Source organism: Orussus abietinus, unplaced genomic scaffold (assembly GCF_000612105.2).
Source record: "Orussus abietinus isolate OABI.00-Male unplaced genomic scaffold, Oabi_2.0 scaffold314, whole genome shotgun sequence".
In the NCBI taxonomy this organism is placed as follows: Eukaryota; Metazoa; Arthropoda; class Insecta; order Hymenoptera; family Orussidae; genus Orussus; species Orussus abietinus.
In genome coordinates, this window is record NW_019394544.1 from 19,922 (window position 1) to 92,010 (window position 72,089).

At 36.1% G+C, this 72,089-nt stretch overlaps 5 protein-coding genes across 9 annotated transcripts; 3 read left to right on the forward strand and 2 right to left on the reverse strand.

The window, feature by feature from the left end:
* The first annotated feature begins 17,164 nt into the window (after nucleotides 1-17,164).
* Nucleotides 17,165-34,201, forward strand: LOC105702676 (D-3-phosphoglycerate dehydrogenase). Its single transcript, XM_023432667.1, has 7 exons — nucleotides 17,165-17,254; nucleotides 19,307-19,448; nucleotides 23,519-23,670; nucleotides 30,251-30,603; nucleotides 31,900-32,118; nucleotides 32,231-32,662; nucleotides 33,508-34,201. Exons 2-7 carry the CDS (start codon nucleotides 19,314-19,316, stop codon nucleotides 33,750-33,752), a joined length of 1,536 nt encoding a protein of 511 aa, XP_023288435.1. The 5' UTR covers nucleotides 17,165-17,254; nucleotides 19,307-19,313; the 3' UTR covers nucleotides 33,753-34,201.
* On the forward strand, nucleotides 24,620-30,241 carry LOC105702678. Its single transcript, XM_012430408.2, has 2 exons — nucleotides 24,620-26,271; nucleotides 28,298-30,241. The coding sequence occupies exons 1-2, from the start codon at nucleotides 26,118-26,120 to the stop codon at nucleotides 29,191-29,193; spliced, it is 1,050 nt and encodes a 349-aa protein (XP_012285831.1). The 5' UTR covers nucleotides 24,620-26,117; the 3' UTR covers nucleotides 29,194-30,241.
* Nucleotides 34,202-34,243: 42 nt separating the features above from the next.
* On the reverse strand, nucleotides 34,244-36,549 carry LOC105702679. The gene is made up of 5 exons (XM_012430409.2): nucleotides 36,353-36,549; nucleotides 35,979-36,102; nucleotides 35,692-35,886; nucleotides 35,414-35,623; nucleotides 34,244-35,319 (listed from the first exon to the last, which is right to left on the reverse strand). The coding sequence occupies exons 1-5, from the start codon at nucleotides 36,505-36,507 to the stop codon at nucleotides 35,263-35,265; spliced, it is 741 nt and encodes a 246-aa protein (XP_012285832.1). The 5' UTR covers nucleotides 36,508-36,549; the 3' UTR covers nucleotides 34,244-35,262.
* LOC105702677 lies at nucleotides 36,159-39,953 on the forward strand. Of its 5 annotated transcripts, none has more exons than XM_023432665.1 (10): nucleotides 36,659-36,767; nucleotides 36,934-37,156; nucleotides 37,414-37,510; nucleotides 37,591-37,835; nucleotides 37,967-38,193; nucleotides 38,371-38,646; nucleotides 38,735-38,926; nucleotides 39,002-39,243; nucleotides 39,325-39,645; nucleotides 39,753-39,953. In XM_023432665.1, exons 3-10 carry the CDS (start codon nucleotides 37,440-37,442, stop codon nucleotides 39,871-39,873), a joined length of 1,695 nt encoding a protein of 564 aa, XP_023288433.1. In that variant the 5' UTR covers nucleotides 36,659-36,767; nucleotides 36,934-37,156; nucleotides 37,414-37,439; the 3' UTR covers nucleotides 39,874-39,953. The 5 variants fall into 5 exon arrangements, with proteins under 5 accessions (XP_012285829.1, XP_012285828.1, XP_012285827.1 ...); XM_023432666.1 differs by having other exon boundaries at nucleotides 36,669-36,758; XM_012430406.2 differs by lacking the exons at nucleotides 36,659-36,767; nucleotides 36,934-37,156 and adding an exon at nucleotides 36,159-36,270.
* Nucleotides 39,954-40,361: 408 nt separating this feature from the next.
* Nucleotides 40,362-55,374, reverse strand: LOC105702680. Its single transcript, XM_012430410.2, has 4 exons — nucleotides 54,958-55,374; nucleotides 51,902-52,024; nucleotides 44,944-45,070; nucleotides 40,362-41,769 (listed from the first exon to the last, which is right to left on the reverse strand). Exons 1-4 carry the CDS (start codon nucleotides 55,062-55,064, stop codon nucleotides 41,719-41,721), a joined length of 408 nt encoding a protein of 135 aa, XP_012285833.1. The 5' UTR covers nucleotides 55,065-55,374; the 3' UTR covers nucleotides 40,362-41,718.
* Nucleotides 55,375-72,089: the final 16,715 nt, after the last annotated feature.

Consider the following 72,089-nt stretch of genomic DNA (forward strand, 5'->3'; position numbering starts at 1 on the left):
TTGTCGGTTGGGGATTGCATTTGCATAATCTGGTAACTGTACCTGCCGCATTATACGACCTTCATTTCATATTTATCAGTATTCATGTAATTTAAATGAATCTAGTTACGAAGATAATTCTGAGCCAATGAAGATGAAAAACCAGTTACTCAGTTATATAGATGGATAATAACGTGATACTTTCAAAGTGCGTACTTTTCTTCGTATCAATGAAATGGAGAGAATAAGATGATCGTTTTATCATAACATCCTTCGCAATATATGTAATATATTAGGTTCAGAAACAGAAAATATTTTTTGCCTCACCTCCTCCGGAATTATTTAACATGTCTTCTTATTTTCAGATTGATTTTTATTTATTGAATTACAACTTCAGTCAATGACATGTTCTCCATTTCTAGTTATAATCTGGGCCCATCTGCAAGTTTTTGCCAAATTTTTTAAATGAAAATATACAGTGTCGCGGGAATTTTTAACCAATCCGATATAACCCTAGTAGCATAGAATAATTTCTAAATATTTCTTTGCAAAATATCTCAAACGACAGATTTTTTAGGATTTTTTGTAGATTTCATTCGAAGATATCCGTAATATTTGTTGACAATCTCAATGGCATATTTAGTTTCAATAATTTATAAACATACAGAGAAATTATATTTTNAAAATGTACGATAATCGTTAAATATATAGAAAATATAGGACAAATATTTTATGCTACTAGGGAAGCTTTACGGTGCTATCAAAATGTTCGAACATAATGCTTTAAACTAGAGTTCCTTCTGCTCGCCATTTCGTAGGGTGTCCAGAAATCGCAATCATGAACATAGATTTGAGATTATACATTTTTTTCTGTTTAAACAATCAAAGCGGCAGAAAAATTCATTTTTCAAGACTCTGACGTGAAACTGATCCGAAAAACCAAAGAACTGTATAAAATAGATTTCACGCAATCATCCCATTGTACTTGCTTCTGCAAACTATTCAGAACATAAAATGACATTACCAACGCACTTCATGAACGGATAGATTGCATGAAACGGCGGCAATCGCGTTTAACGACGAAGTGCTCGAAAACAAACAAGGGAATAATTTTGCGCTAATTTTATAAGTAAATTACAATCACCGTTAAAAGTACGCGTTCGCGTCGGCTCCTGGGTGCGAGATTCTTTTTAATTAAAAAAGGCACGATCGATTTATCGGCTCTGGACTGCACTCGCAGTTCGTAATGTGGTAATTGCACTCACTTCGTTAAACGGCCCTGGACGTAAAATCGTATGAACCAAAGCACAGCGCGTACGGACAGATTACACGGAACAACAGCAATTGCACGCAATGACGGGGCCGAAAAGCCAAAGTACGAAAGTTGGAGCTTTAATTAAACGGTCCCGTGCACAATCCACGAATCGTTCGCCGAAGTTACCTTATATAGAAGCGGAAAACAGTCCACATATACATATCAAACCCGCGATATTAACTTTGTCGATTTTCCGCAGCCCGAAACAGGAGCCCTTTTGAAAAGGGAGTGGTTGCAATAAATTCGATCCAGTGTATTCGTAATTCGAAATTACTCCGCTCGGCAAAATATTTCCCGGAAGTTGTTTTGATAGGAATTCCTCTGTTTGAGGTTATATGGAAGAGGTAGCCTATTTATATATATATATGAGAAGTTAAATCGTTGAGGAATGTATTCTCCTAATTGGGTGGACCGATTCGTTTGCAATTTTATCACGGGAATATGGAGGCCCTGAAGTAGATCCTGAAAGTCATGTAATTTCATTATTCATGAAAAATTTGTTTACTTATCATGGACTAGAACCAACATGACATGGTCCGGGAACGTTTTCGATGTTTTACGCTTCTTGGAGGCTTAAGGTGAAGTGAAACACGTTGAGGAACTTGATCGACGTCGATAAGTAAGATTTTTCTAAATGCCTACGTTGTCGACGTTCGTTTTTATACTGACAGCTGTGTCGAATTATATTGGGTATTGTCCCAAATGGCATACTCCCCCTGTCGTTTTCGTACAATAATTATAAAGAAATCAAAGTAAAACTCCAGAAATCCTCTGGATTCATGCTTTCTGGGGCCCTAATTGACTGCAGAGGGACCCCCTGCGCCATCTGTGATTTCCAGGACAATTAAATTTTCACTCCGAAACCTAGTATTCCCATCGTTTTAGCGTAGAAGCGCATACAACACTTGTTTTGCCTTTATCCCGTTCAAATGCGAGTTTATCGATTACCAGAGTGTTCTAAATTGTCATAAAATTGTCCTGACCCTTTCGATTCTCATATTAGAGCCTTCGATAATTGTATATCCATTGAAATATGAGGGCTCGACGCCATTTTGGTTCTGGTCTAGGCTGAGTTAAAAAATTTTGTTAAAAAATCCAAATTTTGAATGTGTCAGGACAATTCTTAGATGATCGGGAGTGATGTGTCAAAGTTTTGGACAGTTTGGTCTAATACCCTTAAAAAAAGTGTTGTATTCGAATCGACTGATTTGAAGGGTGTTTCACTTCACCTTAAAAGCGAAAATGAAGAATTTCAGGACCTAGCTCGAACAATTTAGAATATCATAGGAATGGAATATTACAGAATCAGATGGGAAAATATGGAAAATGACTTCACCAATGATTGTAGGAGAATGCTGGCGGATCTCGGGGCTAACGCGAGTTTTTAGAGGAAAAATTTAGTTGCAGGTAAACGCCACAGATGGCGACGTTAGTCCTAAACAGTCGTTAGAATAATGAATTCCCAGGATTTCGACGGTTTTACGTCGATCTCTTCGTCATTACTTTACTGAAATGACATATGGGACGCTTCAGTTTGTATAATTATCAACGTAGACTGTAAAAGACTTCAACATAAATATAAATGTCGGGAACGTGACGCGCCAGCTTATGTTCCCACTTGAGTATTCAAAATGACGTTTCCACCAAAAAGGGTATAGATGAATTTTAATTTATCGACCTGGATTAAATTTCTCTGCGCCTTTCATATCATCTTGTGGAACCAAACAGAAATCAACCCCTAAGTTATGCCTTTCTAATCCCCACTACCAGCTCGAATTATCGCTTTGGAAGCTTTTAAAAGGCCTCTTCGTTCTAAATTATTAATAAATTTAAGGGAAACGTCGCTTCGATCTCCGTTTTCGCAGTTCATCGCTCGGGAGTACAGCATTTGGTATTAAAATATTCGCCCCGGTAAAAGTGAAGGGGGCGAATTGCGAAAAATTATTATGTAAACGTTTCCGCGAGCGAGGGAATTCGGAATGAATCGACTAATAAACAATCGATCATTTTCTGAAGCTACGTGCCCTACTTTAACCGTTGTAATAAACCGCACTGATATTTACGCGAAGTTTTGTTCATTGATTTACTCCGCTAAAAAGACGTAATGAATGTGATTTTAGGTCCATTCAAAACGATATCATATATTTCATCTCGCATATTCTGCGGAAATTGGATGTCAATGCAAGTCGGTGTACATAATAACCCATTGGAAAATCAGTGAAGGTCAGTATGTATGATAATGCTTTATGTCTAAAATGGCGTGTTGAAATTTGTGGAGAGATATCATCCTATGAACAATGCAAGATGATTAAAATACCTTCTCCGCTTTAATTTACCTACGTGTAAATACGATTTAATGAATTCTACAGTTTTAACGAGCTTTCTTAATGATTTCAAGATAATTAACCTTAATACGTTTCCTGAGTATATCGACAGATTTAGAAAATGTTCATAAATACAATGGCGTTATCCGGATGATTTTCCGAGAAGAAAATCTCACGTAAAGGAATATTTTGCGATTGTTCGTTGATATTTGCCAAGTCGGATTAAAGTGCAGCCGTTAAGGTGAAGTGAAACCCCCCTAAAATCAGTCGATTCGCATCAGACACTTTTTTTTTATAAGAGTATTGTACCGAACCGTCCGAAACTTTAACACAAGACTCGTGAGCACCTAGGAATTATCCTGACTCTTTCAAAATTAGGATTTTCGAAAAAAAATGGTTTAACTCAGCCCAAACCAGAACCAAAATGACGTCAAGCTCTCATATTTCGATCGATATGCAACTATTGAAGGCTGTAATATGAGAAACGAAAATGTCAGGACAATTGTACGACAATTTGCAACACTCTAGTAATCGATAAACTTGAATTTCAACGCGATAAAGAGAAAAAAAGTCTCTTATGCGCTGCAATGCTAAACCGATGGTAATACGAAGTCTTGGAGAGGAAAATTTCGTTGACACGGAAATCACAGATGGCGCAGGGGGTCCCTCTGCAGGCAATTAGCGCCTCAGAAATCATAAATCTAGAGATTTCTGGAGTTTCACTTGGATTTCTTTATAATTATTGTACGAAAGCGATAGGCGGAGTATGCCATTTAGTACAATACCCAATATAATTCAACACAGCTGTCAATATAAGAACAAACGTCGGCAACGAAGGTATTTAGAAAAATCTTCTTTACCGGCGTTGATCAAGTTTCTAGACGTGTTTCTCTTCACCTTAAACTTCGTTGCAACATTAATAGTGCGTAGCTATCCACACAGAACTGCATCTAAAGTGCACGCAAAGTGCATCCCTGGCTTCCAAGTTACAGCATTGATTGTTCGGCAACCGTTTGGTTGTTAGGATACGATAAGTCAGATCGCACAACTGTAGTCTAGCTTGGCTCGTTTACATGCAAATTCTACTCAACTTGACGTTTAAACCGTGGCGAAAGTTCTACGACCGTAATGTGCAGAGTATACATTAAACAACACTTGCAGTCAGGCAAAACAGGGCTTGTGTAATTATGGTAATTAAAATGAAATTAACATTTACACACATCGAGATGCCTGAGGCACACACACATATCTTCAGATTTATATATATGAAATATATAGAATTAAGCACTTTCGCGATATTTATATTAGCTGAAAAGGAGTATTAAATTTGAGATAAAATAAATTACCGTGTGCTTAGTTCCCAGGATATTTATAAATGTTCGATAAAGAATAAATCTTTAATTTTAATGGAAGTAGATTAATGTCGCCTGCCGATTAGCTTCATAATAAACTCCTCTTCTGCTTTCCAATATACATGCTGCTGGACAGGTAAACAATATAATAATGCATGTTTATGTTATGTATAATGAATATTTATAACCGTTTGTGTGAAGTATAAATATACTGCTTGGATAAAATACTGCAACACCTAAAAGCATAGTTGTACATACCTAATAACCATGTATATGGTTTAGTATAATGAAAGGAGACTATGACCATATTTCCATAATTACAAGTGTTTTTAAACCCAAATTGAGGCACTATCTCTTTTCATTATCCTTAACAGTACATCTATATCAATCTCGAGTATGCACGATTTTCATTTTTAACTAAATACAATTACTTTTAAATATTGTATTAACTACTATTTCACGGCGCCTGTATTCAGACTTCACACAATCGTCCGTATTTTTTGTGGTATAAATCGCCTGGTAAGCTGCAACCATTCTATACGTAATACAGCGATGAATGTTTTATCGATCTCGCAGGGGCCATAATGGAATTTATTAAAGCATTTTTTATCTCGATATTTCAATGGGCCTATTCAGGAAAGCAACTATTACTTCGATTTCCTTAAGGTAAATTATATCTGTCTGAATTGTGTCCAATGAAATATGTTGATAGATTATTTAAAATCCACCAGTTTGCGTATAAAAGTTTGGTCGCTGAATTAACCTCATATATGAATAATACAAAAATGCGCGGAAAATGTCCCAGCAGAGGAATTTTTAACGCGACGAAAATAAAAGGATACATTTTCATCTCCACTGTCTCGACATGACGACAGCTTTTTACGGGCTATGGTAAATGTTAATTTGGCCTCTTGCAGCTGAAATTTTCTGAGACTGCATTTAAAAGCCGCGGTAAGGACAATGGATGAATAATTATTGTCGGCATTAATGTCTAACTAATATGTTTCTCTTATGTTCAGAAGCTGTGGAATGTTTACTCATCTACCGAACATACACACAGAAGATGTATTGAGTTTTATATTTTATGCCAAGAAGGAAGCTGCACGAGGAAACGCAACCGGAAGTTCCTGCAAAGAAAAGGTACATATGCATCCTGTAAACATTGTTTAAGGGGATCATCAAGTTAAATATTCAATATTCCGAAGATGAAGGCACAAAAATCTTTAACCACCCGGTTAAAGATTTCACTAATTAGGGTCGCTAATGAAAATATCGGATTTTCTTAAATAAAAATCGATATAGTGAAATTTCCAAAATTATCATTCACAGATAAAAGTATCAATCACTCGCAATATCTGTCCCTAATATTTGACCAACCTTTTAGGTGTCCTGCAAGCATTCTTGTACATGCAATTAAATTTCACTCTTAATACAATCGGTTATAAATATGTAATCCTTTTAATAAATAAGAAAAAATCGCCTTAAAAGAACGTCATTCATGCAAGTACTATTCAATCACGATATTGAATCATTCTAATCGAACTTCTTGAACGACCGGTATATACATTCGTCAATATACATTCGGTTAATAATTTCACTCACTTCTAGGTTAATAGAAACATATATAATCCCATTTAAAAAATTATTTGACAACTTTGAAACCTCCTAATCGAATAATTTCTCCTTCGGCACTTCATGCCATAAAATTCATTCAGTCAAAAAAGACATAAATTTCTGGGATAATGAAGTTGAACAAAACATCTTGTTTAAAACATCTTTGTCTTTTAAACGCATTATCTTAAGCGCGCGATGAAACGTAAGAAAATCAAAATGATAATACTTGGAAATCAAGATAGTCGCGAGGGGCTTATTCTCCGCGCTTATCACGCAGGTGAGAAACAAACGAAGGAATATGATTCCCGAACGTGAAAAGAGGAACTTATAAGTCCACGTAATGATGCTTCCTCTGTTCGCGAATCCGCGACTAGAATTTAATATTCATTCTTTGGTTTCGCATCGCTCGGACTGAATTCCAGTCACAAACTGCACGCGCATTGCCGTGGACCGGGAAGATTTTTATTTTTCATTTCACCCTTTTTCTTTTTTTTTTCTCCGCTCTTTGGACTCTATTTCCCTTCCTCTCTGCCCGAACACTAGCTTCGTATCATTCCGCGGATAATATTATATTTCAGAAGAAATTCCCTCTTCCGATCTCTCGCTAACCATACCTACAAGAGAAACTTCAACCTGACTATTCGTGGGACCTGTGGGATTTCTCGGTTACCTATTTCCCTAGTAACACAAAATATTTGTCGTATATTTTCTGTATATTTAACGAATATCGTACATTTTGTAAATATTTAGCAGACATTAGAAACATTTGCAAAACGTCTACTTCAGAATATTATCCCTATAATATTTATATAATATTACATCCATGTGTTTTCATAATATTTTTCTACCAGATATACAAAACATTTCGTTTCATCTTAATAGAAGTATTTTTTAAATATTATCTGCCCAATACATTATAAACGTTTTAAAAATACCTAAAATCAAAATCACACGGTTTGCTCCCATGATGAAACAGCGGAACGAAAATATTAGAAAAATTTCTCGTGTTTTTTGCTACCAAATGAAGCGTCCGACAATAGTCGTGAAGTAAAAAATGTATTTTTATTACATGTTCATACATTAAAAAATATAATTTCTATATATGTTTATCAATTATTGAACGAAACATGCCATTGAGATTTTCAACAAATATTACTGATATCTTCGAATGAAATCTACTAGAAATATTAAAAAATCTGTTGCTAGAGACATTTAGCAAACATTACAAAGAAATATTTAGAAATTATTCTATGCTACTGGGGTTGTAGGGGGATTTAATAATAATTCTTTTCTTTTATTACATATACCTTTGTTATTTATGTAATTTTCAATGAATATAGAAAAATTAGCGTCACTGTTTTATTCTCTATTTTGTCCTTAATACCCTGCTTTTTGGATTATGTAAATATTGCTTTTCGTTTAGTTTTTATGACCCTTTTTCCTTTTAGTAAAATCGTAAAATTCAGCCGGTTATCTTCGCATAAGTACCTCTTTTTCGTCCGGCACATAAAGGGTTAATTATAGTAGGGTTAGATTTACAGTACCTTCTGAATAACTGTATTAATTATTGCTCATAAACATGTTCCAATGTTTATGCATGATTATGAATAATGACAATGATTATGATTAATCAGTACGATATACATATTTCCAATCTTCATCCTAACCTTTGTAATGTATTAACGCTAGAACTACCGGTGGATGTTTTTTGTATAGGATGGGCCATTTGGAACCAGTCATTTTGACTGGTCTTGGTAGTTCTACTGTTCATGCCGTTTAAACGTATTGAATATTATTTAATTTCAGTAAAAGTAGATTTACAGCACTACGCGAATGACTGTACCATTACTGCTCGCAAACAACTTGCTCCAAAAATTAATCGGCACGATGGCATCAGATAGATGGGCCAACGGCTTCAATCCAGGATCATATGAATGCTATCAGTTTGATTTCTCTTTATCAACATGTGGAGGTCTCGGGTTCACAGTGGACTAACGGGTTTATACTGGTGAAATAGTTTTGGCAAGACTTCGGCTTTATCAGTTCACGTTGCCAAGCTTATAAATTTCTTCGCTATTCCGATTAAAGTACGTCGTACAGTACCGTTTACAATTTCACCGCTTTGTCAGAATTTATTATTAAAATTCCCTTACATGGGCTTAACTTCTTCAGAACTGTTTAAAATTTAACAAAATTCTCCGATTTCCTAACTAGTCTGGTTTTATTTCGCGAACAGTGTAATTAAACACTATTGCGCCGTGACAACGGCGCTTCTGTGCTAACACGAAGTCTTGGAGAGAAAATTTAGTTGGCACTAAAATCACAGATGGCGCAGCGTGGCATTCTGCAGTGAACTAGGGCATAAAAAATCCTGAATGCAGGAAATTTCTGGAGTATTACTTCGATTTCTTTATAATTATTGTACGGGAGCGACATATGAAGTACGGCATTTCGTGCAATACTCAATGTACCTGTAATTCCGCTGTCGCTATATATACGAACGCCGGCAACGTAAGTATTTAGAAGAATCTGTTTTACCGACGTCGATCAAATTTCTCGTAGTCTTTCGAATCACCATAAGTATCGTTCATTTAACGAGGAAATTTTTTAAACAGAAGCATACGCAATACCAACTGCATGACTACATTATAATTTACCTACGGTATTTGTCGGTTCAATTCGTGCCGATTGACAGGAAAATTGGCAAAACCTCGGGCTTCCCTTTATTCCCAAAGGCTGCACGTGTCTTGAATATCGTCGAGCTATTATCGGAGATTTCTACATGACGAGAACGTAAAAGTAGCCTCGGGATATTGCGAAATTCGTGCTCGAACTTTTGGCTGGAGGAAATGGAGGGCACTGCCGTTTCTGAAATTCCCTAGGGGAATGGGAATAGGGATCTTCCCTAGAGATCCACTTTCCGAGGTGTAGTACGAGAACAGATGCTCTGCTACGTGAAAAGTGCACTCCTTATTCCTGAACTTTCCCCTTTTTCATCACCCCACCTTGTGTTCTTTCCATCTGCAGCCATTTGTGCATCTTCAGGAAATACTTCTACTGTCTCAAAGGAATTTGGGGTGAAAAAGAAGAATTCAATTCATAATTTAAAAAAAAAGATATACGAATGGTCGCCACGTGTTTCGGGAGCCTCTAAGATACAAAGAATTGCTAGATGTTATTAATTGTTCTTAATTATTCTTTCAGGAAATCATTTTCGTTACTGGTTCGTTTGAGCAATTATTTTTATGTTTTACTTGTGTTATTTTCATTTCACTTTAAATGTCATAAATTAACCGAAGAGATAACCCACCAGTAACGAAAACGCTTATGCAAATTGTGTTATCGGTAAAACATAATGATGAATGTAAATAGTAATTAGTTCAAAGAAAGGAATTGAGGTGAGATATGTCATTAATAATGCCCGGCGATTTTAATGTTAACTTCGCCAAGTTTGAAGCACAGTCGCTGATTGACTGCTTAAATAACAAATTGAAATTAAATAGTACAATCAAAACGTTTGAACTAATTGTATTAATACTAACATATTAACATGAACATTAATAGTAATGAGCTCTAAAGACAGAAATATTTAATTTTCTATAACAGGTCCTTTTAATGACATACGAACTTAGACAAATTATCATGCTAGAAGAAGCATCACTTCGAAATTTATTGGAAGATTTTGGAAAGTAGAAAATTTTCAGCAATTTTCAAATCGAGCACGAAAGAGGAACCCTCTTAATTTAATTTCTTAAAATTAAATGTGAGGTGGAATTGAAAGTATTCATCATTTTCTATAACAGATCCCTTTCATAACATACGAACTCACACAAATTACAATGCTAGAAGAAACATCACTTCGAAATTTATTGGAAGATTTTGGAAAGTAGAAAATTTTCAGCAATTTTCAAATCGAGCACGAAAGAGGAACCCTCTTAATTTAATTTCTTAAAATTAAATGTGAGGTGGAATTGAAAATATTCATCATTTTCTAAAACAGGTCCCTTTTATAACATACGAACTTACACAAATTACCATGCTAGAAGAAACATCTTATCGAAATTTATGGGGAGATTTTGGAAGTTTTAAAATTTTTAGCAATTTTCAAATCGAGCGCGAAAGAGGAACCCTCTTAAATTAATTTCTTAAAATTAAATGTGAGGTGGAATTGAAAGTGTACCATCTGAAGGATTTATGAGCACGATTCAGTTAGCAGCATTCCAGTGTTAATATTATAATATCTCTTCTCGCAATTGCATATTTATTGAAAGCTCTTCGCAGGGGGTGTCTTCAGAGGGATAAAAAGTAAGCTGCGAGCGACGGGGGGATATCGGAAGAGTCTTCTGTTAATAATTAAAAAGTTTACGAAGATGTCTGAGAATTCCGCAAGCACTCCTTCGAGGTCTCCTGCTCGGAAAACGTTATTCCGAGCTTTTCCCGCACTTTTCCTGCTTTCCTTAAAATATTCCTATGGGGCGTAAAAGTCGAAAACTGGGGAAACTCAGAAAGGCCGTAATCCTGTTACTTCTGCAACTACATTTTAGATGATCCCAGTTTATTAAATATTCCACTATTACGCCACATCTCCATTATACAAGTGCTTGATAATTTTATGAAAAACAATAACATTTTGTAACAGATAATAAACGTCCTCATATATATTGTATTCTGAAAATTAAAATCCATAATTTGTCTCTTTTAGGGAAAAACTATTCAAAGTGGGATTATCATTGCAAAGCCGATAGTCACCTATGGAATGAAATTAGCGTAGTTATATGTTCATAAAATTAATAATTCCAAATCCTCGAAGCAAGAAATACTTTATACTCTTTCTTTTTTTTCCATTTTATCGTGATTTAAGATAAAGTGCAAAGCAAAAGCGTGAGAGCTTTTTTAAGCTTTTTAAATAGAAGAATTCTCCGAATACGATGCGCTGATAATGTGAAATTAAGTGCCCATCGTTTGAATATTTAAATTAACGCTCTTTGCTCACAAAATAGAGATATTAAAATATCAAGCTTGGAATTTTTTAATACAGGATACAATTGCAACAATAATTGTCGGAAAACTGCACGGGAAGAAGATGTCGGAATATCCGAAATAATTGAGAATTGAGATTAAGCATTAAGATGAAGTTCGTCTCCTCTTTCGATGCTGTTTACGATGATAAAATCTAGTTCTCCGTGATAAGATAGCAGCACATGACACTGTCGATCCACGCGATCTTTTATCTTCACGAAACAAGAGTTTCACCTTCCGTAGATTAATATCTAAAGCATATTAATTCCGTACAGCAAGAATTTTTAAGGAATGTAAGATTTTCCGGGAACGATATCCAATTTCTATAAACATTCAGGGAGTACGAGAAATTATATCGAGAGTTAATTGTTAAACTATATTTAGTGTGATAAGAGAACGAGTCATATTAGTTTCATTCCGCGCGAACTATCGAATTCAAATTTGTTGTCCTCCCAAAGACAAAGACAAATGATCATTTATCTGCATAATATATTCATTTGTATTACATACAAGGCTCCGGAAATAATTGATTTCTCGTTCACATACTATGAATGAGAAAGACAATTACGGGAATAACTTGTCAAACTATATTTACTATTAAAGTGAAGTGAAACCCCCCTCATATCAGTCGATTCGAATAAGAAACTTTTTTTTAAAGGTATTGGATAGAACTGTCCGAAACTTTGACACATGACTCGTGAGCACCTAGGAATTATCCTAACACTTTGAAAATTTCGATTTTGTAACAAATTTTATAACTTAGTCCAGACGAGAAACAGAACGGCGTCGAGCTCTCATATTTCAAGCTATATCCAATTATTAAAGGCTCTAACATGAGAAACAAAAGTGTCAGGACAACTGTACGACAATTTGCAACACTCTAGTAATCGATAAACTAAAATTTGAACGGGATAAAGGCAAAAAAAGTGTCTTATACGCTGCTATGCTCAAACGAAGATAACACGAGGTTCAGGAGAGAAAATTTAGTTGACCCTAAAATCCCAGATGACGCAGGGTGCACTCTGCAGTCAATTAGGGCATGAAAACCATGAATTCACAAGATTTTTTAAGTTTTGCTTCGATTTTTTTATAAATATTGTACGGATTCGACATATGCAGTACGCCATATAGTACAATATCCGATATACTTCGAGACGGATTTCGATATAAATACGAACGTCGGCGACGTAGGTATTTAAAAAAATCGGTTTTACCGACGTCGATCATGTACCTCGACGTGTTCCACTTCACCTTAACTGGAGACTTATTTTTTAATAAATAAAGGAATCGTTTTATATACTTATGGGTATGTTGAAAAAGTACGAAAGGACGAAGAACTGCATTTCCAAGGATGCTTGAGAATGCGTAGGTGCGGTAACATAGGTATTTAGAAAAATCGTTTTTACTGACGTCGATCAAGTACCTCGACATGTTTCATTTCATCTTAACTAGAGACGAATTATTTACTAAATAAAGGAATCGTTTTATATTCTTATGGGTATGTTGAAAAAGTACGAAAAGACGAAGAACTGCATTTCCAAGGATGCTAGGGAATGCGTAGGTGCAGCAACATAGGTATTTAGAAAAATCGTTTTTACTGACGTCGATCAAGTACTTCGACGTGTTTCACTTCACCTTAACTGGAGACTTATTGTTTAAAAAATAAAGGAATCGTTTTATATACTTATGGGTATGTTGAAAAAGTACGAAAAGACGAAGAACAGCATTTCCAAGGATGTTTGGGAATGCGTGAAATGCAGGTGCATCTGCATTTACGATACGGTCGCTTTTCAGCGGTTCCTAGGGATCTTCGCGCGAGATTTTATGCAATCCTCTCCTTAACTGGGATCCCCTGGACCAGCTCGCAGCTTCCGCTCCCTCAACAGCTAGAGAAAATCCCGTGAGGTCTGCAAAGCTTACACGAGGAAGGTTTCAACGGACGGCTGTCCCAAAGGAATGTCCCGGAAGGAAAAACTCAAAGAAAATCGGAAGACATTCCAAGGATGCTTTCGCTGCTTGATTCTCGAGACATAGATCTGAGGACATCGGAGAAAAATGCGCTTTTCCGGAAGACTGGAAATTTCTCAACCGATCTTATGAAACGTAAATGACGTTCAACGAAAAACAACAGGTTAAATGACTAAAAATTCCTGTCGGCTAGTTTTCTTTTTTTAATCCGCATCCGACACTAATAAGCTCCGTTCGGAAATTCAGAGTGTCAGGCTTGTTTAGAGAAATAAATATAAACAATTGCGGCAATAGATACAGATATTTCGACGCACAAATGAAGGAGTAATTTCGTAATTTAATTATCTCGCTGTTAAGAATGGTGAAATGAAGCAAAGGCAAGTGTATGGCTGCTTTGCTAAGAAGATACTTTCCAATTCATTTAGATACTTTATCAACAGTATTCTGTGGAAAGGAATTATTTATAAGATTTTATTGAAAAGGTCGTCAAAGAGTTTATATTAAAACAAAGCAAACCCCTTGAACGCCCATTTTTGGTTCTATAAGGAAGAAATGTACTTGAAGTGTAGCTCTTTGCATGTCACCATTCGTAAAGATGATACAAGTTATTTTCGAAGATGGAATCCTATTTTCTTTTTAGTTATCTCGCTCATTAAGGCGAAGTGAAACACGTCGAGGAACTTTTTTCTAAATGCCTACGTTGCCGATGTTCGTTTTTCTATTGACCGCTGTGTCGAATTATATTGGTTATTGTACCAAATGGCATACTCCACCTGTCGTTTTCGTACAATAAATATCAAGAAATCAAAGTAAAACTCCAGAAATCCTCTGGATTCGTGCTTTCTGGGGCCCTAATTGACTGCAGAGGGACCCCCTGCGCCATCTGTGATTTCCAGGTCAATTAAATTTTCACTCCGAGACCTCGTATTCCCCTCGTTTTAGCATAAAAACGCAGACAACACTTTTTTTGCCTTTATCCCGATCAAATGCGAGTTTATCGTTTACCAGAGTGTTCTAAATTGTCGTAAAATTGTCCTGACCCTTTCGTTTCTCATATCAGAGCCTTCGATAATTGTATGTTGATCGAAATATGAGAGCTCGACGCCATTTTGGTTTTGGCCTGGGCTAAGTTAAAAAATTTTTTCCAAAAATCGAAATTTCAAATGTGTCAGGAGAATTCTTAGATGATCAGGAGTGACGTGTCAACGTTTCGGACAGTTTGGTCTAATACCCTTAAAAAAAATGTGTTGTATTCGAATCGACTGATTTGAAGGGGGTTTCACTTCACCTTAAACGCCCATAAAATACCCAGGTTTGAAAAAAACCTCGTAATTAAATATGATTAATAAGTAATGTCTGTTTATACCCGACGTTGCACGTTTTCGATAGAGAATAGAAATGCCTAGCTCTTGTCGCTTGATAATACCGGTATATCTGTTTCACCGAGTTACCAGCTTTTGGAAATTGCGGTTCCTTCGGATACCCTCGAGTTCCCGCAGTATCAAGTAACTTGGACATGGATTAAACTGGAGCACTTGGCGACGTAAACCGAGTTTAATCCGATGTACATATACTCGAGGTAGTTATTTTCCATGTGGCGCGAGTGATAAGATTATTCCTCGCTGGGGGTACTAATCTGTACGATACCGCGAGCGAGGAATCGACGTCGGCAATTCGCGGGGAAGGTCGAAGAGTCGGCTTTGATAAGTCAAAACAAAAAGCGAGAACACTTGCGGTGAACGCGAGAGCGAAAAAGACTGCCGGGTGATATGGCAATCGTTGTAATCATTGTTGCTCGATCGGACCCCCCGCAGCAATTGCATCACCCAACATTAGATGACCCTTGGGAAGAAAAACATTTCTCTCTTGGCAACCGAGTTTGCATCCGATTGACCAATACGGTTATCAGCGGCCGTCAGGAGATTTCATTTTTCGACCAATGTTCTAAATATGTCTTAAACAAATAGTCTGTAAGTAAAGCATGGAAATCCACTGGCTACATCGTTTAAAAAATGTAAGTAAAATGTTGAACACATCTAAATCATGTAAGGATGGATCATTTTTAATCCGTCTACATAATTGTAGTAATAAATAGTGTTTCATCGAATTAAAAGAAGTTAATTGTGCCCATAATTATGAAAGTGGTCTAAGTTAAAATAAAAAAAAAATGAGTTCATCAGTTATTTCACGCCATATTATTTCAAACGAAATTAATTCAATGTAATTTCGAAACAAAAAATATATGACTTAGACCACTTTCATAATTATGGGCACAATTGATCTCAGTTTCCATCGAATTTACCAAATAAATTCAATTCAATTGAGTGAATAAAATTTCCAAAAGTTACGTTTTACCTCGACTAAAATTCTACTATAGTAGTTTGTGTTTGGTTGTAATGTTAAAATAAATCTAAAACAAATGTTAGAGTAGATTAACTTACAGTAAAGGCCTAATGCTTATAATTCGTAAATTAATTGGACCCGGCAATTCTGAAACCTTTTTCCTCTTTTCCCCAAAAAGGTTCCTCTCGCGTGTCATTCCCTGTAATTTCATAAAAACTTCCCCTCCCTTGCCATAATTCATTTATGTCGGCATAATGACATCGTTAGAAATGCTGTCTTCTCGCTTTTTCCTCGAATCATTATTCCAGACACGAGCTTGCTCACAATCAATATTTTAACAAACACGGTTTGTACGACAGTTGTATAAAACATTCATTGTTCCATAAGAACGCATCAATGAGAACGTCAAACAACGTTATGTCTGTAATACGCTAATAAAACGATAAAATACTCTCTAAAAAAATACTAAATAGTTTACTATTTTCGTATACTATTATTCAGGAAATAATTAAATGATTTAAATCGTTAGAACGTTAGATTCGAGAAAGTAAAAGTTGGATAAAAAGATGATAAAACAAAAAGCGCTGGAATTGCGTGTTGAGAAAACAATTTAAAAAATAACTTCTAAACGAATAATAGAAAAAGACGCCTAAATGAATGTACTATGGTGTACTCTTGAACGTGTGAGAACACTCTAAAACGACTTTCTTCGACTCAAAAACAATTTCATGGCAACCCTTTCTCGAGTTTCAGAAAAGACGAAACAAAGGGAAAGAGATAGACTTCCGAGTACAACGGACGTAGAACGGATGTAGAACGGACGTAGAACGGACGTAGAACGGACGTAGAACGGACGTAGAACAGATTTACTTCGGTCTAATCTGCAGGCAGACAGTGAAACAATTATTAATACCGTGCAGTTAATTATTTAGACGTTGTAACTGGTATAATGATTATTGTAAACCAGCAAGTATACCGCATTCGCATTTTGACGCACTCGTGACACGATAAGAGTAGGCCAACTACGATACACAAACGAAGTAAAAAACATACTAACGAAATATAACAATCGAGGCCTTATCCGGCTTTGTACGCAACGTGGCTTCTCACATTTGTCATTGCGACAGAATGACGTTTTCGCGTTATTTTTCGTGTGAAGTTCTATCCTGGCAAAACACTCAGGGAGCGGCAGAGCTCTGCCTTACCGACACAGCTGCGCACTATATGTATATAAGGCAGAGAAGCGAGTCAGATAAGACAGTCGGTAGTAAGCCAGTCGTACGGTTCGATTCGTCAGCGTCTAACCGTCCGTTACTACATTAGCAGCACGCGAGTTCAAGGTAAATTCTGGAAATTAATTACATTCCAGACACGTTTATAAGTAATTAAATTACTAACTGAAATTAAAATAACGAAATAAGCCGATTTTGGTAGATGCAAGCGTCTAATCGCTTGTTACTATATTAATAGCACGCGAGTTCAAGGTAAATTCTGGAAATTAATTACATTCCAGACACGTTTATAAGTAATTAAATTACCAATTGAAATGAAAACAACGAAATAAGCCAACATTGGTGAACCGAATAAAACTATGAAGACCAAAATGTAATCGAAAAGTAGATTAATCCTTTTCCTAGGAGAAGAGTAAATTTTCAGCATCTCAAGGAAGACAGTACGGAGCAAAATTTATTTATCGACCTTCCGAAGCAAATATTGCTTATCGGTTTGTCTCGCAATTTTCCGTGGCAAAGGTGTTCTCCGCTGATTGTATTAAATATAATTGGTGCTACCAATTCCTTCTATAGAAAATAAGTAATTGAATTAACAGAACCAACGAGGCAAATAGAGTAAACAGGGCCGGTTGTGAAACTTGTAGTCGGTGACCTTGAATGTAGACAAACATGGCCCAAGTGTGTCGTTTTATTCTAAACCCGCCTGAAAATTCGTGTTGGCAATATCTCGCGAAATATCGTCCTTGTCAGCTTTTTGATACGATGCGCGAATGTTATGTACAAAAATTATGCACGCCTGTACCATATCTTATCGTCCAGAGCAGCTTTAAAAAGCATGCGGCTAAGGGCACCGAGAAACTGAAATAATTTCGGAATATTTTTACGGTAGGAAAAAATATTCCGTATACCATGTTTAATTAAATCCTTAACCCTTTGACCACGGAGCCATTTCGACATATGGGCGAAATTCGTCTGACCGTGGAGGCAATATTGGACCAAACGTCGGGCGCCTTTAGGCGTCATAGTAGCCAAAGGGTTAAAATATGTGTTACATTTATTATAAACGTGCACGTAATTTATATATATCAGCGCGATACACGGAAAAGTGCAAATCTCTCAAAGGACAAGAAATACCAAGAATTTAACGTAATTTGGCAGCACAGTATTTATTTATTATTTATAGACTGCATAAACGATTTAGCATCGTTTTAAAGAAAGATTTCTCTTATAAATTGTAGAAATTCAACGTAGTTTCAAGAATATAATGGAATAGGATAAAATAGGAGTCCCTGTAATGCAGTACTCTTATTACGCGCTTCTTATTGCGATACTGAGGAAATGGTTTTATTTTATTTGTCTTGTCACGTTTATTATGCATATGATGCTTTTATGTTTAAGCGACACATATCTTACCTAATCATTTACCTAACGATATATGATCTACAGAAGATTCGAGGCTTTCATGCCGGTAATTAATACTGTAACCTTGAGTGCTCTAGTAAACATCGCCGACTTTTAATCTTATTTTAAGTCAAGATTAAAATAAATATACACCTCGGCTAATAGAACGTAATAATAATTTAATTCAATGTAATTTCGAAACAAAAAATATATGACTTAGACCACTTTCATAATTATGGGCACAATTGATCTCAGTTTCCATCGAATTTACCAAATAAATTCAATTCAATTGAGTGAATAAAANAAAATAAAAATTTCTTCTTAAATTCTCACTCGCGTTACTCAAGCTACTCGAAAAAGAAAACAACTTCTGCCAAGAAAATGTTAGTTTGGACTTCAGTGCCCGAATGTAATGATAAATGTGTATCTTCAACGATAAGCCAATGATAATACTTGCAAATATCCCGGAATTATGAAAATGAATTCGTAAAGGATTTCCTTCATACGACGTAAAAATTTGTGGTACAAGCGCTCATCTTATAAAACTATTCTCAACATTTCATACATATTAAAAAAAAAAAGCAAAATAATATTAGTCGGAAATGCATAATTAACTGGATACTCGTTTTTTTTTTTTTTAAGAACACTTCTTACAGTATTAATTATTTCTTCCGTAAGATGTGCTCGGTTTATTTGTGCAATTTCAATGCACATATACGATTATTTTTTTAATGATTTTTCCGTATATTCTGTTCGCAGAAAAATCATGTCGGTCACCATAAACAGCATTTTAATCAGCGATGCAGTGGACGAGTCTTGTGTCGCTTTATTGACCAGCCATGGAGTTCCGGTAACAACTAAGTACAAGATACCTAAGGAGGAATTGCTCAAAGAAATTAAGGTAAGTCTTGAGGCTATATTTCCTAATCCACCTTATTTTGTATTGGAAACTATTTACCGTTTTTGCTGCGGAAAGTAATCAACTTTTGTCGATTTTGTTACATACACTCATTTCTTAAACGCTCCCTATTAATTCCGGAACTGGAATGTAGAATAATCCATAATTGAAGAAAACTTAGTCATCTTGTAGTGGAAATGACAATAATTAAATTTAAAAAAAAATACAAATAATAACATTCAACGTTTGTCTTCGACTCAAAAACAATTTCATGGCAACCCTTTCTCGAGTTTCAGAAAAGACGAAACAAAGGGANATAACATTCAACGTTTGTCATCGCGCCGATTTCCTTGATAATATTGTAGGAATGAAAAGATGTAAATGAAATTAAAGAGAAGCATTATTTAAAAAAGCGAATTAACCAGAAAATATTGTTACTAAACATTAGAGTTTTGTTGCAATATCCCTGCGCTTTAATTATCAATCCGCGGAGCCTAAAGAACGAAAGTCAAATTAATGAAATTAATAGAAGAAATATGAAGAAAAATGTGAAACAATTGTAATTGTAATGAAGCGATGGATAACTGTATAAATCTCGTACATAGGTAGGTATTACTTATGTATATACAAAATTGCGATTAATGGTGGTCAGCACTTCCGGTCACTGTGTATGTATCTTAGATGAGCGGGCAAATTGCACGAAGGTGTATGAAATGAAGGATAATAGATGAGTAAAAATGTAAGAAAGATGCAGAAGAAAGAAATAGAAAATAACCAGATATGTATATAACCGCTACAAGTAACAAGACCACGGTCGTTGAATGCATAATTGTCGGCTGACAAAGTTTAAAAGAAAAAGGTCGTTATAGATTGGATAAGAAAAGGACAAGATGTTAAAGTTAAGTGGAAGCTGGGGGAAGAGAAACTTAAGTGAAGTGGAAGAAAAAGGAATACCCAGGCGACTCCGATAAAAGTGCATAGGAATAAGTAATAGCTTATCGATCGCTGAGTGCCACGATACCTTCCGACATAAATTCTATGAAAAGGTGTATGACATGGAAGAAGAAAGAGGATTCGCAAAAAGTAAGGTTAATTACCAATCAGACGCCTCCAGGAATAAATAACATAATTATATGTATAATCATTGGCCGATGCAAAAGTTGGGTATGCAAATCTTCATATAGATGAAAAAGAAAGCATCGAAAAGATATCAGAAAAGTGTAAAGTACCGAGGGATATGTAGGAAAAATGACTAATCAGTTGATTTCACGGAAAATCATACGCTGATAAGTAATGCCGGGTCGATCATTCATAATCATTATCCGGCATTAAAGCTGCGTGAGGAAAACTTCTTATTAAGGAAAAAGAAAGCGCTGGAAAGATAAAGAAAAATGTGGAGCACGCGGGAGAGAAGAAAAATGATGAACAAGATGATTTACGCATAAGTAATGGTATTCCGATTACTGAGGGAATATATAAAAAATCACCGGTTAGATCAATGTTCCTACGGTCGTAGCATTCGGAGTGGAAAGGAAACCAGGATAGAACAGCGTGGAATATTGAGAGAAAATGCATGAAATATGAATAGCTCGATGATTACGCGAAAAATCACGTACTCGCAAGTGGTAGCATTCGGGACACAGGGTGCATAATCGCCGACGGAGAAAAAATTACACCAGTTGAGATCCAGTTTCTCCTCTCGCGAATCGGACAGGCTGGTTATAACCAGTTCTCTCTCTACGGATTCCGGTTTGCTTGGGTCGTTGTACTGGTTTTACTTTCTCGTCGCGACTGCACCTTTGCACTGTGCTCCGTCTCTCTCTGACTCCCTAGGCCTCGTATCTCTCTGTCCCTCTCCGCTTCCCTGAATATCTCGACTGTCTCCTACGGCTCGGCTCGCTAATGGCGGAAAAATCGCTCTTCCGCGATAGATAGCTACATTGTTCTTGCAAGTGGACTTCGATCGATCGTGAACTGTAAAATTTACCCATAAATATCAATTAAATAATTGAAAAGAAATTAATTCAATGAACTACAAAGTACAAGAATAATTAGTGAATAATCCTTTACGGGCACATAATGGCGGAAAAATCACTCTTTCGTGATAGATAGCTACATTGTTCTTGCAACTGGACTTCGATCGATCGTGAACTATAGAACTTACTCATAAATATCAAATAAATCATTGAAAAGAAATTAATTGAATTAACTACAAAGTACGAGAATAATTAGAGAATAATCGTTTACGGGTACATAATGGCGGAAAAATCACTCTTTCGTGATAGATAGCTACATTGTTCTTGCAACTGGACTTCGATCGATCGTGAACTATAGAACTTACCCATAAATATCAAATAAATCATGGAAAATAAATTAATTGAATTAACTACAAAGTACAAGAATAATTAGTGGATAATCCTTTACGGGTACATAATGGCGGAAAGATCACTCTTCCGCGATAAATAGCTACATTGTTCTTGCAAGTGGACTTCGATCGATCGTGAACTGTTGAATTTACCCAGAAATATCAAATAAATCATCGAAAAGAAATTAATTGAATTAACTACAAAGTACGAGAATAATTAGTGAATAATCCTTTACGGGTACATAATGGCGGAAAAATCGCTCTTCCGCGATAGATAGCTACATTGTTCTTGCAAGTGGACTTCGATCTATCGTGAACTATAGAACTTACCCATAAATATCAAATAAATCATTGAAAAGAAATTAATTGAATTAACTACAAAGTACGAGATTAATTAGTGGATAATCCTTTACGGGTACATAATGGCGGAAAGATCACTCTTCCGCGATAAATAGCTACATTGTTCTTGCAAGTGGACTTCGATCGATCGTGAACTGTAAAATTTACCCATAAATATCAATTAAATAATTGAAAAGAAATTAATTCAATGAACTACAAAGTACAAGAATAATTAGTGAATAATCCTTTACGGGCACATAATGGCGGAAAAATCACTCTTTCGTGATAGATAGCTACATTGTTCTTGTAAGTGGACTTCGATCGATCTTGCACCATTAAATTTGCCCATAAATATCAAAGAAATTAATTGAATTATCTACAAAGTACGAGAATATTTAGTGGATAATCCCGTACGTCTCAGTTTAGAACACTCTGGTAATCGATAAACTCGAATTTGAACTAGATAAAGGGAAAAAAATTCTTGTATGCGCTTCTATGCTAAAACGATGGGAATACGAGATCTCGGAGTGAAAATTTAATTGACCTGGAAATCACAGATGGCACAGAGGATCCCTCTGATAACATTCAACGTTTGTCATCGCGCCGATTTCCTTGANGCCCCAGAAAGCATGAATCCAGAGGATTTCTGGAGTTTTACTTCGATTTCTTTATAATTATTGTACGAAAACGATAGGTGGAGTATGCCATTTGGTACAATACCCAATATCATTCGACACAGCTGTCGATATAAAAACAAATGTCAGCAATGTAGGCATTTAGAAGAATCGTTTTTACCGACGTCGACCAAGTACCTCGACGTGTTTCACTTCACCTTAAGGCGATATGAAAGTGTGATATATACATACCAAAATGTCAAAATATATACATATAAAACTTTTCTCCAAACAGAATGCACCAAATTATCTAAAACTTTAACACGCAATTATGGAGGCTCTAAGAAAGAACGCGTTGCCCGTGGAATATCATTTTGTCGAAAACATTCTTTCTTTACCGACGTCGGTAAAATTTCACATCGTTTCACTTCACCTTAAGCAAAGATAATTAACGAGCCGTGCGAAGAGGAAACCCGATGAAATTAAGTGAAATATAATACGTTATCCAGACACGTGTCGTATTGCCATTGGGGTTTGGTAAGGAAATCGATTATATGGAACACGAATTTACGGTATAATTGAAGCCCATGACTCCATGGCCTGTACGTGCCTCGATAGATGGACGTTAATGATTATTGATCATCAACTAATCCCATTCACGGAGAGGGAGAGAGATTGTCGAACATTCGCCTGAATAAGTGACGTCCTCGTCGATACCTCGATGATCCATTTCACGGATTAATCTTCATTTCCAGAATCATGATGCTTTAATCGTGCGATCCGACACCAAGGTCACTGCAGAAGTACTTGCAGCTGCACCGAATCTTCGGGTCGTGGGTCGAGCTGGTACAGGAGTCGACAACATCGACCTGCAAGCAGCCACTCGTAATGGCGTCGTCGTTCTTAAGTAAGTTTCACCGGTAATATAGAAACAGTATCTACGTACAGCGGGTTCGTAAAGAAAATGATTATTTACGACTTGGATCTAAAGAATCGATTTCCGGTACAGGACACGGCATGAGATTCTAATTTCATCCGAAGCGATGGTTAAGTAACCCCAGTAGCATAGAATAATTTCGAAATATTTCTTTGTAATCTTTGCTGAATATCTCAAGCGACAGATTATTTAAGATTTCTTGTAGATTTCATTCGAAGATATCTGAAGTATTTGTTGAAAATCTCGATGACATATTTAGTTTCAATAATTTATAAACATATATAGAAATTATATTTTTTCAATTATGAACATGTAATAAAAATACATTTTTTACTTCACGACTATTATCGGACACTTCATTTGTTATAAAAAACACGAGAAATTCTTCTAATACTTTCGTCCCGCTGTTTCATTATGGGAGCGAAACGTGTGATTTTGATTTTAAATATTTTTAAAACGTTTATAATGTATTCAGCGGATTATATTTAAAAAAAAATACTTGTATTAAAATGAAACGAAATGTTTTGTATATCTGGTAGGAAAATATGAAAACACATGTAGGTAATATTATATAAATATTATGGGGATGATATTCTAAAGTAAACGTTTTGCAAATATTTCAAATGTCTGATAAATATTTACCAAATGTACAATATTCGATAAATATATAGAAAATATAGGACAAATATTTTGTGCTACTGGGGAAAGAATTTAATTGCAATAACAGCTTTATGGGATCAATGGATCAATTGCACCGTTAAGGTGATATGAATGAGTGATATATATATATTACATATATATACGTATATATGTTATATATATATATATGCATACCAAAAAGTCAAAATATTTATAAAACTTTAACACGTGATTATTACGCGTGAACATTATTTTTCCTTAGAGCCTTCATAATTATGTACTGAAGTTTCAAATGATTAGGTGCACCCAATTTTGAGAAAAGTTTTATAAATATTTTTACGATTCACATGTCTAGAATGACCTTTTTATGTCACTTTAAGAACTCTGTCTATGTCATACATGTACACATGCTAATGTGTATGTTTGGCACGAAACTCTACCAAGTTTCCTGATCACGAACACAATTGTGTATGAGATTTCAAAATAGTGTATCTAGAAAAAAGTTCAACTAAGTGTATACACTATACTTCAAACAGATATTTTTAACAATGTGTCAAGATACATATCATGGAACTGAACCTAATTATCTAAACTGATGAAGAATAAGATCGACTTAGTTTCGTTAATTGGCTTCGTCTACGTTTTCTATAATATGTTTCGTTCAATGTTTTCTACAATCGGTATTTCTACTTCTCTCCAAACCCACAATTACCAGCCACACATTTCTGTCATATATGTAGAATTAATTTTCGGGTCGGGAAGGCATGAGAGACAAACACGCGACTTATTGGATTGGTCGGTAAAAGTTAATTTATTATTAGCACATAGTGCTCAGCTCTGAGGTTCGACACCGATTACTGCTCGAATTCGAAAGACGGTTAGGCGATCGGACACAGTCATACACACTTATACATTAGGTGAGCTACGGTCAGGTGTAAATAAGGCAGAGGACGAACAAGTGAAGAGAGAAAGATAGCTCGAACTCCTGTATCCTACATATAATCTACATACATATAAAATAATCAATTAACCCTTGAACCCTCTAAAATTATTGGATTATTAAATTAACTTTTCACACGCTTGAATCAGTTACCCTTATGAAAATTGTTCTTTTAATAAGCAACGATATTACTTTACGACATCGTGACCGTTAAGATCTATAACAGGCCTCAATGCGTTGCCATATTTACATTAATATTCTTCTTTAACGTTTCTCTAAAGTTATCCTAAGTGTATAAAAAATGAATTCAACAACCGAAAATAGTTCCATAGTTGGGAATAAAATTAGAAAGATTGAGGTTTAACGATTATCCCACTCGCTGATTCACACTGTACGTCACGACCGTCACGACCGTCACGTACCGTCACGTACCGTCACGTACCGTCACGTACCGTCACGTACCGTCACGTACCGTCACGTACCGTCACGTACCGGCACGTACCGGCACCGGCGTGACGGAACGCGTTTTAGTGGGGCGACCTAGCTTCTCACCGTCATCGACCTGCGCGTTCAGCCAACGGCACGGACCGGTACCGACACGACAAACATTGAAAAGTGCGACATAGTGGGATTACCTAACCTAACCAGTATCGACCTAGGCGTTCAGTCAACGACACGTACTGGCGCCAGCGCGACAAGACACTGAAACGGGCGTCGGTGTGGTGAAACTATCCAGCCTAACCGGCACCGACCTGCGCGTTCAGTCAACGGGACGTTCCGGCTCCGGCCGCCATTCTAGAGAGCATTTTGACGGTGCGTGTCGGTGCTGGTCCGCCGGATGGGAACTAATAAACCCAAGATGGACCAGGAGAAACTAATCGAGTATGTTAGACTATGTGAACCTTTATATGCAATTAACCATCCGAAGTATAGTGACACTATGTACAAGGAAAACGTATGGAGAGGAATAGCGAAGGAAATGAATTTTCCAGGTAAGCGGAAGAATTTCTTTTCTTTGTATTTCTAAACTACTTTTTACCCACTGAACACTGTTATATATAAATGTTAGGTAAATGTTACGTTTTCGAAGCTGACGAGTTATGTAGCATAAAAGTAACATGGATGTTAGGTGTTTGTTATTATTTCCCACGGAATAAGGTAACATGTTATGTTAATGTTATAAGTTCAGTCACCTTTAGATAATATTAATTTGTCAAACGTTTAATGAAAAGTAATGCAATTTTATAAAAGAATAAGAATTATGTAAGTTTCTATTTTGTAATATTCTGTGGCACTTGGCAATAGTTAGGTATAATATAATAAATCAGACTTTAAATGAAATTATGATCTGATTTTATTTAAAGAGTATGATTTCATTAGACTAGCAAACAATTATTGATAATGTGTATACGAGTACGAATTAAAATCACATTTTTCTTTTTTTTTTTTTTTTTTCATACGAGTAGTAAAGAAAATATGACATATATTAATCTTATGACATTTGACGATGACGATGGTGTAGTAAAATAGATGACAGCACCAATGTAGTTCTGTTTTGTTACGAATATGTGTTGCATATACATAATGTCAAGACAGTAACACAATGGAAGATAATAGTAACAAAGTTACGCTACATTTATATACATATGATAGTAACAAATGTTATGTAACCTGTTAGCTCCATGTTAGGTAATTGTTAAGTTGCTGCATTGTAACCAATGTCATTTAAATAGTTAGCTCTATGTTACGTAACCGTTAGGTTATTACGTTGTAACAAACGTTATGTTATTTATTAGTTTTAAGTTATGTAAATGTCAGGTTTGGTGTTCAGTGGGTACGCAGTTGGGTCTTGTCATTCAATGCGGTCATGCCGTGGGATGCAGAAGTCTAAGAACGTGTTTGATAACAGTAAATAAAGATTGCAATGCACTTGGAAAAATGTTGCAAAGCAGTGCTGGGAATATGATTAGATATAGTTTTGGATATTGGTATTATCATTTCCGAGGGGCTCTTCACTTGGAAATTGGTGAAATCGATTTCCTTGTTTGACAGCCGGTTTGGTGCCTTTGATTTTATATGATAAACAATGCTATTGAATGACAAGTGACGTTCGGCATTGAAATTGAAATTTTAAAAAAGTTAAAGTGTTTAACTTTTTTAAATTTCAATTTAAGTGTTCGGTGACTTTTGCGACGATTTACAGCTAATTTCCATATGATTTCAAGCGTTAAAATCCATGATTACCTTAGGGAATACCCCCTCGATAATTTCTGAAGTAGTCGCATAAAGTGTGAGCGATCAAAACGGTTTTGTTTTAATTTTGTATGGTTTTAATGTTGGTGCTTCATTGCGGAGTTGCAATTTTATTACTCGATATTTCGGACGCATTTTTGGAACTTTTACCGCGCAAGAGATAACGATAATTCTTTAATCGGTCTGCCGGAATTTGCAAAGCAGGGCACGATCTTGATAATTACTTTTCTTTTTCTTTTTTCAAATAGTAAATGCATAATATAGATTTCGTAAATAAACTATCCCTACTTCTACTGTATCTGTAATGTGCATCCACTAATCATACGAAGGGAAATAATTTCTTGTTGATAAAGAATTTCGATTTATCGTTTATGGGAGTTTAAATGACCAATAAAGAGCAGCTATATAGTTTGGAAAGTAACAAATATGCCAAAATTCGTTTGCGATTTTCTTCTATTCATCTCATAAACTTTGCCCTGAATTGCACTAAATTCTCTATTCTTGCTTCACGTCCTCAAAAGACAAGCAATTATCATCAGTAGCTAAATGCCGACGAAATATGTTTAATGATTGTAATCTATAACATGAGTTTTTCGAAATTGAAATCGTAAAGAAAGACACTGTATCACTAGTTCCATTCGTAATGGAAGATGGTTAAAATAGGTTATTCATTCTTTAGCGTCTTTTGAAAACTTAATTCGGTTATACGACAGCCATTTACACACTGTAAATATATTTCGCAAATATCGTATCATCTATTTCCAGCGGCTGGTTGTAAGAAAACGTGGACAAGCCTCCGAGACTCTTTCAGAAGAGCCTTGAAGAAGAAGCGTGAAACAAGAAGTGGACAGTCCGCTTCAAAGATGAAAAAATGGAAGTTCGAAGATGAGATGTCCTTCCTACTACCATTTATGCACGAAAGAGAGACAGGCAATAATTTAAAAGATTTCAGCGACGATGATAACGAGGGCGAACCGAATGAAGACGAATCCGATGATAGGAAGGACAATATAGGGTTCGATCGAAACGATGATGATAAGGACGACGTAGACGATAGTGAATTACACTTTGACGACGAAAGGAAGAAGAAACAGAGAGAATTCAACAGAAAAGGTGTCTTTAAAGTACCCAGGGACAAGGGAAGTCGATCACAAGTACAACCAGAACCGCTATCAACGATCTTGATGGAATATCTGCCGGATAATAAAACCATTACCGCGCAAGTAACTCCACCGATTCAACAATCCTGTGCAATAGACACGCTCTTTTCGTGTTTCGCTGCAACGGTCAAGAATTTCTCTCCGTATTATCAGAACTTAGCTAAGTCGCAACTGTTCTCCATCATCAGTGATCTTGAAATGCAACAAATTATGCAGGAGCAACAATTTGGTGTGCCCAATACCCCGGCACAACGGCAACACTCTACACCAGTGTCGACAACAATTCCTCCGCAATCTCTACAAGGATATCATCCTGGACAGTACATTGTACCATCTTCTCCATTACCACCGCAGTCACTTTCGTCGACAACAATTCCAACTTCGTGTCCTTCGACATTAACAGTTTCAAGTTCAATTCCATCGATATTGCATGATTTTCCGACAACTTCGGTGCCACGTGTCGGAGAGCAAACGTCATGCACCGAGGATACGAAAATGTAAATTCATTAAAAAAAGAACCCTTACCCGAAACATGACAATTCTGCCGGTACAATTGACTTGATAATACTGGCTGGATCGGTTCCAACGAGTCATACGATTTACCTGACAGTAAAGTACTTGTAAGACTCGTCATATTCCAGCAAGTTTTTGGACACTTCTTCGATGCCTTCCTTTTATTATTATTATTATTATTTTTTAATACTGGACTTACTTATTTTCAATTTCAGTTCTTAATTAGTTTATCTTCAGCTTCAATTTCGTTAAGAAGGATAAGAAGCAATTAGTCCACGAGACTAGGGGAATTAATTAATCGCCGATCGCCGATTAATCTATTCATTGTAATTGAAAAATGTGAACCTGCGTTGAAGCAGTCTGAACATGTATCGGTTTCAATTGTTCGTGGCGGTTGGTGCAGTACAGAGTGAATCAACCCTAATAATGTCGCAAAACAGCAATTCCTTTTTTTATTTTTTTTTCATTAATGTAATTTATCTCCCCACCCAGATAGACAAAGTAATGCAAAATTTGCGGCATAAAAGATCATGAAATGAGTCAGGCTGCTTACGAATCCTATCTTGAAACTCATATAAGTATAATATTGATACATCTAAATTTATCTCACTCATTGCCGAATAATACTTAAATATGAAACAAAGTTAAGTACATGCAATGTCTCAATGTTTGTACGCATACGTGCAACTAAATTTCTATCCCACATTGCTGATAAATAATTGCAGCGTCTGTAGCTCATATTTGAGCCACGGAGTGATAAATTTACCGGAAAATTTTTCTTCAAATTTATTGTGTAACATGCGTACATAAATCGCAGACATTTCATGCAGCAAATGGTCTGCAAATTGTTTGTAAATCGATCTTCCTAATAATATGACGATCATGAACTTCTATCAGGGCACTTACAGAGGTCTTCATTCTGCAATTGCAGTCTACCGAGTGCAAGCGTTAATGCGAGTCTCGGATCGATCAGCCTAACTTCTATATCCTTTCTATTCATTTACATAGGTGAATAAACTTAATAAATTTAATATTTAATCGACAGCACTCCTGGAGGGAACAGTATCAGTGCCTGCGAGCTGACTTGCGCCTTGATATCCGCCCTGGCGAGGAACGTGGTGCAAGCTTCTCAATCCCTGAAGGAAGGCCGATGGGACCGAAAGCTGTATTCCGGCTTCGAGCTCGCTGAAAAAACCCTCGCGGTAATCGGCATGGGCCGAATTGGACGAGAAGTAACCAGCAGGATGCAGTCCTTCAGGATGAACGTGATAGCCTTTGACCCGATGCTGAGGGACGACTTGGCCGCACAGATCGGCGTGAAGAAGCTCAGCTTGGAGGAAATATGGCCTCTGGCTGATTATATTACTGTGCACACGCCGCTGATACCTCAGACAAGAAGTAAGACCAAAAGAAAAGGATACTCCACCTGGAAACAAAGAACTTCCGCGCCTTGATTGCCGCGAAATTAATTCAGTTCTCTGTATACATTAGACTTTCGTATAACGCGAATTCTTATAGCTTTTCATATAACGCGATTATTCGGACGACGCGCCAAATAACAAGACACATTATTTAAGCATTATACGAGAAAAAAATTCCCATACGGTATGATTTCTAATAACGCGAATTCTTACAACACGCCAAATATTGCGTATACATTAGACTCCCGTTTAACGCGAATTCTTATAACGCATTCTTATAATTTTTCATATAACGCGATTATTCCGACAACGCGCCAAATAACAAGACACATTATTCGCGTTATACGAGAAAAAATTCCCGTACGGTATGACTTCTCATAACGCGAATTCATATTTCTGTATAACGCGAGTTCTTATAACACGCCAAATATTGCGACTACTGTTTTCATATAACGCGACTCTTCGTACAACGCGCCGAATAACAAAACACATTATGCAGGTTGTACGAGAAACATTCCCCGTACAGCACGATTTCCTATAGGAAATTTATATATTTACATATTAATAATTACGATTTCTTATAATTCATATAGCGCGTAACGGATTAACCGCGTTACACGGGAGTCTCCTGTACATGCTAGATTTTCTACGGTACAATTAACGAGGATTAGAATACTTTAGAAGTGAATCTTAGCTATATCATAGTACTTATTGTATTGTTACAAAACGTATTGGTCATATAGACAATCGTGTTAAAGTATGTACATGCGAAGAGTTGGAGATAGCTCAGTTAATTGCAGAGATCGGAATAGCCTAATAGGCAGACGTTACTTATCTTTTCTATCATAAATTATAACCCAATACGATTAATTAATTCTGTAACTACATAGTTGAATTTAGTTTTACCTGGTTGAATGCAATATCTTTGCTCCTAAGTGAAAAATCAACGCTCGCAAATCGGCGGATAAGTGCGGAACTTTACTGAGAGAATAGGACAAAAAATTGCTCAACATGCTTAACATTGTTTGCAAGAAATAGCGTTTTTAACGTAGGCTACATTCTTGCCTCGCAAAGAAAAAGAAAACAAAGCATTACATATGTCAAATGTTAGCCTCTTGAACGCATTTAGTTTGGAAATATCAGAAACTTTGACGTGAACCATTGAAAGTAAAGAGTTACTTTCTTGACGGGATTTTTTTTTCATTTCTTAAATGTTCCTATTCAAACTGCCACATATTGCCCTGTTGTTAAACAATGAAAATTCTCTGTTCAGATCTAATCAACGCAGCTGCGTTGGCGAAGTGCAAGAAAGGAGTGCGCATAATTAACGTGGCACGTGGAGGAATCGTTGACGAAGAGGCACTGCTGAACTCCATAAAATCCGGACACTGTGGAGGCGCAGCGATGGACGTCTTCGTCGAGGAGCCTCCAAAAGATCCCATCACCCTGGAGTTAATTAGACATCCAAAAGTCATCGCGACTCCACATCTCGGTGAGCATACTTGCTATTCCACTTGGCTTTCTTTCGATATATCCATCATCGGGGTAAAATCTGAATGAGTATAAATTGTATAAATAAAAAAATTAATAAATTCATCCCACAGGGGCCAGCACCTCCGAGGCTCAGCAACGCGTCGCCGTGGAAATAGCGGAGCAGTTCCTGGCCCTTTCCGGAAAATCGGAGAAATACGCTGTCACGGGTATTGTCAATGCTCCCATCCTGGCCGCTGCCATGTCGGAGGACAACGCACCGTGGATCGAGTTGGCGAAGAAGTTGGGACAACTCGCTAGCAAGTTCCTGGCGAAGGATCTTAAAGCCAGGATCGAGAGTCAGACGGTTGGTGAAGGCATGGAGGGCAAGAAGTTCATCCACACCGCCGTCCTCCTTGGAATCCTTGCTGGTCAGACCAAGAACGGGATTAACTTGGTGAACGCTCCTACCCTGGCGAAAGAAGCCGGCATTAATATCGAGGAGAATCATCAACAGGGCAATGGCAGAGCAGTCGCCGTCACCGTTGGACAGCACAAGATCAAAGGTGAAAAAAAAAATTGTATCAATTGCTTGACGTTTTAAGGTGAAGTGAGATTTCGAGAAATTCGATTGACGTCGGTAAAACGAATTCTCCTAGATAGCTACGTTTCCGACGATCCTATTTATATCGACAGCCGGGTCGAGTTATATTGGGTATTGTAATAAATGGCGTACTTCGTATGTCGTTTCCGTACAATAATTATAAAGAAATCGAAGTAAAACTACAGAAATCTCCCGAATTCATGGCTTTTATGCCCCAATTGACTAGTAGAGGGCCACCCTGCGCCCTCTGTGATTATAGGATCAACTAAATTTTCTCTCCGAGACCTCGTGTTACCTTCGTTTCGATAGAGAAGTGTATAGGACACTTTTTTGCCTTTATCCCGTTCAAATGCGAGTTTCTCGATTACTAGAGTGTTCTAAATTGTGGTACAATTGTCCTGACACCTTTGTTTCTCATATTGGAGCCTTCAATACTTGTATATCGATCGAAATATGAGAACTCGTCGCCGTTTTAGTTCTGATCTAGGGTGTCACAAAATGTTTGTTCGAGAATTCAAATTTTGAAAGTTCCAGGACAATTCTTAGATGATCGCGAGTCACTTGTCGAAGTTTCGGACAGTTCGACCAACACCCTTAAAAAACAAGTGTCTTATTTGAATCGACTGATCAATGGGGGTTTCACTTCACCTTAATGAACATTGTTATGAAATTAATTTAGGATATTCTTGTAAAGAGGAGTGCCGTCGCGAAACTGAACATATTGATATCTGTCAAAGAGCATTGTAGGACATCACCTTTCTTTTCTAGTATACTTGTCAACTGATGGACGGATTTTCTTTCTTTCAGGAACCGTTCGAGACAACGAATTGGTATTGCTGTCGATCAATGAAGCAAGCTTTGAAAATGGCGTTGTATTTAGAAATAACGTCTCCTTATATCGTGGAAAGTGGCCTCAAGATCTGGCAAAGATAGTCAACGCTATTTCGTCGAAAGGCATCGAGATACACAGCTTGAATGCAATCGAAAATTGGTTCGTGATCCAAACCAACGAAAGCAATTCCATTGCAGTAGATGGAGTGGAATCCTTTTAATAAGAACAGCCTGTAAGAGTAGCTTAGAAATCAGACTCGTATAAAAAGTCGGACCAGGGACCATCTCAAAAGTATTCAGTATTGCAGGAGCTTCTATAAGGAGTTCATCTTTACAATTCTTCGGGCGACGTATTCCATCCTATCATCTCGCAAGCCATTATTTATTGTTAGATCGGAATAAATTCTTGCCGGTCGAAGTCCATACTTGCATTTTCTGACAGTGTCTAGGTGTCAAAGGATAAAAGTCTTTGAAATAGATTGTAACAGCTTGTACAAAGATTTGGAAATAACGAATATCTACACCTTTGGATCTATGTACTGAAGAAGATACAATACATGCGTGTACTTATACATATTTGACATGTGTACAGAGAGGAATGAAAGGTTTAATGTATACGTTTATATTTTTTGTATTATTCAGTCAACAATAAAATAATTGAAGCGTAAAATGTCTCAGGCGTTAGTACCGCTTATTATAGCGAATTCTGTAATCCATGGGATACGATTTTTATTGGATTGTACAAAGATGTTATATAACATTGGTGTATACGTTCTTCACAAAGTATAGTGCATTAAGTTGTTTATAAAAAATAGGTCACATAAAAATACTCAAAAGGCTCGATAAATATTCAAGGCCAAAGATAAATCCGTAAACATCTCTTATAAACGTGTACAGTTGTAAATATAAATATATATATACACATATGTTATTGTAATATCACATCTTTACATAGTTTATGATTATTGATAATAAATGAGAGAAATATTCAAATATAGCAGTTTGATACTTGTAGCTATAAACAAAGTTCACACACTAGGTGAACCTGCTAAAAAGATTATATATAAGCTACCGTTTTTAAAATCTATTAATGGATATATATGTTGAACTTCAGTTTTGTAGGACTGATCAATGAAATGGGCAATCTTTCATGAATCCACATAAAAATGCAGTGATTCGTTATGTATTAAACAATTATTGCGCGTAACTATCAAAATAATAAATTTCAAAACAAAAATATAGATTTTCATGCACACATTCGGTGGCTGTTTAGTTGGCATCGAGCAAATTGGAACACCAAATTACCTAATACTGTCCTAACTAAATTTTCTGTTTTAAGATAAGAGGACGAGAGTTTGGAGATACAGAATAGAAATGATACTATGCATAATATTGTGCTGGAATTATATCCAGTAAGTATTCATTTGTGATTGTGATATTTTTGAATATGTATCGAGGCCATATACATGAGGAAAAACAATAGACTCTCAATAATTGTAAAGCTGTCTGTCCGTTTCAAAGTAGCCCATTTTTCTCACATATTGTTTCCTCAAATCGTTTTTCCCTTCTTTTACTTTATCATTCATTTACTTCAAGGCCTTGCGCACTAATGTAACATTCATAGTAAACTCAGTAGTATGTAAAGCTACTTTCAAACAGTAATTACAAATTGCTATAATTCACAGATCTTTTATGCACAGCTATACATATTTAATTATCACTATCATTACCTTATATTGCTTCATAGCTGTCATTTCGACAACTACTAAATGTAAAACTGAATCCATCCTAAAAAGAACAATGAATATTTAATATATGATTGTTAAAGTAAGGCGAACATGTTCAATTTCGTATGCATTGCCAAATATTTGTTTGAACTCACTTTGACGAGTGCTGGAAGATCCATCCAAAAAGCATAATTAGGCACCATTTCCCATCCAGTAGCTCCGCTTAAACATTTTTTAATTAATGCCCCTCCAAAGAAGTATACACCGCTAAAGACAAACAGCAATATGACCAATAGCGATCCAGTAGAAAGGCCTTTAGAATATATTTGCTTTAGGCAGACTTGTGCTGAACTCAGTACTAAATGCTGAAATTAGTAAAACATTACATCGCATGCTTTTTTGAGACTATTATACATTTACATTTAGTACTTACATATTCTGATTTTTCTGAATATAAGATATCAATTTGAAGAGAAGAAGAAAGGTGCGCATGAGTACAAACAAAGTTAATCGTGGTAGTATTTTTCATATGATGAAATACCAAAGACTGTATCAAAGGTTGCGATTTCATCTCGACTTCTTTACTGGTACCAAGATTAAAGAACACATCATCCTTCTTCATACACAACTGTAATAAAGGAGTCAGTTTATTTATGACGATCGGCAAATCCAAATTTGCTAAAAAAAAAAAATAAAAACTAGTTTATATTCACATCTCACCGAAACTCCGGAGTGAGAGCTGCACTCTGTAGTTTTGTTATCCAATTTAATTGGCACATCTTTACAAGGATGAAAGTAGAACACATAATTAGGATATCTCGAATCATCTACCGTTGACAGGTATCTGCAGAACAGAAAATAGTCATCGATTAAAGTGACCATTTCATTTTTCAATATTCAAGATTCTCGTAACCTTTACTCAATTCACACGTTAACTGTCAAGTAAATTGTAGTATCAAATTACGTATTCTTCATTAAAATCGTATTCGCCAGAAATAACAGTGAATTTACGGTAAAAACGATATAACCATTGTTTGTAAGAACTTTTCGAATAGATCGTAAGCCTTTGAGGTTAGAAATACGAAAATACAAACCCTTCCTTTTCAAGTTCTGACAGGTCGTATCCTGTACCATCCGGGAAGACGCAAGAACAAGGTGACTGTTGAATACATTCCGATGACGTGCAACCGACGCAAATGATGAAAGTTAACATAAAAACCGCAATTGCGGTTTGATTAACAAGTATCATCGTAAAAAAACAGTTGACATTAGCTTACCCAACGCGTTTGCGCAGTACATCTTTGCAATTCCCCACCATGCGACCATAGATAAAGAATTCGAGTGGCTCCGTTCCACAACTCCAGTTAATCGAAATTTCTTAATTGGTTAACAGTAGGTTTAAATTGGGTGTAAACCAGTTAAACTTCGGTTAACTCGAGTTGTAGAACCGGGCCTTAGAACGTGAACAAAATGATTGTTGTAAACTAAGCTATAAGAAATGTTTGTCAAGTATTATCTATATATTCAGTAATCTTAGAGTTTATATGCTTATTCCTTTTTGCATTTCTTATGAGAAACAACGTCTTTTGATTATATATTGGTGTATTTCATTTCATATTGACATTCACCGTATTCATTTTAATCCAACGTATTTATATTTCCCACCACTTTTTAGATCTGGTGATTTCTAGTAATTTGTTGTACTGATTCTGGTGGTCATTTTTTCACGATTGGCGATCCTGTCAATCAGAATCGAACCAGTTTGTTATGATTCCCGGTTAATATGGTTTACAAAATTTGTCAGAATATTAATTTTTAAAAATATAGTAATGCAGAATTTAAAAGTCCTAATTGATCAGAAATAGATATACAATTCATCAGTAATTAATTGCTTAAAGGTACTTATTCTAATTGCATAGTTTGATAATTTTTGCACAACTTAACCTATCTTGTGTTATGGAAGTATTTGTTGTGTAGATAAATATATCTGTATGTTGAAAACGTATTGTTTCCATTTAGCATTATAAAGAATATTCTTCTTTAATTATCATATTTAAAAACATGTGTTCTAGAGTAAGATAGTTTTTATATATCGAATCAAAAAGAACTGCAATTGTATAATTTTAATTGTGTTATATTGAATTCATTTTTACAGATACGGTTAAAATTACGAACGATCTGATGGATACCTTTGCTTGGACTGATCAATTAAAGTGCCCATCCTATCTTTGTACAAATGAGATAAAAAGGCGGTAAGCATGTGTTACAGTTAAGGTATGTTGTCTCTCTTATTTTTTAGTTTTAATATCTAAGTCATTTTCTCCCCAAATAGCCTTAATAAAGGAATATTAGGTTTATTATGGGAAGATATTTCTGGTACATTGTTTCCTGCCAATGAAGTACTACAAGCACGGAAAAATCTCCTCTTATACAAATTAAAGAATGAACCCGATGATCCCCTTATACAAAGTGTCAAGAAGATCGTTCATTTATCAACAGAAAGAGAGAAACTCGGTAAACAAATTGTTACATCTGAAAATATGTGTGAATCTCACGATTATACATTACGAAGAAAAGGTAATTACATCGAATATATGTATATATTGCGTAGATGCAATTCTTCTATATCAAATTCATAATTTCCAACTGGAGGTATTATGTTAATAGTTTAATATCAACAGAATTTTGAATCCCTTTTTTCTTTATAGAACAACAGTTAAAAAAGATTAAATCTACGAGGCATTCGACACAAGTAAAAAAAGATTTACTGAAAATGAAGTATAATCAGATGTGCGAACAAGTTCGAGACTGCGAACAGATGAATTTAGTTTGCAAGCATTTAATGCCACCCTTGGGAAATAGCATAGAACAAACTCTCTTTAAAAATTGCTTAACGTTAGTGAGTACATTATCATCTGGTGGAAACAGGAAACATGTAAGTTCTTCACAAATCCATTTATATTACTTAAATTTAACATGCGTTATTGGAAATATTAATATATTGTTACATTATGAAATCCAAGTTTTATTTCTGTAGATAAGTGAAGTATAACATTTTGATGGCTTCAACAATTTTGTCATAGATCGATTACCTTATTAATATATTTTTAAGGTATGGAGAACAATATCGGAGACTCTGTCTCCAATTAAAATGGGCGCTTTGTGGACTACTTTATTAGAAAATTGTTCAAAAGATGCAGATGAATTCATACGCTTAAGAGTAACAGTTCCAGAAAGAAATGTTGCTTGTGAACATAGGGAAAATATTGATGTTGGCTTAGCCCGAATTAGCGGCCAGCACATATCTTCTGTAGGTAGGAAATTAATACATGATGCTGACACTTGTACTCAAAAGCAGCAAACAATGGAATATATTTATTTAATCGAGGTAAATAGTACTCCTGAAAACAGTTATTATCTTGGATTACTTTTTTTTATTTATATTTTTTTATTAATTATAAATCTTTCTTTAACAGAATGCAGAGACTAATCTTATGGAGATTGAAGAATGGTTATCGGTAACATTGGAAGTTCGAAAGTTAGAACTGATGCAAGAAAGACTGCAAGAGGAAGTAAATGAAATTAGTGAAGCTGTCAACGAAAGAAGAGAATTAACGGTTGAACTCGCACACATAGTATCCGAAATTCAAAACGTTGATGTACAAATTGTAAGTTCACGTTCCAAATTGAAAGAAATTGAATCAAATATGTAATGTAAATGAATTGGAATATTCTTTTTGTAGAAAGAACACGTTGAAGAGGTACAACATTCATTGATGCTATTAAAGACAGCCGGATCACTAATCGATACAACTAAAGAGGAACTCCAGAATAAATTACAAAACATTATGGCTTTACGGACAAAATATCAGGATGCAAAATGGTTAGATATTAATCTCAGTGCTGAACTCATCGAATTTTATGACAATATGGATATCGCAGCAGTGCGAAAGATAATATTAGGTGGAAATATCGGAGCATACAGGTACATTTGTTTGTGTCATCATAGTATCACTATGCCAACAATATTTTTTCGTGAATAATCATTGAGCAATTGTTTTTACAGACACTCAACATGCTGCATCGGTAATGCACCAATTTCAACCATAGTTCCACAATATTCAAATAATGTGTCTCGTTTCCCAATGATCCTTGCACCGATCCATCATTTGATACAGTGTCATCACGATTTAATGACAAACGCTTTGTTAAAGAGATATGAGAATCACGAATCAAGTTTTACAGAAGAAGAATTAATTGAACCGATATCTCCAGAAGAACAGTCTGATAAGAGTTGCAGTGCCATGGAACTGTTAAATATAGTAGATTTGACTTGTGACAATATACATGATCAGATTCAGCAATTCAATTCCATCTCGACTGAATGGTAAGCAGTGTAATATAATATTTAATAATTCAATTAAATTTCGCGATCTTCTAACAAAGATGTTTTTATTATAATGATATGACTGTAGAATGTGTTTTGTGTTTAAGGGCAAACCAGTCAGTACAACAGATTTTGATACATGAACATAGATCAATTAACGGTGTTACCTTTAAGGAGTGGTTGCAACGCTACAACACTTTAGTGTATATGCTACACAAATGTAAATAACTAATTGCTTTCGCATTACGTGCATACGACATAAAAATGGACATGGCTTTGATAATGTAATAAATTTTGTATCCAACCGATTTTCTCTCATGTACTGATATTGTATGTAGGCAGGAAATGACAGCATTTAATTTGGAGGATATTCATATGCCTAAACTTTTCCATATAAGTAATCGCCTTTATTCGGAAATAGTGTCCTTCAAATTTAAGCTGACATTATATGAAAATGTATAATGAACTGTAATATAGTATTTTTATCATTAACAACAATTATAACCGTAAAATCATTTACGAGAAGATTTATAAAACCATTTCGTCGTATTAATCAAACACTTTTTATCCTAGGCATAAGATGACAATTTCTATACTTAAAAGATTAAGTAAACTAACTTTTAATGATGTTCTTACTCTTTGGACTTTCCAGATCTTTTCCTAAAAAATAGAGAAACAAGGAAGTCAAAGGAATCATTGAATTAAGAACAATGGAATTATTTATCCAGGAGATACTTTTATTGCATTTAAATTCTGCAGAAATCGTATCGAGATAATAAATAATAAGTTAATAAATAAATTATTAAACGGTAAAAAAGATAGATAACTCATGTATCACATTAAGTCGTTGCGATCGTATATAAATTCTTAGGAATGTTAATAAATCTCAACATTCCTGCGTACCTAAATAGCCGTGCGAAGGTGATCTGCATTAAGTGCAATCAAACTCCGAGATTAACATTCACAAAGTGAACGAGATTATTACAATTGAGACAGTTAATCTCCGAGCGTTACAAATATTGATTATAAATACTTTATAAAATCGCACGACTCACGGTAAGCTCCGCCCAAGAATTTCCGTCTCCCCCCAAAAAAAAAAAAGTAAAAATAGACAACTATATTATCCTCGCCATATTCAATTAAATTGTCTTTCGTGGGGTTAGTAATTCGCCTAATAAATTTAACTATTGAGTCGCTTATGACGACATGAAAGGGTCATTCTATACATATAAAACGAAGATATTTATAAAACTTTTCTCCAAACAAGGTGCATCGAATAATTTCAAACTTTAACACACGATTATGGAGACCCTAAGGAAGAACACGATGCTCGTGAGATGTCACTTTTCAGAAAGAAAATGTGATTTTTGTTCTAGTTTAGGGTAAATAAACAAAAGTTTCTATAAATATTTTCACGTTTTTATATGTAGAAATGACCTTCTCATATCATCTTAATAAAACGAGTTCCTGGTCGTCAAAACGACGCTCCAAGGAGAGCGAGGAGTTGTCGAATTCGCTAAATCTTGTTAATACTATCTAGTTTTCAATAAATACCACAATCGTTACAATGGACAATACTAGGGGGCGATAAGAAAAGTAAAATGGTAAATAAAGAAATGGCCCGAAGTCCTCGACGTTACGAGGAGAGCACACGGGCCTTGTCAACGCCAGGCTACCTAAGGGAAATAAATAATCGACCTCTAAGAATTAATTGAAATTACAAATTATACATTAAGTTAAATTAAATAAATTACTAAATCAACGCGTGCGCGCGCGCGTTGATCTTCCTTGGAAGTGCCGTACAAAACTGAAATACTTAAGTAAAGAACACAGTGAGTTGCAAGTTACGTAGACCCTATATTCTTCCTTCAGGCCTTTCTTCGGCTTCTCGAGCATCCTCGGACTGTACGTATCCAGTGGATGGTGTTGATCTATTAGTTTACTTAGGCTCTAGTCAAAGTTTCTTTTTTCTTCAAGAGTTCAAACTCAGGCGGCTGAAGGCTCCGCTAATACTGTTTGGGCGGTAACGAGTGAGACATCCTTTTGTCATTTCATTCTAAACACTCGCTCGAGTTATATCAGCTGATCCTCCGTCCCGACTCTGTGTCGGTACTCTATGTCCTTCTGGAAAGAAAAAGAATAACACCAGTTAGAAGTCTCGAAAGGCATCAATCATTGAATTTCAAAAAATAATAACGCCACTTAGAAGTCTCGAAAGGCATCAATCATTGAATATCAGAAAATAAGAACGCCACTTAGAAATCTCGAAGGGCATTGGTCATTGAATTTCACTAACTATGTATTTGAATAAGTTTTTTCGCAACGTTCAGCAAATTTCATATATAGAATACGAATGAATAATATGTTGAATTTGAATTTTCGTTAACTAAGCAGTGGGTTCCTGTGTCGTTAACAATTTTAGAGTTAAGGGGATGTGAAAGTGGTGTCAAAGAGTTCTCTTTAAAAAAACTCTTCTCCAAACTGGGTGTATGGTTCAAACTTTACAATATAAATATGAAGGGTATATGGAAGGTCCTGAAACTCGTGAAATTTCAGTTTCTCAAAATTCTATTTGTTTATAGATATTTTCAAAATTGTTTATAAAAAATGAAATCTCATGAGTGTCAAGACCTTGTAGCCTTCATATTCACGTTGCATATTAAACTCTTCTCCAAACTGGGTGTATGGTTCAAACTTTACAATATAAATATGAAGGGTATATGGAAGGTCCTGAAACTCGTGAAATTTCAATTTTGTTAAAAATTGATTCGTAAATTTTTATAAAATTTGTTATAGAAAATGAAATCTCATGAGTGTCAAGACCTTATAGCCTTTATATTCACGTTGTAAAGTTTGAAACGATTCGGTACACGCTGTTCGGAGAAAAGTTTCATGAACGATTGAGCTATCGGTTGCCACTATCACATTCCCTTAAGGTGAAGAAAAACGCCCCTCAAATCAGTCGATTTGAATAAGACACTTTTATTTCAAAAGTATTGGATCGAACCGTCCGAAACTTTGACACATAACTCATGATCACCTAAGAATTGTCCTGATGCTTTTAACATTTGGATTTTCGAAAAAAAAAACTGTTTAACTTAGCCTAGACTAGAACCAAAACGGCGTCGTGCTCTCATATTTCTTTCGATATGCAAGTATTGAAGGCTTCGATATGAGAAACGAAAGAAAATTTAGTTGACACTAAAATCACAGATGGCGCAGGGTGGCTCTCTCCAGTCAATTAGGACATAAAAACCATAAATCCAGGAGATTTCTGGAGTTTTATGTCGATTTCTTTATTATTATTGTACGGAAACGACATATGAAGTACGCCACTTAGTACAATACCCAATATAATTCGACACGGCTGTCGATATAAATACGAACGTCGACAACGTAGGTATTTAGAAGAATCTTGTTTACCGACGTCGACGAAATTTCTCTACGTGTTTCATTTCACCTTAATAAAGGGTTAACAAAGGAGCAAAAAATCATGATTTCCGTTTGAAACATTCCATTAAAGAAAATAATTTCCGTTTGAAATCTTCCATTAAGAAATTGATCTGAAATCACGGAATGATTCGTATGTACCGGAGATTTTACTTTGCCAACGAGTCTAACGAGTTCTGGAGAGGGATCGGGGAAACTTTAGAGCTTCATGACTGATAATGTCATGACCTGTTTGAGTAATCGTCAAGATCGCACGGGGTCAGAAATGACGAGCAAAGGCCTTTGGATAACGAGGCGCGTGCCAACGCGCCAACGATTCTTTTTCAACACGTAATTATCACTCAGTAAATTCGTGGCTCCGTAATGATACGAAATGATTGCTAATTTATAAAAAAAAAAAAAAGAGGAGGGAAAAGAATCACCCCCTGGGTCTCGAAATCTTTTCGAGTATTTCGGGTGCCAAATAGAAACGCAAAAGTCTCCCGACGTTTCCTCGAAAGGAGATATTAATTTTATTAGACATCATTCAGGCACAATTAATGGGGAAGTCATGAAATCGATCATTGATAACGAGCCTGCAATTTTCGTTCGATCGTTTATAACACTGACGTATAATCCAATTTCGGAGGAATTACTCTCTGTAATGTATTGTTAACATGACTTTTTTACTTTTAAACTGAACAATTGTCGTTTTAGAGAACAAGGAAAAGAACTCTTCTTTACAAATGTTTGATATGCAGATTTTTCGGGATATCAAACATTTTTAAAAAAAGTTCTGAATCGTTAAGGTGAAGTGAAACACGTCGAGGAACTTGATCGACGTCAATAAAGAAGATTTTTCTAAATGCCTACGTTGCCGCCGTTCGTTTTTATATTGACAGCTATGACGAATTATATTGGATATTGTACCAAATGGCATACTCCACATGTTGTTTTCGTACAATAAATATCAAGAAATCGAAGTAAAACTCCAGAAATCCTCTGGATTCATGCTTTCTGGGGCCCTAATTGACTGCAGAGGGACACTCTGCGCCATCTGTGATTTCCAGGTCAATTAAATTTTCACTCCGAGACCTCGTATTCCCATCGTTTTAGCATAGAAGCGCATACAACACTTTTTTTGCCTTTATCCCGTTCAAATGCGAGTTTATCGATTACCAGTGTGTTCTAAATTGTCGTAAAATTGTCCTGACCCTTTCGTTTCTCATATCGGAGTCTTCGATAATTGTATATTGATCGAAATATGAGAGCTCGATGCCATTTTGGTTCTGGTATGGGCAAAGTTAAAACATTTTGTCGAAAAATCCAAATATTGAATGTGTCAGGACAGTTCTTAGATGATCAGGAGCGATGTGTCAAAGTTTCGGACAGTTTGATCTAATACCCTTAAAAAAAAAAGTGTTGTATTCGAATCGACTGATTTGACGGGGATTTCACTTTTTACATTTCAAGTGAACAGCTTATTGTCGCTTTGGAGAAGAAGGAAGAGAATTTTTTTCTTTTCTAAATGTTTGATATGCAGATTTTCTTATTAAAAAAGATGTAGATGTAGGGTCGGGAATTCATGGTTGCACAATGAATTTTCGACGAGTCTTTTTACCTTTTTTTTTCATTTCTTTTCATTTCTTTTCATTCCATCTTTTCATATGCTCATTCAAGTGCGGTAGCATTGCGCGCCAAGTGCGCATTAAAAGAAATATGGCTCTCGATGAAGAAAGCAAAGGGCGACGAGGGGAATTTAATTTAAATATCAACCGAAAGCTAATATTTGGAAATATTGACTACGTGGTTTACAACTGAATTTCCAGTCTCTCTGCAAATGAGATATACAATTGTGCAAATGCTTACCCAATTAGAAGATGGCAGCTCGTCTCTCTCTTCGCTAACCGAGACGGATTCTTCACGTGCGACTGCTTGAAGAATCTGCCGCAATTTTTGGAGATCACTGTCGACGTTTGATCTACGTTTGCGCCCACTGTAATCAGAAAGAAAAGTGGATGGTAAATAATAAAATTCCGTAGGAACAAAGAGGATTGAGAAAATGATACAACGAATTGGAATTTCGAGCAGCAAGGCGTGGGCTCATGCAAAGAGATGTACCCGATTTCAATACACCTTTAAATACAAATCGAGTCCACCTTTTTGCAACACTCTGTACCATAAGGTGATAAGATTTTGATCGATTACAATGTTCTGCGCTTAATTGGGAAGAAAAACGTAGGTTACTTTATGCACCGGGAGTACGGGGAAATAATTACGATAATTAACTTGCAGAAGTCGTTCGGTTTCGATAAGGAATGTTCCTCCGTACCGAGGGAGTACATTATCGCGTAGATAAGATAGAAACGTTTTTTCAGCCCAAAAAATGCGCCGACAATACACGTCAACGTTTGATAATATTTTCTACCGTGGATACAATCGGTAGTTAAAAATATCCTCACCGAAGCTGTACTAATTAGTGCCGGGATTATCGCTGTATAATTATAAAACAAGGTAGGGTAAATTTAAAGATAAGGATATTCCCCAAAGTTTTAATAAATGCAAGGGAAATTCGGATTATTTTTTTAGTAACCAAATATATTTGCTTTAAATCTTAATTCCGTACTGAGGTTAAAGGGAACGGGGAAATTGGAGCACCTGTTGATCTAGTATATACCAATGGTAACCAAGAGAAAATTAACTGAAATACACAATTCTCATAGCAGGTGCCGAAAGTCAATACCTAATTCATTTAAACAATTTCATATTTACCCAGAAAATGTTATTTTCCGATAACAATTTATATTCCTAATATAAAAATGCATTTCACCGCGGCATCATTAATGAGTCGTCCTAAAATTAATCCCTCGTGTCGAAAGTCAATACCTAATTCATTTAAACAACTTCCCATTTACCCAAAAAATGTTATTTTCCGATAACGATTTATATGCCTAATATAAAAATGCATTTCACGGCGGCATCATTAACGAGTCGTCCTAAAATTAATCCCTCGTCCGTCTATTAATTTCTCACGTGTCTAATTAAAATCAGCAAAAGCTTATGTAATTCCTTAAGGTGAAGTGAAACCCCCCTCAAATCAGTCAATTCGAATACAACACTTTTTTTTAAGGGTATTAGGCCAAACTGTCCGAAACTTGGACACATCGCTCCTGATCATCTAGAATTGTCCTGACACATTAAAAATTTGGATTTTTTAAACAAATTTTTTAACTCAGCCCAGACCAGAACCAAAATGCCGTCGAGCTCTCATATTTCGATCGATATACAATTATCGAAGGCACTGATACGAAAAACGAAATGGTCAGGACAATTTTACGACAATTTAGAACACTCTGGTAATCGATAAACTCGCATTTGAACGGAATAAAGTCAAGAAAAGTGTTGTATGCGCTTCTATGCTAAAACAATGGGAATACGAGGTCTCGGAGTGAAAATTTAATTGACCTGGAAATCACAGATGGCGCAGGGGGACCCTCTGCAGTCAATTAAGGGCCCCAGAAAGTATGAATCCAGAGGATTTCTGGAGTTTTACTTCGATTTCTTGATATTTATTGTACGAAAACGACAGGTGGAGTATGCCATTTGGTACAATATCCAATATAATTTGCCACATCTGTCAATATAAAAACGAACGTCGGCAACGTAGGGATTTTGAAAAATCTTCTTTATAGACGTCGATCAAGTTCGTCGACGTGTTTCATTTCACGTTAATTTAATGTAAAACCTGCTGCGCAATTTGGAGAAACCTGCGGCTAGGCGGAATCTATTTAAATAGTTTCCCATCTCGCCTCAAATAACGCGAATATGAGATTTCGCCCAATCGCCGATTATGGCGGATCTTGTGGCACCTAATCTCTTTGCGCTGGCTTAAGACGATTAAATTAAATAACACCATATTTTTTCCCTCTGGCGGTATTAGTGGGTGGAATACCCTCAATAAGGAGATTACACGTCCTGACCAAATCCTAGTGCCCCCGAAATTATCCTGCTCGCCTACGCGACATTTTCTTCCGGCTGGCCCGACCTATCCCAATTTAGCTCGTTCCTGCCAAACCCGACGTGGTCACACGGCAGTAAACGTGATTTGCCTGTAATCCTGAATACATGTACACGTGCATATCTATTTTTGCCATAAGTAAGCCCGTTTACCAATAGAAACCCAAGTTGGACCCTCAAAGCCTCAACCCCCAAAAGAATCTTCGTCTCTCTTGGAACATTCCGAATTAATTAATTCCCCTAAAATAATAAATAATGTATGACATGCATACTAATCAATTTATTCAGTTCATTTCATTTTCAAGATGAATTATTGCCATGTACACGTATCACGCGGACAAAATATTTCGTTGGATCAATACAATCTCTCTTGGAATATTCTCAATTAATTCTATCCCCTAAAATAATAAAAAATGTATGACATGCATACTAGTAAATTTGTTCAGTTCATTTCATTTTCGAGGTAAATTATTGCCATGTACGCGTATCACGCAGAAAAATATTTCGCAGGATCAATAACATTTTTGTTGATTTAACCCGGGAATACGGTTATTATATGGCGAGGAAACATTTTGCCGGCATGAGAAAAACATTCGTTAATAACTTTTACTGTATTACTCGAAATATGGAGATGGGTCCAAACAAATATTGAAGTAATTTGCTACATTTAACCAAGTTATTCGGTTCATTTACTAAAATATCTTTTCAAATTAATAAAATGATTTAATCAAGACACTGTATTTTAATGAATCGAACGAGTTTAGTCAAATGATCAATAATTCGGTCCACTTAACCAAAGTGTTTTCTGAAATTAACCAAATGTCGATAAACAATTTCGTTCAATGAACCATATTTGTATCTGCGTATATCATCTCAGTTCCAGTAAAATTATTATTTTCAAGAAAATAATAACCTGCTAATTTTTTCTGTATAATCTGTCGTCTATTCTTAGGATCTTATTTAGTTACTGATGTGTGATCATGAAAATAGATAGCGTGTAATGTTACAATATTTAAGAAAAAGGAGTTGCCCTCTTCTCAAAGAGCTTTCGCGCTAATTTAGTGCTCGGTACTCAAATTACGAAGCTCATTTCTTATTTCCTCTTCTTGCATTACGCCCTGTCGGTGGTATCGTAAACGTATTTCCAGTATCGGAGGCGCATAAGAATGATGTTCAATGGAAATTTATTCGAAACGCATTCTCCGGGTTCCTAACTTATTTAGCTGTCCCCGGGTACCCATGTTATTCTATCTGCAGATGTGCTCCCTTCGCTTCTCGTCTCTTTGTTTGTCGTAAAAGGGTTAAAAAAAAGAAAGTAGGGCATTCCTTACATCGAGGACTTCGTGGCTAGTGAAAAGACGTGGGAAAAATGGTCTCCATAACGCGAAAGAATCCCGGGGTTAAAAGTAAAAGTAGTAAAAGTTAAGGTGATACGAAAGGGTTATTCTATATACATATAAAACGTAAAAATATTTATTAAACTTTTCGCCAAACGGGATGCAACGTTTAAAACTTCGGCATGTGATTATGGAGGCCCTAAGGTAGAACGTGGTACTCAGGAAATTTCATTTTTCAAGAAAAATCTTGTTTTATTTAGCCTAGACTAGACTCAAAATCACGTTTTCTTGTAAAAAATGAAATTTCACGAGCATCGCGTTCTTCCTTAGGGTCTCCATAATCATATGTTAAAATTTCAAATTATTCGATGCACCCAGTTTGGAGAAAAGTTTTATAAATTTTCCACATTTTATATATATATAGAATGACGCTTTCATATCACCTTAAGTAATTAGCTCGTAAAGAATCGAACCTTGTAATTGCGCCCAACGAAGTCAGTACTTAAATGTAGGCGAAATATTAATAGATATCAAAAACAATCTTTGGAAACGATTTCGCCTAATCGCGCGAAGATCTAGAAACCAAAAATTGATTGTACCTAAAGTCAGTATCCTCTGAGATGTATAAAGGATTAGAAAATGTTTCAAACATTTTTTATTTTTAGAAGAAACGCTTTTATCGAATTGTCCGAAGAGTCGGAAGGTTATGAATGTAGGGGGCAACATTTCCTGGACTTTAGGCATACCTACGAAAGAAAAGTTGGGAAAAATTAGAGGAATTCTTTTTCGGGAGCCTATCATCCTCGCGATGATTATCCAGCAGGTTGTCGCTTATCAGGGAAACGTTGGCGCCTCTTTTGGCGAAGATCGCGTCAGTCGTGACGATCTTTGCCACGCTTGGTCTGGTTTCTACGGCAGTCGTAACGGCGATAAGATAAGGATAATCATTCCCGACGAGTTTTGAGTCATCGGCAACCGACTGATCATTGCCCAGACGAGGTTTAATACCTGTAAGTGCGGAGGCAAGGCACAATGTCGATTTCTTTCGCAGATAATTCCCTCGCGAGCTCTCGTCGAGCGATCGAAGTCGCTCCCTTTATCAAGGCCCCGATTCGACCGGCCATTATCACCGCGGAATTTGGTCGCGACATGAAAACAAATTTCTGTTTTTTTTCTCTCTCTCCCATTACGCAACTCCTTCATACTTGCACTTTCGCCGTCTGTAGAATTTTCCCTACGGATTTTCGCGGCCGATTTTTCTCATTTTTTGTAGCCACTCCCTTTACCAAGGCCCCGATTCGACCAGCCATTATCACCGCGGAATTTGGTCGCGACATGAAAACAAATTTTTTTTTCTCTCTCCCATTACATAGCTCCTTTATACTTGCACTTTCGCCTCCACTGGAATTTTCCCTACGGATTTTCGCGGCGGATTTTTCTCATTTTTTGGAGGTGCTCCCTTTATCAAGGCCCCGATTCGACCAGCCATTATCACCGCGGAATTTGGTCGCGACATGAAAATAAATTTTTTTATTCTCTCTCTCTCCCATTAGGTAACTCCTTCATACTTGCACTTTCGCCGCCACTAAAATTTTCCCTATGGATTTTCGCGGCCGATTTTTCTCATTTTTTGTAGCCGTGGCCTGATTAGACCCACTCTTATACATAATGGAATTTAATGAAAGGTACTCCAAGATATCTCGAGAAACTTTTACGTCATTTTATGTCCCACGTTAAAGGGTTAAAAGCCAATTTCCGGAGAATCCTTACCTCAACGCTTCTCACCGAGAGGCTTGCGTCAATTTTCCGCGAAGACGATTTTCTTGGTACTCGGATGACGTACGTTTAAGACAGTTTTGCTGTCAAGTTTAAAGAAATTTCTCTAGAATAAATGTACACTTTAGAAATCTTTTCTAGGAAATATACTCTCTGTCTGAGGTTATCGTTCGGTCTCCGACAAAATGGTCTGGCATTAATTACCAATTTCAAGTAACTCCTTCAATTATATTTAGGTACTATATGTACAAGACATCTTTCGGGTGAAGTAGTGTACAGATATACATAACAAATGTACATAATGATCTGGAATTAATCAATGAAATAATTCCAATTGTACTCGGGTAACACATACGTAGGACGTTTATGTCATGAGATGCATTACGCGATGTCTCTTGAATGAAATTAAAACCTGAAAGGAGTTCTAACAGATGGACCTGTTTTTTATTTATCAATATTTGTCGTTATGTCTGCTAGCAACGGTCCCTCATTAATTAACTCAGGTAACTCCACTTGTACTCGGCTGACCTGCAGGTCTTGCAAGACTAACCGAGTACTAGAAAGCGCAAGACGGTGCAAGTACACTTGGATTATTTCTTTTTTTTTTTTTTCTCTTTTTCTGGCGACCTCGAGGAAACTTATGCGCATCAAGACAGAATTCAATATGACGGTCACGTCATGCGGTACCAATGAGCCTCGCTTGCAGGAATCGCATCGTGTCAAGGTACTCCGGGAAATACCTGATCCTCGCCATCAGAGTACGTGCATCGATTTGTTATCAGGACTGATCGACAATCGTACCCCTGCTTCTGAGTTTCGATACCCTTTTACATAATCTCGATCGATTCGTCCCACCGAGTGATTCCCAACTTCGGATTTCACCCAAACGCGCTCTTTTAAATCATTTACAAATTACTTAAACATTTGTCCCTTACTCTAGAATTCTCACGGTACACAATTGACGATACACGAGAGAATGACAAGAAGGTTTGACATTTGGTGATAAATCGCCGGAAATATGCTACTTCCGGAGGACATTTCAACGATGCGCATCTTGTAAGATCTTCCAAGAACACCCGAGTAAAAAAATGTGATACAATTGTTGGTTGTAATCTCGTTATTGGGGAATCTGATTTTTGATATATAAGATTTGATTAAACGTGAGGAATACATTTTTAATTCGGTGTTTCTTTTTTGTACTTTTTGAGTGGCGTTTGTTCGGGCGATTACACTGAATTCGTAGGCACTTATTGTTCGAATATGAAATAAAAAATGCTATGTATTGTTTTGAAAATGTAGAAATGTTTAGGAAGATGTGAGGAATACATTTAATTCGGTGTTTCTTTTCTGCACTTTTTGGGTGATGTTTGTTCGGGCTATATTATTGAATTCGTAGGCTCTTGTCGTTCGAATATTAACCCTTTGCGGTCGTATTAAATTTATGTACAGGTGTTTCGGTGGCTGAAGGTAGACATACGACCACAAAGGGTTAAATAAAAAAATGCTATGTATTGTTTTGAAAATGTAGAAATGTTTAGGAAGATATGAAGAGAACGCGTTTCTTTCGGGGTTTCTTTTCTGTATTTTTTGAGTGACGTTTGTTCGGGCTGTTACACTGAATTCGTAAGCTCTTATTATTCGAATATGAAATAAAAAATGCTATGTATTGTTCTGAAAATGTATAAATGTTCACTTACATCTTGGCTGGATCCACACGACCGAATCCAACAGGGACCGTGACCAACTTGCCCCGCATTTTCGCAAGCGCCAATAAAGTCTCGAGTTCGGCCAGTCTCTGATCCGACACTCGCTTTTGCCTGCTGTAAAGATGATACGGCAATATTAGATGATTGATTTCTCGAGTCATTCAGTTCCTAAGCGTATGCGCTAAAATGCATGGGTAATGTTTCTCACCGTTTCGGAAAATAGGTGATAGGAAAAATTTCGACATTTGAGATGACATTCTGCATAACGTAGATACACTTGAATTGTCTTGTGCTCATTTACAATTGACCGTCTTAACCATAAGGAGAAACACAAAAGTTTCACCTCAGGTGATTACAGGAGCCCCAAAGTCACCGATTACATGATTTTTATTCTAAATTATTACGAGCAATCTGATATAAGGTGAATTTTATCGCAACCTCTTGCTTCTTCGGTTTGTAATTATTATTTTATATTCCTTTTAATGAAATTAATATAGATAATTGATTGCATTGTTGAAACCTCTGCATGGTAATAATGCATATTCGAGTGACTCCGAAATTCTCTCGGTTGCATCATTTCCCACTGCATTCTCGCATCGAATGACGATGATTCTCTTTACGTCACTGAATAAGCAAACGATCTTAAGTGGAGCAGAGACGCGTGCAGCAGACGGAATACGTAATATCCTGGGAAATTCTTAATTAGTGAATAACTGGGGGTCGTCTCTGCCTGGAGGTACAAATTAGTCCCAACGAAAGGAAAATTTATTGCTCGGGCAAACTCCTCTCAACGCCACTTAAAGGTTTAATTGTACATGCATTTCGGTCTATCCTTCAAGCAATGTGAAAGTAATCGACACATTACATATGTTCGGTAAACGAAAACCAATATCGCGTTAACCTATGAATTGCTAATTAATTGTAACGGGTCGAACATGTCACATCGGAAAAAATAATTCGTAAATAGCCTTTGTAATAAATTTTTCACATACAAATATGCAATTCATTATTAAAGGTCGAGACAAATTATAGATATTATAAATGTACTGGGCCGAGAGTGTTGTATGATTCATATTATGATAGAAGTCGATATGCGTAATATTTTTCGAAATGATATCCTTATCCTGATTTTGGTCACACGGTTGGGAAGTTTAATCGAAATCGATCGATTCGATCGAATTCGATTCGGCTAATTTGGCGATCTCGCGGGTCTGAGATATTTCTTACGCGCTGAAAGAGCCGATGAATCACTCTTGTAAGGTTAAAAGTTAAAAAAAGAATCGATTGGATTTAGCGGGAATTTCGAAATGCCTACGCGGGGAGTCTTCGAGCTTGCCATATCGCCAGATATGATCGATCGATCGAACCTACCAAATTCCGGATGAAATCGAGATAGATTAATACAGGGCATGGATCGAAAATCTAATTTACGTCTGATTCAAGATAACTGTCGATTTGTCGCCTTAATCTTGGTCAAGAGCTGATGTCTTTGCTCGGTTCACGTTTCTTGTATCGATAAAGCGTGAGAAATTTTTTATATCACTTATGTATCATCAAGGAAATTAATGAAACAGTATCTACATAGGTATCTCATTTTTCTACCGTCTTTTGTGCGAGTACTGTTTGCACTCTAATTTTTTAAGCCTTTAAATTAAATTTAAATTTAATATTGAATTTACGTTTTGAAATATATTAGATCACACCCATACATTATATATTATCAGGCAAAGAGACACTTCTTTGAAGGAATTTAAAATTTCGCTAGAGTAATCAATATATACGAGTGTGGACAAACCGTAAACATTGACTTAACGTTCGTTTAATTAAAAATCGGTATTTATGGGTTGAGACGTGATCAGTGGGGGCGATTTATTTCTAAGCAGAACAGTGTCTCTAAAAGAAGCAATGGCCTCGGGAAAATCTTTCTAATTTCATTTTTCTTGCCATTACAGACCCTCGAGGTACTTCTAGATCTTTTAATTCTTCTGCTTTGAAATCATTTAACCAACCAAAAAGATCTTTCATCCCGAAAACGAAACAGAGCTGAACGAAATTCACTTTTTGGGCACTCGATACCGGATCATGGATTGAATTTTCATCCATTCATGCTCCAGAATGTTCGATGACATCAATAAATCAAATCGGAATCATTTGTCAAGACAAGAAATATCACGAACAGTGCCCGGCGATTATAGACAAATAAAATCATCGAAACTGTGTCCAAACACTGCACCACCAAGCCATTCTGCAAAAGCTCAAAGCAGTTCCGAGACCGTTTATTCAAACAGAAGATCTATTTAAACTGTTTTTGGAAAATGCATCGTCTAAAACGTTCTAAAATCTGCAACGAAATTTCGTCGTCTAAAATGTTCTAAAGTATGTCGCGCAATTTTACAAAATGCGTCGTCTAAACTTTGAAAAAGATCTGCAGCGAAATTTCAAAAATGCGTCGTCTAAAATTTTCTCAAATTTCCAGCGAAATTTGAGAAATGCGTCGTCTAAACTTTCTAAAATGTGCAGCGAAATGAAAAAACGCGTCTAAATTTTCTACAATCTGCAGCGAAATCTCAAAAATGCGTCGTCTAAACTTTTCAAAAAATCTGCGACGAAATTTGAGAAATGCGTCGTCTAAAATGATCTAAAATCTTTAGCGAAATTTCAAAAACGCGTCGTCTAAATTTTCTACAATCTGCCGCGAAATCTCAAAAATGCGTCGTCTAAACTTTCCAAAAAATCTGCGACGAAATTTGAGAAATGCGTCGTCTAAAATGATCTAAAATCTTCCGCGGAATTTCAAAAACGCGTCGTCTAAATTTTCTACAATCTGCAGCGAAATTTCAAAAACGCGTCGTTTAAACTTTCCAAAAAATCTGCGACGAAATTTGAGAAATCCTACGGCTAAAATGTTTTAAAATCTGCAGCGAGATTAGAAAAATGCATCGTCTAAAACTGTCTAAAATCTGCAGGAAAATATGAGAAATCCGTCTAAAATTTCCAAATTCGCCAATTCGAGTGATCAAAGCGCGGCATTCGGGGCGCCGACGTACCTGATGACTCCGGACGGTCTTGCGAGAGCCAGATCCGGAAGCAGCACCAAGAGGAGCACCCCGGCAGCGACCAGGGTGACCAAGCGGGCGCCGGAAGTGGCGACCATCTTCTTTCCGGGCGGCAAAGAGAGGCCGAAAGAGAGCGAAGAAAAGCTCGTCAACCGGGGATGCACCGGTCTTGCGTTTCCTCGGCACTGGCACCACAGCCCGGCTCTGCGCACTTTCACTAGAATCCCCTAGGGAGTCCCGGTGTCACTCGATTCGCAGGGTTGCACCGAAACAAGTAGCCCCGATCGGTCCTCTCCCTCTCTCCTGCGTTTTGCCTCTTGGTCAACTGTACCATGCTTCTGGTCGGTTCCAGCATATATACTCGAAGCGCGTTAGCTCCTCCCCACTCGACACGGATCCTCCCTCACTTTTATCTGACGCTTCGGCTTGCTCTCTGGCCCTCTCCTAATCCTACCGGCCTGGATCCTAGCCGAGTCCTGGCGGGGTCCTGCCGGAGTCCAGGCCGGCTCCTCCGAGGACGATGTCGAGGACCTTGCGCGGCGCAGCGCCGCGCCCGCGACCACCGCTGCACGTACGCTGCGGATGTTGCGTATATTTTGCCCACCATTCATATCTCTCTCTATATGTACAATAAAGTTATCCGATATTAAAATTGGACGCGATGCTCCGCGTTAAGGTGATATGAAAGGATCATTCTATATATCAAAACGTCAAAATATTTATGAAACTTTTCTCCAAACTGGCTGCGGGTATTGCGTATATTTTACTCACCATTCATATCTCTCTCTATATGTACAATAAAGTTATCCGATATTAAAATTGGACGCGATGCTCCGCGTTAAGGTAATATGAAAGGATCATTCTATATATCAAAACGTCAAAATATTCATAAAACTTTTCTCCAAACTGGGTGCGCCTGTCGCGTATGTTTTACCCACCATTCATATCTCTGTCTATATGTATAATAAATGTATACGATATTAAAATTGAACGCGACGCCTCGCGTTAAGGTGATATGAAAGGATCATTCCATATATCAAACGTCAAAATATTCATAAAACTTTTCTCCAACTGGATGCGCCGAATCATTTGAAACGGTAACACGTGATTATGGTGAAATTTCATTTTTCTCATTTCATCTAGAACCAAAATCACATTTCTTTTTATGAAAATTTAAATTTCAGGAGCATCACGGCGTTCTTCCTTAGCATCTGCATAATCACGTGTTAATGTTACAAATGATTCGGTACACCCCATTTGAAGAAAAGTTTTATAAACATTTTGACGTTTTATATAAATTTATATAAAATAACCCTTTCATATCGCCTTAACCTTCTGATATTAATGGGTATTTGTATATATGTTTACAATCTTTAAGCATTTTTGAACATTCAAATATAATGAATATAGAATATATAGATTCATTCATTGGTTACGAAGGAATGGTAGGAAAGGTAATCATTTAGTTTCGCCGTAAAAATTAAATACGCTTTTAAAAAATATCGGCGAACGGATATGGCACTTTGAAGTCACGTGGCGTTATAGAAGATTAATGGAAAACGATTATATGTCCAATATATATAATTACAATTATTATGATTTCGATGTTAAAGTTATTATAGTTGAATATCCAACCCATATGTGCGTACAAAAATCTATACCGTGGCGGTGAAGAGTAGTAAGTCAAATTTTGAATACTTTCGGAATACTTTTACCACGAGACATAATTAAAGTCAGAACAAAAATGGATAATAATAAATTCATATTGGTGAAAGCTGGACCTAAGACTGTTTATCTCTTTGGTATAGATATGAAATAGAGAATCCAGGGTATTGAATATTGGCAAGTTGTTTGATTAATTAGGTTTTTTGTTACCTATTTGCTCGATATGGCGTTACTGTTATCATTGCATGCATTATTTAGGTGAAGATATATTTAATACATGAAATAGAGATCCTTGAGCTGCACAGCAACTCGATGCTGCACGTATAACAAGTATGCATGTACGTACAACGTATATGTATTATATGTTATCTGAAGATAGAATTTAAATGATTTGCATGTTTTTTTGCGATATAATATGTACGTGCGCGATATTCAATTATTGATTGTATTAAATTTACTTTATGATCTAAATGAATGGTACGTACTAAGGAAATGGTATTTGAATCTTTAAGATATATTTACCATGATTCCATACCATGGACAAATATTAAATTATTTAAACATATAACATGAAAAATATTTCCGTATGACTCATATATAAGTTTTATTAGTTTTAATTTAGAGATACTGATTGGTAACGTTAAATTGTTTTAGTTTTTATGATACGGACGAGCACGCACCATCTGGCAATTGCAAATGTTTACTTTGGAAAACATTTTTTTTATATAATTGATTGTTGAGTACCCCAAAGTGGATGTTGTAATGAATCACGATGAACATCGGGATCAGATGAAAACATTTATCTTGATGTCATAATTACGGAGGAGACTTTTAATGGACCATCCTTGCTTTGCAGCGTCAAGTGTGAATCTATACTCGCATATATAATTATTTATTGATAAATACTGCACTTGTGAATCAAGATCCAGTAAAGTGTGTAAATATCTTCGTAATCTTTGCGACAGATTTTTTAAGATATTTCGTAGATTTTATTTGAAGATATATAAAATATATAGAACATATAAGACATATATTTCGTGCTACTAGGGGTTACGCATCGAGATTACAATTTGCATTCATCAGTAGATAGTTGTTAAAGACGTAAAGAGAAGTCACTTACCGACACGATACTGCAACGACCTTCGAGTCGCGTTACTCCTATCAGTAAGAGACATTAATCTACACAGACGTCCAATGACGCCGCTCGATTGCACTTCAAGTGCAATCGAATCGCAAATTGTTCAAAGCCCGAGCGAAATTAATCAGAAGAACAATCTTCCGAGTGATTTTTCCATTGGCAGATTTTCTTTCCGACAGGAGGCAGGATTTTTCCTGGTGCGCTCGCGTTTCCTCGTCCTTTTCATTATATCGAGGAAAATGAGTATTCAAGTCATTCGGCGGTGAAATGTCCCGTACAACAAGTGCTTGATTAAAGTGAAATCCGATCCCATCTAACCCAGAGTTTGCGTGTAGACCTCGTTCACTTTTTCCCTTACAGACCATTTAATTCCAGATTTTCAACAAATATATGTTAAATTAAATATCAGAGTTAGATTGCTTTATCAGGAAAAAAGTATTAGTGTTAGAAGAATCAGACATTTTTATTCGGAGCAGTTGAAGTTCTTTCCGAAATGTTTCATAAAGTGCGTTTAAATCTCTTAGAAGGCCTATTGCACAAAATAGTCGTGTTTTACGGATTATCATTTAAGGCGGGAATCTTTTAAGGTATTTTCGAAATGCTTCCAATTTGACAACCTTTGACTTAATGAAATGGCCGAAACTTCTCTTATATGAAAGTTTTCTCACATTTCCGAAATTTGAGTTAAAGTTCTTTCGGAAATATTTCATAAAGTTCGTTTAAATCTTTTAGATGTCCTATTTTAGGAAATAGTCCTACTATCCGGATTATCATATCAGGTGGGAATATTTCAGGTATTTTCGAAATCCTTGCAATTTCATAATCTTTAACTTACTTAATGAAATGGCCGAAACTTCTCTTATATCGAAGTCTTCTCATATTTCCGAAATTTGAGATAAAATTCTATCGGAAATGTTTCATAAAGTGCATTTAAATCTCTTAGAAGTCCTATTGTATAAAATAGTCGTATTTTACGGATTATCATTTAAGGCGGGAATCTTTTAAGGTATTTTCGAAATCCTTCCAATTTGACAACCTTTGACTTAAATGGCCGAATCTTCTCTTAAATCGAAGTCATCTCATATTTCCGAAATTCGGGTTAACCGGCCACTGGCCAGACTTGTCGGCTTGCTGAATCACGATTTGATCCCGCAATAATGTCCTTTAATGATAGTCTATTAATTCGCGTCGACTTGCTTTGTAAAACAGCCGAATCATCATTCCCGCGCAGATCTTTTGTCGTATTTTTGGAAGTCGGTTCACCCGATACCTGGTCAGATTTCTCCGTTGACTGCTGAATCACGAATTGGTCCCTCCATGGTATTCGATGAACATAATTCAACATTTCGCCGAGTTTCATCACTTCCGACGTCCACGGTGAACGTTTCTCGTGTCTTGACATAACTATGTACTTCCAGTAGCACACGTGTAGATGCATGCTATATGTGGCATTCCAGTGAAACATGACTCTCCAAGTTTCGCCCTCGTCGCGATTGCCGCTTTACGTGCCGTTGAAGATGGCTCGTGGCTGACAACGAATGACACGCGTCTATCTCCGACGAGAATTCCTTTCTCTATTGACTTGAAATAATTAGCAGGAACGACGATAAGCGCAATGAGTCTTTGCAAGAAAACCACTGGACTCGATCGCAAGATGCATCCCACCAAAAATTAATATAAAAAGAAATGGTAACAAGCCGAAGAAATTTTTTTCATACAGCGCTAGTGAAATGAAATTAGATAAATGCACTAGTTTTCATATTTTCATATTTCCTTGTATTTAATAAATGTAATCGATCGCAAGATGCATCCCACCAAAAGTGAATATAAAAAGAAATGGTAACAAGCCGAAGAAATTGTTTTCCATGCAGCGCTCGTGAAACGAAATTAGATAAATGCACTAGTTTTCATATTTTCATATTTCCTTATATTTAATAAATGTCTCGTTAGAGACGTACATGAGTCTCTAAAAATGGCATTTTCTTCTTTCTATTCTTAAGATTAAGTGAAACACGTCGAGGGACTTGATCAACGTCGGTAAAGACTATTTATCTAAATACCTACGTTGCCGGCATTCGTTTTTAAATTGACACCTCTGTGGAATTATATTGGGTATTGTACTAAATAGCATACTCCATATGTCGTTTTCGTGTAATAATTATAAGAAAATCGAAATAAAACTCCAGAAATTCTCTGGATTCATGCTTTCTGGGGCCCTAATTGACTGCAGAAGGACCCTCTGCGCCATCTGTGATTTCCAGGTCAACTAAATTTTTATTCCGAAACCTCGTATTACCATCGTTTTAACATAGCAACGCATAAGACACTTTTTTTGCCATTATCCCATTCAAATGCGAGTTTATCGATTTCCAGACTGTTCTAAATTGTCGTACAATTGTCCTGACACCTTCGTTTCTCATATTAGAGCGTTCAATAATTGTATATCGATCGAAATATGAGAGCTCGACGCCATTTTGATTCTGGTCTAGGCTTAGTCAAACGATTTGGTTTCGAAAATTCAAATTTTGGATGTGTCAGGACAATTCCTTGGTGCTCACGAGTTATGTGTCAAAGTTTTGGACGGTTCGGTTCAAAATCCTTAAAAAAAAAGTGTCTTGTTCGAATAAACTGATTTGAGGGAGGTTTCACTTCCCCATTAAGCAATTTACTGTTTTAGAAGAGACTGAAGCAAATCTGTATACCACCGCTGCACTGTTATATATATTCATAAACATCACGTTCTCATTTAGTACATAACTTTTAACTGTGTGGGTACAAGTGATATTTTATATTAATTCTTGCCACGATCCTAGCAACTAATTGTTTATATCTTCTAGTTTCTGTTTCAAATATGGGAAAAGTAGCAGAAAGACTTCGACGCCGCCTTCCCTAGTAGCATAGAATAATTTTTAAATATTTCTTTGTAATCTTTGCTAAATATCTCAAGCAGCAGATTTTTTAAGATTTCTTGTAGATTTCATTCGAAGATATTTGAAATATTTCTTGAAAATCTCAACGACATATTTAGTTTCAATAATTTATAAACATATAGAGAAATAATATTTTTTAACTTATTAACATAATAAAAATACATTTTTTACTTCACGGCTATTATCGGACACTTCATTCGGTATCAAAAAACACGAGAAATCATTCTAATATTTTCGTTCCGCTATTTCATTATGGGAGCAAAACGTGTGATTTTGATTTTAAATATTTTTAAAGCGTTTATAATGTATTCGGCACATAATATTTCAAAAATACTTGTATTAAAATGAAACGAAATGTTTTGCATATCTGGTGGAAAAATATTATGAAAACACATGGAGGTAATATTATATAAATATTATAGAGATAATATTCTAAAGTAAACGTTTTGCAAATATTTCAAATGTCTGCTAAATATTTACAAAATGTACGATATTCGTTAAATATATAGAAAATATTTTGTGCTACTAGGGTTTATTCCTCAATATTACATGATAATTAAAATCGAATATTATCCGCCGACGTGTGCTTTAAGCTCCGTCGTAATCATGACAAGCAGCAGGAAAGCTTGAAAATTTCCCTGGCGACTGATTACTCATTGTCAGACATTCTCTGGCCTCATGCATGAAACGCGCGGAATCGGAATATTTTCAAAGACAATTGGGTCGGTTCAATGCGAAAGACTTCCGGGTAAGTATGATACGGCTTCAATGATAACGTCATGCAGATGCAATTTTTAGAATCGGACCTTACCCAACGTTTTTATACATCCAAGTGACGACGCCCATTTTTTAGCGATTTATAACTAAGACTGTAAATACAGATACATCTTAAGAACACGTTTTCAAAAATTATTAATATCTTGTATTACAAGATACACAATAAAATTAAAAAGTACGTGGTACTGATGAACCTTCGGGGTGTAATGACTATATAATATAATATAACTATATAAGTTCATGATATTAAAGATAATAATATCTTGTACGTGGTATTTTGAAAAGTACAAGTTATTTAATATTTTCATAGATCATAGGTATTACGTACGTTTTAAGGTAATTGAAAAGAAAACAAAGGATACGGGTATATTTTAAAGATAGGACATTATTTAGTAATATTCTTTGATTGTATTTAAAAAAGGCGTTCAAAGACCGTTCCGGTGAATCTTATAATTATATATTCGACTATAAAGATAATCTTTTGCGAGTGCAATTCCTAAAAATGCACATTACTCACCGTTTGCAGAGATTACAGATATGATGTCGATGACTTTTAAAGCAGACTTACAAAGAAGACAGTAGATAGGTGTTGAACGGAAGGATTATTGTTTTGTAATATTCCATAATGGAATAAAAATGTGTTCCGGAAATGCCTCAATGTGACGATTAGCTAGATAAATAATAACGGGTTATTGTCGCCATACTTATTGAATTCAAATTCTGACATGCCTGATATTTTCAATTGCGTAATATTTACAAATAAGGGCACAGGTGCAGAAGTACTCTAAATCGTTACAGCTAAAACCGCTTTAATGAGGTGACGATCTACCGAAGTAATGGGATTAAGTATTATCGGATTTACCAAGACTTCATCCCTATTGTCGTTAAATCAAATTTACTAGAGATTTCACTCCAACATTTCAAATGAAGAACTCTTTGCTTAAAAAGATCCACCTCTCTTCGCTTAAGGTGATATGAAAGGGTCATTCTACATATAAAAAACGTCAAAATAAAACTTTTTCCCAAACTGGATGCACCAAGTCATTTGAAACTTCAGCACGTGATTATGGAGGCTCTAAGGGAGAACGTCGTGATCGCGAAATTTCATTTTTCAACAAGAAAGAAAAATGTATTCTTGCTTCCAGTATGGGCTAAATGAAAAAAATGTTTTCTCAAAAATGAAATTTCATGAGTATTCTTCCTAAGGGCCTTCATAATCACATGCTAAAATTTCCAACGATTCGGTGCATCCAGTTTGGAAAAAAGTTTCATACATATTTTGACGTTTTGTATATACAGAATGACCATTTCATATCACCTTAAAAGATCCTCATTACTCTTAAAGAGAGTCATGAGAATATTCAAACGCGTCGTTTAGAATGATTTGAATCCCTGCACTTTCGAAGATCACAAAGACGAGAAATGAATCATAAAAAGTGAACGATTGCCTCCGAGTAATGTCTCTTTTTTGGGTACAGCAATTGACGTCATTACTCGAAAGTGAAAGGACGGAACCATTAACCCGATCGGCATACTTTCTTTCGAGAGATTCTCCGTCTTGCATATTTGTAATGATTGTCATGAAGAGTGAAAAGTTTTCGCGGAATTAAGAGGTCAAGTGAAATATGAAACTTGGTGAGAGAGATTTTCGATGAAACGCCTGAAAGACCCTTAAATGGTATCGTGGAATATCAAAAGGTACCTTAAATCATTTACATAATTTATGTAATCTACCGTTCTTCTAAAATAAAATCCTGTAGGAAGACTCCGAAATTATTTCGGAAAAATGCTGGATCACATAGATTATGCAAATCATGTGAGGTAATCAATATTTCTCTTCGAATAGTCAGGTAGAAAAACGGATATATCTAATTATATCTAATACATTATCACATGATATAACAATTATACGTTAATTCATTATAGGGATACGAAACACGTTCTTCTTTTTATAGAGCGCATTTCATTTTGCATATTCTTATCTCGCGATGAATTTTATTCCACAAGATGGCAATTTATTTCATCCAAATTATTCTACTCGTTTATGTAGGAAAGATAATTACATAATTCATGCAAAATAGTTCATTACCAATGAAGGATATGTGACGTACGCTACGTTTATTGGGGTTTATTTAAATCGATTTTGCGACGTGGCCGAAGAATGTTTTTGCCGAAAACGTCATTTTTTTTAGAAGCAATTTCATTCCAATCTTTCGAGTGGCCAAATGAAAACGAATGATTGAATAATATGCGTAAACAGGTGTGAGACACGTTACTAACATATCTTTACAAATAACTTGGTGTTAATCTTTTCTCTTTGCGATAATGGCTACATTGTTTTCTACACGACCCCTGATTGCTACTAGTTTCATAATCGAATCACGTTTCGAAACATGCCGGAAAAGAATGTTTCGAGGAGCCATATCAATGGACCATCGCGTTATATCAGAGATCAGTAGATCACTTGATTTAAAAAATGACGTACATTGACTCCAAAACCGATAACTTAACCCTCGAATAACGTTGCTCAATAAACATCTTCGCAGCTAGCCAATTTTCCTATTTATCGAGTATTGTCCAACAAGTAATTGGTATCGAGGAATATGAGCAATTAGTTGATCTGTCGTGACGGGTATGTAAAAAATAAAACCTCATTCTTAAATGATAACAAAAAAAACAATGAGTCTACTCCTGGCAAACTATTTTTCACGCTATTTTTCATTTTTATGATTTCTTGTAGATTTCATTCGAAGATATTTGAAATATTCCTTGAAAATCTCAATGACATATTTAGTTTCAATAATTTATAAACATATAGAGAAATATTTTTTAACGTATTAATATATAAAAATACATTTTTTACTTCCCGACTATTATCGGACACTTCATTTGGTATCAAAAAACACGATCAATTTTTGTAATGTTTTCGTTCCGCTATTTCATTATGAGAGCAAAACGTGTGATTTTGACTTTAAATATTTTTAAAACTTTTATAATGTATTCGGCACATAATATTTAAAAAATACTTGTATTAAAATGAAGCGAAATATTTTGTATAGCTGGTGGAAAAATATTATGAAAACACATGGTAATATTAAATAAATATTATAGAGATATAATTCTAAAGTAAACGTTTGGCAAATATCTCAAAAGTCTGCTAAATATTTACAAAATGTAGGATATTCGTTAAATATATAGAAAATATAGGACAAATATTTTCTGCTACTAGGGAAGCAATTGTCAAAGAATGGACAAATTAGAAGTGAAATTTGGTAAGTTTTGGAGAGGAAGGCACCGGAGTAGAAATGAAAATTCCCTATGGTGACAACCTGTAAGCGATGTCCTGATAAAATTGTTCAATAAACTTATCAAGAATGCTTCGTACGTGCGAATCACGATGTACTGCGTACTTGGCTCCTGAAGTAGCGACAATTTCGTCAGCAGATAATTTCACGTAGCGATAGTAAAAAACAGGGATTTCCAAGTCACTCGTTTCATCAATTTGGATTAAACTAATTATCTGAAACAAGATATATCTGGTGAACATTTGTAGAAGACATCGATTACATCTTTCAACGTGCATACATCTTGCTTACGCCTTTCATTCTCGAAGTGGAGAACGTTTCATCACCGGATATCTTTCAAATTGAGAATTAAATCTGGGATTCCCCAGGTAATCGAAGCATTGAGATTCGCTCCTCGCGTGAAAGTAACAAGCATCTATTAACATAATCCACGTATGTTAATAGGTCTCGATTTAAAGATCATTCTGAAGATTGGTCCAAGGCGCATACCATGGAAAATTACAGGCCTAAGTACCTCTTAAACGATGCTTAAAATTAATTATCAATTCGAAAAAATTCTCTTGCCCAAATAATAAATGTACATAAGCGTAACGCTGGTACAATTATTGCACCGATCTTTGAACCCAGCATTAAACGTGTTTTTCCTTAAATAACTCTTTTTAAACTCGTTTGACGTTCGACATTTCATAACTTAAGGATCTTGAACTTTGATATAAATTATTTCCTAAGACCCTCTGGAATTATAATCAGTGGGAAAGAAATTCTGTCGAATAATTGCGTGTTCCCCTGACAGATACCACGAGTTTCGACAGTGTTAAGAGACAATAACATTCCCATCGTTACCAATTATTCTCAAAAAGTTTATCTCCTATTGCATTAACGTCGTTCCCTTACCTAGGCACTGTAAATGTGAATATACTTGATTTTAAATTAAAATAAAACAATTCGCTTATAATTATTAAAACAACTATATCAAACATGAGGAAAAAAGGGTTAATTGAGTTTGGCTATTCATTTTTATGTGACCATTGCCTGTAACAACTTGTACTAAATCTAAAGAAACGAATGTTTAGCCTCATTAATGTTAAATTATTATCATACGCTAATACAGGAAAAGTGTAAATGAAGTTGGATAACGAGAAAGGATAATTGAAATTTTATGTCTGTCTACTTAGAGTAATTGCTTTCAACAAATTGTGTTTAAATTCAAGTCATGGAGCTTTTAACAATATAGAAGGTGGAGAACCACCTGTTGCAGGCAGGTGACTTTACATCTCTCGTAAAGCTCGACAAGTTTTGCACTCTTTCCAACGACTATAGTTGGAGTATTATGTGAACGTGTCAGTACTATCAACACTTGTGGAGAAAATGTAAAACGTGAATACTTTTAGCGATAAAACGATATACGAGTACATTTAGTACGTGAGTACATCATACTGCTGCTTCGAATGTATAATATTAACTCGACATAAGATAAAAGGGAGCTACACGCGAGATAAAAAGTGTACGATACTATTAATAACTCATGAAAAATTAAAAATATCATCAGACAGTTGACTCCGTACGTCGTCGCGTAGGGTTAAATGAGGAAAAATATTGCGTACGCACTCTAAACCGATTAAGAAACCATGTAAGAATGTTTAAACATGATATCGTTACTCGTTCTCGACAACTGGGCCATTTGTTTGATCCTGAAAATTATTAAAAATACCTGCCTCAAATTTACTACGATATTGGACATTTCCAGTAATAAAGAAAATTATAAGTCATATCTGCCGGCCCTAATATTTGTACAAATAAAGAAAATGCTTTTGATGCTTACCAAAGACTTGTACGGTTTAGTTTGAGATGACTGAAATTTTCTCCGCCCAATTTCAAAAATTGAAACGACAAAATTCACCCAGATAGTGATTTTTTTTCTTAACCGCGCGAGAAGTTTGCAAATATGAACTCTATATCTCGTGACAATAGTCGTTTCTGTCAATAATATTTGTTTATAAAGATTAATGAACAGAAGCGTGATCACCTAATTTTAGGCCAGTAAGAAAATTCTTCGTTGAGTCAAGTTCCGATTGCGAATGAATATGAAAATGATTAAAAACTTCGATTTTACTACTAAAAAAAAGGAAGCAGGATGAAAATATATAAATGGAATCGCGCGTAATTGTATTAGGAAGCTGGAATTCTACCGTACCGTTTTCTTTCAAAAGATTTATTTTCGCGCTCATATCTTAACGCATAATGTTATTGATCTTGCAGTTTCATTTAGTTTGAGTGAATTTTAATTGATTACATACTTCATAGAGTAAAATGAGTTTATTTGGTCAAGTTTCGAGCAATTTTCTACACCAGCTATCGAACACAGTGGGCAACTGCAGTTCTCCTTTGTCGGTCGGTAAAACAGTGGCCTCACATCACCCCACGAGATGAGACACCGCTCAGGCATTCCCCGGCCTTCGCGTTTTAAGGGTCGTAGGCGTGGTGCCGAGGAATTCGAAAATGTTTTCAACTTCGACGACACGTGCCTTGCGATTTTCAAAACTCATCCACAAAATTAGAACGGAGTTCTATAAAAAGTCGATTACCCCCTCCATGTCGTTCCATTCATTGACTGCGATCGGCCGGAAATCTGGACTCGGGCGGGTCGAATCGGCCACGCTTCTCCTGTATCATCGACGAGATAAATCATTTTTTTTAACCACGTCCTATTTGAGCAAAAAATGTAGAAAAATTCCAACAAATTTATTAGTGTTCTCTGGTTTCTAGGCAATTTTTCTCTCGGTCGATACTAACTAAAATAATAAGGAATGCTATTTTCACCACTTGACTGTAGGTTGCGAAATACGTCCGTCGATCCGGCGCCTAAGAATCCAGATTCGCGACACGAGCTGCGACCTGTCGCGACTCGTCGGCGATTTCGGCATTTTGTCTACAGATTTACGGGCCTTGATTTATAAACTACGATATGAAAATCTCCTAAAACATTTGGACTTGAAACGCCTGATTCCAAGAAACTGTTTTACCGACCGCGGCGCCTTAAATTACTGTTTCCAGAACCCAGAAACTACAGGAATTGACGCAGAAATAAATTTTATCCAGGTCATTGGACAAATACGATACATATTCGTATAGTTGCGTCGCTACCCAATTTTTCATTTTAGGAGAAAATCCAAAAATTATATAGGTAAACATTTGTCAAATACAAAAGTAATCAAAATCCGTTGCGTTAAGAATATCGGCGAAAGTGATGAGCCAATCGTTACATGTAATTAACCTTTTTTTTATTTTCTGCCGTTCGTTATTTCCCGCGGACATAATATTTTTAAAATAATATACAAATGGTAGAGCATTTGCTTCTTTCCGAAATTTTCGTACGAGGACATTTGATGGACATTATCACTCGACTATCGACTTTAAGTAAAAGCGATTAATGAATGTATCCAAATTCCGGGGTCCATGAATATTTTACGCTTTTTTTATAGCAACCACTTAATGTCCGTGAATTTATGACGGACACGAATCCCCAGATTCCTGAAATTCCACATTGAAGTCCGATGTATCTGGCTTGTGGCTCTTTGCACACACATCGACTTTACACGCACGCACACATTTACACACATATACGCATTGGGTGTGCAATTTATTACCAAGTGAGAAAGTTACCGTCAAATGTGAAGCTCAAGTTGGGACACGAATGGACGGATATGGTGACTTGTTGGCACTTTCCACGTATTACTATAAAAAATCCGTCGAACGGACACATGATCGCGTCAAATGGTTATTTCGGTCCCTTTGTCTATTTTATCTGGCGTTCCTCTACCAGGAATTCATTCACAATCGGAACTTGACTCAACGAAGAATTTTCTCCCTGACCTAAAATTAGGTGACCACGCACCCGTTCACAAATCATTATAAAGAAATATTATTGCCAAAAGTGTCTATTGCCACGAGGGCCAGGTAACTTTAAATTCATATTTGCAAACTTCTCCCCCGGAGAATGAAAACTGCTATCCGGACGAATTTTGTGGATTTAATTTTTCAAATTAGACGGAGAAAATCTGAGTCATCTCAAACTAGAGCGTAGAAGTGTCTTTGGGGAGCATCAGAGACATTTTTCCAATTTTACAGATATCAGTGCCGACAGATGTGACGTTATAGTATTTTTCTTAGCTGAAAATGGCCGATATCACCAACTACCTAAAATTAGAACACAATGTCATTGTACTTTTAAGAGGCACGCACCTCTTGACAAATTTCAAGATTTTTGATTTTTGAAAATTAGACGGCGAGAATTTCATTTATCTCAAATTAAGGCATAAACGTATTTCTGATAACACGGGAGATTCTTTTCCGCTGGTACAGATATTAGTGACGTAACATGCGACGTCAGAATTTTTTGCATTGGGAATGGTCGATATCAGCGGTCTAAAATTAGAAAGCATTGTAATTTTTAAGCGGCACACGTCTTTTGAAAAATTTCAAGATTTTCGATTTTTGGAAATTAGACAGCGAGAATTTGAGTCGTCTCAAATTAAGGCGTAAACATGTTTTTGATAACCCGAAAGATTCTTTTCCGCTGATAGAGATATTAGTGACGTAACATGCGACGTCAGAATTTTTTGCACTGCGAATGGCCGATATCAGTGGTCTAAGATTAGAACGCAATGACATTGTACTTTTTAAGCGGCACACGTCTCTTGGAAAATTTCAGGATTACTAATTTTAGAAAATTAAACAGCGAGAATTTGAGTCGTCTCTAATTAAGGCGTAAACGTGTTTCTGATAACACGAGAGACTCTTTTCCGCTGGTAGAGATATTAGTGACGTAACAAGCGACGTCAGAATTTTTTACATTGCGAATGGCCGATATAAGCGATCTAAGATTAGAAAACATTATATTTTTTAAGCGGCATACGCCTCTTGGAAAATGTCAGGATTACTAATTTTTGAAAATGAAACAGCGAGAATTTGAGTCGTCTCTAATTAAGGCGTAAACGTGTTTCTGATAACACGAGAGATTCTTTTCCGCTGGTAGAGATATTAGTGACGTAACATGCGACGTCAGAATTTTTTGCACTGCGAATGGCCGATATCAGTGGTCTAAGATTAGAATGCAATGACATTGTACTTTTTAAACGGCACACGCCTCTTGGAAAATTTCAGGATTACTGAGTTTTTAAAATGATACAGCGACAATTTGAGTCGTCTCAAATTAAGGCGTAAACGTGTTTTTGATAACACGGGAGACTCTTTTCCGCTGGTACAGATATTAGTGACGTAACATGCGACGTCAGAATTTTTTGCATTGGGAATGGTCGATATCAGCGGTCTAAGATTAGAAAGCAATGACATTTACTTTTTACCTGCCACACGCCTCCTTGCAAATTCCAGAGTTACCCGGATTTCTCGCTCTTTCTCTGCAACTGTCTTTTTCATTAGATTATCAAATTATGCGACCTACCCCGCGACGTTTCTTTTTATTCTATTTCGTGGGAATTACTCTCTCCTATGGAAATAATTTTTTACTCCGTCGAAAAATTCATATTTATCAACAGTCCCATATGTTTGATAAGATAAAATCCATATGGCGGAGATTATATGGTTATACCCTTCTGCTACCGTCGATAAAGTTCTTCGAAGAAAAAGGGAATATTTACCCGTTTAGTAGTTCTGATATAAATATGATTCGAGACCCCCAGTTTGGAGAAAAGTATCATGAACAATTGACCCCTTTACTTTCACATCCCCTTAAGTAATATAAAACATACGAACAGTTGACACTTTATGAATTTTCATCTCGACTAATTTTAGTTCCTTTATGCTATTGGGTCCCAATTCGATGTGCGGTATATTTTTAAGCCCGTTTGGGGATTTTTGAGGTCGACCGACAATTTTAGAGCAGCAAAAGCGACATTAAAATCGAATTCCTCGATCTCAAAGACCCGCAAACTGTCTTGAAAATAAGCGGAAACTAATGAAAAATGTTAGGTCCGATAACGGACAAATAACCGGACACTTTTTTATTGTAATTCTGCGCGACTACAAATTATCGATTTACGAACGGTCACCAGGAATCAATTAATTCCTAAAGATGAGAACTTCCTATACAAGCTGCAAAGATATTGGAAGGAGACATTTTAATTTTTAGGCGGATCAAGTTCATTATCGATCAATATTTATAATTAAGGCCGCGTCAGAACGTGAAAATATGCAAAGTAAGTCGCTAGGAAATCGGGACTCCACCTGAAAATATAGTCTCCTATGTGTCCCATCGAGGCGCGATTATCTAACACTTGAAATCCGAATCAATCGAATGGAATGTAAGGAGGGATATTCGCACGACATCGGGGAACAACCTGGGCCATCGATAACGTCTTATTTATCGATTGCTCATTTCCTTCTCGATTAGATTCGGCCGACACTCCGCGACATTGCGAGGTCGTGTGTGATTGCGATGGCCAAGTGTCGGCAAGCCACTTCCCATTCCATCCTCGTATCTGATACGAGACATGTCCATGTACAAATTGCTACTGGCGATTCCGCTTCTTGATTTCCGGAAGACATCCTTTGATTCGTCTCACGGTAGTCCCCTCGAAGGCGATAAAAAGCTTATCCGATGTCTTGTAAAAATGCCTAATTTAAGGTGAAGTGAAACACGTCGAGGAACTTGATCGATGTCAATAAAGAAGATTTTTCTAAATGCCTACGTTGCTGCCGTTCGTTTTTATATTGACAGCTGTGTCGAATTATATTGGATATTGTACAAATGACATACTCCACCTGTCGTTTTCGTACAATAATTATAAAGAAATCGATGTAAAACTCCAGAAATCCTCCGAATTCCTGTTTTCTGAGGCCCTAATTGACTGCAGAGGGACACCCTGCGCCATCTGTGATTTCTAGGTCAATTAAATTTTCACTTCGAGACCTCGTATTCCCATCGTTTTGGCATAGAAGCGCACACAACACTTTCTTTGCCTTTATCCCGTTCAAATGCGAGTTTATCGATTACCAGAGTGTTCTAAATTGTCATAAAATTGTCCTAACCCTTTCGTTTCATGTATCAGAGCTTTCGATAATTATATATTGATCGAAATATGAGAGTTCGACGTCATTTTAGTTCTGGTCTGAGCCGAGTTAAAAAATTTGTTCCAAAAATCCAAATTTTGAATGTGTCAGGACAATTCTTAGATGATCAGGAGCGATGTGTCAATGTTTCGGACAGTTTGGTCTGATACCCTTAAAAAAAAGTGTTGTATCCGAAACGACTGATTTGAAGGGGATTTCACTTCACCTTAAGGGGATGCG

Bases quoted from the DNA above. Each gene is read 5' to 3' on its own strand.
- LOC105702680 (XM_012430410.2), bottom strand. From the start codon at position 55,064: ATGGTCGCCACTTCCGGCGCCCGCTTGGTCACCCTGGTCGCTGCCGGG. The intron at 52,025-54,957 runs GTACGTCGGCGC...TCATCTTTACAG, and splicing joins AGACCGTCCGGAGTCATCAG to CAGGCAAAAGCGAGTGTCGG. The intron at 41,770-44,943 runs GTAAGCATTTGC...TTTTCTTTCCAG, and splicing joins AGCTGCCATCTTCTAATTGG to AAGGACATAGAGTACCGACA.
- LOC105702677 (XM_012430406.2), top strand. From the start codon at position 37,440: ATGGATACCTTTGCTTGGACTGATCAATTAAAGTGCCCATCCTATCTT. The intron at 37,836-37,966 runs GTAATTACATCG...TTTTCTTTATAG, and splicing joins TTATACATTACGAAGAAAAG to AACAACAGTTAAAAAAGATT. The intron at 38,647-38,734 runs GTAAATAGTACT...TTTCTTTAACAG, and splicing joins AATATATTTATTTAATCGAG to AATGCAGAGACTAATCTTAT.
- LOC105702679 (XM_012430409.2), bottom strand. From the start codon at position 36,507: ATGATACTTGTTAATCAAACCGCAATTGCGGTTTTTATGTTAACTTTC. The intron at 35,624-35,691 runs GTAAGTACTAAA...TACTAATTTCAG, and splicing joins ATTCAGAAAAATCAGAATAT to CATTTAGTACTGAGTTCAGC. The intron at 35,320-35,413 runs GTGAGTTCAAAC...TGTTCTTTTTAG, and splicing joins ATCTTCCAGCACTCGTCAAA to GATGGATTCAGTTTTACATT.
- LOC105702676 (XM_023432667.1), top strand. From the start codon at position 19,314: ATGTCGGTCACCATAAACAGCATTTTAATCAGCGATGCAGTGGACGAG. The intron at 23,671-30,250 runs GTAAGTTTCACC...TTTAATCGACAG, and splicing joins AATGGCGTCGTCGTTCTTAA to CACTCCTGGAGGGAACAGTA. The intron at 30,604-31,899 runs GTAAGACCAAAA...TTCTCTGTTCAG, and splicing joins GCTGATACCTCAGACAAGAA to ATCTAATCAACGCAGCTGCG.
- LOC105702678 (XM_012430408.2), top strand. From the start codon at position 26,118: ATGGGAACTAATAAACCCAAGATGGACCAGGAGAAACTAATCGAGTAT. The intron at 26,272-28,297 runs GTAAGCGGAAGA...ATCTATTTCCAG, and splicing joins GAAGGAAATGAATTTTCCAG to CGGCTGGTTGTAAGAAAACG.